The following is a 72,089-nucleotide window of genomic DNA, read 5'->3' as shown; positions in this document are numbered from 1 at the left end:
AGCCATTTGTTCTTTTTTTCAGAGTAGTGTACGAACCTGCTAGGGAAGAACTGGATTTTAAAAACGGAAGGTAAGAACCTACGTGTGGAGCATGTAAAATCCCTGCTCCTCTATCCGCTTTCCTACAAATTTGCTGTTGTTTTGTTTGAATAGAATTTAGTAGTTAATTTGAGTGCATGACTAAGCAGAAAAAACCAAAAAAAAATACCAAACCTCTACCCAAGCCAGAAAAAGCTAAGGGGTCTGTGACCCTTGGCCAACCGACCTTAATTGACGAAATATACAAGAAAGCAAAATCTCAGCCCTCAGTAGGACCCAAGAAAGTCATTTCTAAACAGCCTACTAGTTCCCTTCAGGCCACAGGATCACCATCTGTAGCCTTTGCTGAGGTGCATAGTCAAACTGAAGAGCAGGACTTTCAAGAAATTGAAAATTCTACTCCAGAACTATTGCAGGAAGGGAATTTCAGCAATCTTTGTGAAGGAGAAGGAGAGACAGGGGAAACTGAGGAACCAAGGTCTCCTATTGGAACAACTCAGCCATTAAACAACCCAGACAAGGGAAGTGCTGCAAAAATCATTGTTGAAGAAACTCAATCTCCTCAGACATCAGGCATTCTCATTATCCCAGATAGAGGAAGTGCTATTAAAACTATTCCTGTCAAAGCCATTCCCTCTCAACCTAGGAATATCCTCTTAGATATCTTAGAAGGTTATTGGCGTATATTCGACCCAATGGCTCAAAACCAGCCAAACACCCAAACCTCTACATTACAATACCCCATAGTGGATTCTGCAGCAAATGCGCCTATGAAAGCAATCCCTCTTCAACATATCCCCACATTCCACAGTCTTACATCAGAAGATCCGGATGCATTTTTATTTGAATTTGATGTGTTGTGCAGGGGATATGATTACACCACTAACCCCCAGAAACTGAAAATATTTCCCTCTACATTAAAAGGGGTTGCTTTAAGATGGTTTATGGGATTAGGTGGCGGGGTTATAAAGAACTGGGATCAAATGAAAGAATCTTTTCTAAAAAAATATCAGAATTATTGCAGGTCTAGAGAACTGAAGGAAGAAATATTCCAGATGACAGTTAGACCGAATGAAACATTAGAGGAGTATGTGGAACGTTTCCAGTATAATCTACAAAGATCTCCTTATGCATCACTACCTTTACCTGATAATGTGTTAAAAACAACATTAATAAGGGGCATGAAGGAACAATGGATTGAAACATTAAACATTATGGGAAAAGGGTATATTTATCAAGAAAATTTTGCTGACATTATTGATTTATGTATCAGGAGCGCGAGAGGCAGCACAACAGTAAAACCGGCATAACATGATCGGTTTGTAAGAGATAATAAAATTTCGACAGAAGGAGTAACACGTGTAGAAATTGGAAATTTATTGGAAAATTTTAAAACTGATATACTAGGGACACTGACTACACAACTTGATATTATGCAGGCCAAACAGGAGCAAATGGAGGCAGAACAGAATTTGGCGATCTACTGTCCCCGATGCAGGAAAAAGCATAGCCACAAGGAGTGTCCACTGGATACAGTCCAAACATGTGCCATCTGTACAAAAGATCACCTTACGGAGAGTTGTCCCTCACTTCCTGGATAGAAAGCGGTGTATAAGGAAGCGGAAGAAGAGCCAAAATCGGTGTATTTGCTCAACCAACGCCGTAAGTGGCAGCCGAGACAATCTGGTATGTTTCCAGACCCAACTTCTTCTTCTCAGCCTCCACAGTATAATGCTCAACAATATAATATGTGGCAAAGTCAATCCCAATCCCCGTTTCCAAACTGGTCATCACAATCATTTCCTTCTTCAAACTCGTGGCTGAATGAAGCAAGCCAATCTGGTTGGCCGAATCTTCCTTATACCCCACCATATTGGCAAAGTAACTCATATCCACCACAATGGACTCCCCCTACCTCGCAAAGTGTAGCCTGGCAGATAAACTAGCAGAGATTGATGCATCAGCCAGTAGGAACCATTCCGCTCCCTCAACCTACACTGCCAGCCTTACAACAAAATCCCCAGTCTAATCTGAGACCGCAACTCCCAGCCCAACCCAACCCCAATCCAAATAACAGACCGGTTCAATCTATCCAAATCATAGAAACACTTGAGATAGGAGCCGATCTGAGGGAGTGTAATGATCTTCAGTTAAGATCTGGGCGTATTATTGAAACCGAGGGAGATAAGATAGTTCAGATTCAAGATTAGTTACCCAGAGAACCTCTGTCACAACAAGAGGATGTGAATAAACAACAAACTCATAATCAAGCAACCACATCCTCTCCTCCATTCCCAGAATGATTAGTCATACCTCGACCTATACAATATCCTAATTTTGACATTCTGGGAGAATTACAAAATCTGTACATAAAAATTCCATTCCTCCAAGCCATTCAAGACATCTCCATATACGCAAAAACTATCAAAGAATTGTGTATAAAGAAACCAAGGAGGAATATAGTAAATAATCCAAGAGTCCAAGTAGTCGGCACTTTATCTGACTTGCTATCAGGGAAAGAAACACCCATTAAATATGAAGACCCAAGAAATCCAATTGTAACTGTCCAAATTTATGGTCAGACCTTGTCCAATGCCTTAGTTGATCTAGGAGCTACAATTAATATTTTAACAACCACTACTTGCCAAAAGCTAGGCATTACATCTATATAACCCACCTCTACCTTGCTAGAATTGGCTGACCGATCTGTGGTTAGGCCGGAGGGTACTCTACATGATGTCATGGTCTCTGTTGAATCCTGGGAATATCCAACCGATTTTTTGATAATAAATCCCAAAACCTGACTTGATGGACATCCATTGATTTTAGGTAGACCTTGGCTTGCCACTGCCGATGCTTATATTGGCTACCGGCAAGGAAATATGACCATAACCAAAGGAACAAATATCAAGAATTTAGTTCTATATCCTCCAGCACAGCCAAGCGTCACAATAATCAAAACTAATAAGCACCCTGTATCATACCTTACTGATAACATTAGATCTGCATTAACTATACAAGAGGCACTTGATTTCGAAGACCAAACAAAAGATGATGCCATTAATAATTTCATTAGTCAAACTGAATCCAGATCCTGCACACAGTGTCACATGATAGAAGCAGCATTTGATAATGAATTAGAAGAAGATCCTCTGAAAGATACACATGATCAAACAATACCTGCTACTTCTGTTGCAAATAGTAAAATTGTGGAAATTGAACCAGGAAAAGCCTTAAATATTAATGCCAACCTCACACCTGAACAAGAAATGAAGCTCATCCATTTGTTAAGGAAATACAAAGAAGCATTTGCATGGGACTACCCTGATATGAAAGGAATTGACCCCCAATTATGTACACACCACATTTATATAGAAAAGGATGTGAGACCGGTTCATCAACCTCAAAGGAGACTAAACCCTCATCTAAAATATGTGGTAAAAGTTGAACTTCAAAAACTTTTAGATGTCAATTTTATCTATCCTATCTCTGATAGTAAATGGGTCTCTCCGCTTGTGGTGGTACCAAAAAAGAATGGGAAATGGAGAATCTGTGTGGACTACAGGGAGCTAAATAAAGCAACACAAAAAGACCACTTCCCTCTCCCATTCATCGACCAGGTATTAGACACTTTAGAAGGAAAGAAATTCTTTCTTTTTTTCTTTTTTTTCTGGATGGCTTCAGTGGATACAATCAGATTCAGATTGCCCCTGAAGTCCAAGACAAAACTACTTTTACTTGTCCTTGGGGAACATTTGCCTACCGAGTTCTACCTTTTGGCTTATGCAATGCTCCTGCCACATTCCAAAGGGCTATCTTTAGCATCTTTGTAGATTTAATAAATGACGGACTTGAAGTATACACAGATGACTTTACACCATATGGAGATGATTTCGATACAGCATTGGATACCCTAGAAAAATTCCTACAACGCTGCATTGCTACTAGGCTTTGTTTAAGCCACGAAAAATGTTATATGATGATAACTGAAGGACTTATCCTAGGACACTATATTTCAGCAGCTAGCATTTAGGTAGACCCAGCCAAAATCTAAATACTTTTGCTTATTCCCACTCCTACCACTCAAACAGAGGTACGCAGTTTTCTTGGATTTTCTGGTTATTATAGGCGATTTATAGAACATTATTCGCACATTGTTGCACCTCTATATGCACTAACTGGTAATGTTGATTTTCTTTGGACATAAAAATGTGAACGTGCTTTCAAGGATCTGAAGAAGCTCGTATCCACAGCCCCAGTCTTTCGAGGACCAAATTGGTATTTGCCATTCCAAATATCATATGATGCCTCAGATACAGCCATTGGAACGGTCCTTGGGCAGGAAGAGAATAAAAAACCATATGCAATTTATTACATTAGCAAAAATTTATCCCCTGCTGAATTAAACTACACTGTTACTGAAAAAGAGTTTCTAGCTATAATACATGTTATCAATAAGTCTAGACATTACATTACTGGATATGTTGTTATCTTGTACACAGATCATTCTGCCATAAAATATTTAGCAAACAAGCCTATCACAAACGGCAGAATAACTAGATGGCTGATTTTATTGCAGGAATTTGATATTACAATCAAGGATCGACCGGGCAAAGAAAATCCTGTAGCCGATTTTCTCTCAAGAATGCCAAAGCCAATCGATGCAGCAGTAGTTGAAGACCAATTTCTGGACGAGCATCTGTTTGTTGTGGCTGTTCAAACACCCTGGTATGCTGATGTTTCCAATTACCTAGCAGTAGGTAAATTACCAAAGCATCTAACCCCTAATGAGCGGAAACAGATTGTTCAGCAGAGTGCTCAATTTTCGTGGATTGGGGGCTATTTGTTTCACACAGGGGCAGACATGCACATCAGGAGATGCGTTCGAGAAGATGAAATCTTTGACATTTTAAAATCCTGCCATGACGGACCATGTGGTGGACATTTTGCTGATCGCAGAACTGGACATAAAGTGCTGCAGACGGGGTATTATTGGCCCACAATTTTCAAAGACGCAAAGAAATTTGTCCAAGCCTGTGACAGTTGCCAGCGAGCAGGATGCCCTGGTCAGTCTGATGAGATGCCTCTGAAACCACAGCTAGTCATCGAACCATTCGAGCGATGGGCTCTTGATTTCGTTGGACCAATTAACCCATCATCAAACTAGAAAACATATATTTTTGTGGCAACAGAATATGTCACCAAGTGGGTTGAAGCAGAGGCATTGCCTAGAGCTACAGAGGACTCTATCATACAGTTCCTATTCCATCTATTTGTACGTTATGGCCTTCCAAGAGAAATAATTACGGACGGTGGACCACAGTTTGCTGGGAACAAAATAGCTGCAACACTCAACAACTATCATGTCCAGCATAAATTCACTACTCCATACCACCCACAGGCAAATGGACAGGTAGAAAGCAATAATAAAATAATAGAAGCAATCCTAACGAAAACCATTGTGTCACATAGACGTGATTAGGCTGCCAGACTACCTGAAGCACTGTGGGCTTACAGAACAACATGGAGAAGCACCACTGGTTACTCACCTTATCAATCAGCGTTTGGAAAACAACCCATTTTCCCAATAGAATTCAAAATCCAAACATTACGAACAACACAAGAAGTTGGCTTAGATCTAACCGAGGCACAGATTAATCGATTGCAGTAGATCAATGAGCTAGACGAAATTAGGTTCTCTGCACTTCAAAACACTGCCCTGATCCAACAGCAACGAGCTAAATGGTATGATGCTCTCATTATAAATAAAGTCTTCCACGAGGGAGATTGGGCTCTGTTGTACGACTCCAAGTTTTAGGACTTCCCCGGGAAACTCCAGACTCGTTGGTTGGGACCATACGAAATCCAGAAGGTACATGAAATTAGGACCAATGCATGAGGAACTCATTCGACAGAGATTAGAATACTTTCTTTCTATCAAAGACCTTGCCATTGATGCAGCTAAATTTCGGTATCAAATCTCTAATCCGAATATCCAGCTCAAGGAACCATTTAAGTATGAGAATTTTAAATTAGCTACCAACCGCTTGCACCTATATGGCCAAATCGTTTTGAGGGTAGGGCCATCCTGGTTAGGATATAGGTTCTGGAGTCCAATTATTTGGCACCCTGCACCTGGATACCAAGCCCTGTATGAGATGCCCGAGGGTCAGACAGGCCATTTCTTTGACTACCTAGTTACTCATCATGGCTATAGGCCTCCACATGAGATTCCATCTCCAGCCTATTCTCTCACTGCCTTGCATTTCAACTACAATGTTTTCATGAGGGCATGAAACAGGGTAAGAAGGGGGGTGTGTGGAGTACTAAAGAAGGTATGTTTTTGATGATTATTTCAGTATCTTTTCATTAGAACTTGCAACCATTTTGCATCATGAACTCGGAAAATGATAAGGAATTATAATAAAACATGTAAGATTAATATGCAAGACTAAAACGCTGACAATTGTCATTTCCTTATGCAGGGAGGAGTGAAAACGAGAAGTTGCCGTTCCAAAGGAAAGGACAAGGACGGGTTAACCGTTGTCCCTTTGACGGGAGACCGAATGCAAACAATGCAAAGCAAATCAAAGCGAATCAGCCTGGAAAAAGAGGTGGAGATATCAGCTCGGCGCAGGAGAGAAAAGAAATGACTGAGGACTAACGGTTCGGCAAATCCCTCAGGATCCTTGATCCTGAGGGATCGCTATTTTATCTATTTTTGCACTTAGACATCTCCGCCGTCACCCTTATAAAAGGGGCAGCACTGTTAGCTCGGGGAGATAGTTAGACACGGTTATGCTTTTATGTAATTTCTTTTAAGATCAAAACTTTGATCATCGAGTCTCGCTAAGAACTGGTTTATTGTAATTCTGCTTTATGCATTAATACAAACTTGGTTATTACTTCATCTCTGAGTCTGGATTAACTTCAAGCAGTGTACCCCTGGAGGCTAAGGGCCCGGCCCTGGAGGACACTTGCTCCTATGTTATTACGTTTGGTTCATGCGTGGTTTGCTTATCAACGTTATTTGGTAATCTGATGTGTTTTATAAGTTTGCATCACATGCTCTGTTATGTTTAATTCATTAAGGTTTCTACAGACAGCGTTATTGTATTGACTCTGCATCATATTATTGTTCTTTTAAGAGTTGATCTAATATTGCTAGTCTTGATAGAATACTGTTACTATTCCATTATAGAGCTTTTGTGCTGTGCACCTGTTCATTAACGTTACGGACTTCATCTTGGGAGTTATGTTCTTTACGATTGTTGGATTTATGAACAATGTTGTTCTATTTTGAAACGCGGTCGTATTCTTTCTAACTGAGATTGATACTTGGATCAGATTACTATTTAAGTGTGCTATGTGCGTATACGGTTTTCAAGCGTTGTTCCATAATTTATCAGTAATCAGTGTTGTTCCATTGGTGTGTGCTGTTCGGTTCGCCCTTAAGAGTGAAACATTGCCATTTGATTACGATTAATGCATTTGATCTGATAGATTAAGGTTGTTACTACTTGTGAGACTTAGTTGTTGTTCTATTTCTTAGCTGCGGTCCTATTTCAGAATTGTTGTTCCATTTCAGATTTGATGTTCCATTGTAGACTTGTTGTTCGATTTCTTAATTGTTGTTCCATTTCTTATCTTTCGTTCCATTTCCTGTCATTTGTTATTTTGGTGTGAAGAACGATCTAAGGCTGTAGTGAGCATTGACATTTACTGTCTGGCTCCCAGATCCACGATCTGTTCTCTGATTTCCTTTTCCATCAGTTTCCAAAGGGATGGGTCATTGCTACTGAACCCTTGACTGGTAAGTTGCTTAGTCTTTTGAATGTGTGATTTAATGTTTCGAAGAAGTTAAGCTGTAGAAAAGAATTTACTCTTGTATTTCTAAACACTGTACTACCAGCATTACTCTGGAAAATGATAGCCTCAGACTGAGACACTCTTTCAAACAAGAAAACGTTCCCGGATTGACATATTAATGTGAGGTAATTAGAGGTGAAAGAGACCCTTTTTATAGCTCTACAATGACTTCTACATGAATCTACGGATGTTAGAGGTAAGTTACGATGATGTTTCTTGCAAACATTATCCTTATACATTAAAAGGTAGAGAAGAAACATGTTACCATAGTTTACCTGTCAATTCAGTCCAAAGTTGGAGGGAGTTCAAGAAGTTATTTCTAGAGAAATTTGTTGATGAAAAAACTCCTGCCATGTTACTGAAAGAGCTCAGAAATAGTAAAATGGGGGAAAAGGAGAAAGTGAAATACTTTAATCAAAGATTCAATTGTATATTGAATAAGTTTCCCCTGGGCATGCAATCGCATGATTCAATTACTATCGATTATTATACAGCTTCCTTACTCGCTAACATTTCCCAATTCATCAAAAGGGTTATGAAGGGATAACTAGCATTAAAATTTGCAGAATTGATTGTTGTCAAGAAGGATTGTAGGCTATCAGAGTCATAGTAAAGATGATGAATCAAAGGACTCCAAATAAACTAGTAGTAAGTCTCAGCCTTCTTCTCGTAAGGCTAGGAAAAAGGAATCATTGGATATTGAAAGCTTGACCAGAATGGTGAAAATTCTTACCAATGAAATTTCAGAGCTAAAGAAGAGGTCAAGCAAGACTTCTACTAGCATAAAGCCTCCCAAGTCCTTCCCTTTTTCAAGGAATAATAATAATATCAACAATCATCCCACCAAGTCTTCCCAAATCTCGAATGTTGTGATGAATATATAAAGTATTAGCATGGATAATTATTGTTATTTCCACCAGGAATATCACTCATAAAAGGCATGCCCAAAATGGAACCACAAGTTGAACACTCTGGCTACACATATTGTGGATTCCTTACTAGCAGATGAGCAGGTGGAACAAACAGAAGAAAAAAATGAACCTGCAGCAACTGAATAAATCAAAGGTATGAGACATGCAATGAATGCATTTTGTTTTATTTATAATGCTTAAAAGAAGAATGTTGAAGGACCACCACAAAGTGAAGCCCCTCCTCCGAATAAAAATGGTCAGTATAGTTCGAGGAGTAAAGGGCCCATTTCTGATCAAGAGGTGACGAGACAGAAATTGAGGGATGAATTGTTAAGAACGATCTCACCACTGGTCAATCCTACTCAAAATATACAGAATTAGTCTGGAGATACAACCACTTCCAAGAACGCTTCCTCCAGCAATAGAAATAAGTCTACCACTCTAGAAGTTTCAATCAAAGCTACTCCTCCAAACACTTCAACATAGTCTGCTAAAGGTGAAACACTTGATTATAATATTATTAAAGATTTGAAGAGAGATCCCGCCAATATTTCCATCTATGATCTCACGAGGATTGCAGGTTAGTGTGAATTAATTGTCCAAACCTTTTCACAACCTTCTTCATGTGATAAAACTTCTTCTTCTCAAAAGATTTTTGGTAAGTCTTCTAGTGCCCTTGAATCTGTAGTGAATGTTGTAATGTTAGAAGCTAACACTCTCTACCCTCCATTTTTATTGACTTTTGAAATTTTTAATTATAATGTCCATAAATGTTTAGTCAATTTTGGTGCATTTGTAAATGTAATTTCATTATCTATTGCAAAGAAATTAAACGCTAAATGGGACAAAATTCATGCAAAAATTATCTAGCTGGATAGATCTCTTGTCCAAGCTATTGGTGAACTAAAAAATGTTCTTATTAGATTTTCCAAAGATAATTGATTTCATCAATGTATAAATATTGTAATTGTGGACATCCAAGAAGCCTATGGTGTACTCCTTAGCAGATATTGGTCGACCAAATTACAAGGGTATTTTGCAACAGACTGGTCACATTCATGGATTCCATATAAGGGAAAGAATAATCTTATTCGAGTGGAAAGTGAGCCATATTGAAACACATCATGACACCACTTGAGGGACACAATGAGATTATTTCTTTTTTTGAACTAATATTTGGGAATTGTTTCCTTTAAATTAGCCTTGGGTGTTACCAAGCATAGTCATCACCTGTTCCACCAAATACACAGCTGGAACTCCTTCCTTATTCTCTAGCTGGTGCAAATGAATCATGTAATATAGATGTATAGAATAATAGTAATAGTAGTATAGGAAGAAACTTATTAGCTCATAATATTTGGAATTTATATTTTGATGGTTGAAAGATGCATGACAACTCTGAAGTTGTTGTTTACTTACAGACCCATGCAACAAGAAGCATATCATTTCATGTCATCTAGAGTTCATTTGTATTAATAATATTGTTGAATATGAAGCACTCATACTCGGATTAAAGAAAGATATCAACCTGAAGGTATAGATTCTTAAGGTAATCGGTGACTCAAAGGTGGTCACTCGCCAGGTAGGAGATACTATACATTGTGTTTCACCGAATGTAAAAAAATGCCAGCAAGAGGTATGGCGTTTAATTAATCATTGCAAAGATTTCAATATTATTTTTGTTCCTAGAGTTAGAAATGTTGAAGCAAATGCATTAGCAGATGCAGCCACTAGGATGTCTCCAATGAAAAATGGTTTTTCTATTAAAACTGTATATAAACCATTTGTGCCTGACAACACCACTAATTTATGTGTTTTCAATGATGTCCAACATATACTGGACTTTATTTCTAATGCAGATGTATTCAAAGATGTTGCCATATATGAGGATGAGCATAATCAAGCTTTACAGGAGGCATCCAATGCAATGAAAGGAAACACTATGCCTAAGGGTGTGGTGTCCTTGGAGAAGTTATATGACCTGTAGAATTGATTTAGAGGAATAACCAACACAAAGGCTCTGAGCTTAAAGTTAACATATGAACAAGTCAATCTTGGGACTTAAGAATATGTGAAGTATATAAACCTCGATATATGTTGTTCTCCACATGAACGAAATGCATTTATCCATCTATTTAAGTAGCATCATGATGTATTTGCGTGGACATACGAAGATTTAAAGACATATGACACTTGTATTATCTAGCACACCATTCCTATCAAAGAAGGGGTAAATCCTTTCCAGCAGAAATTATGAAAAGTTCATCCAACATTGGAACCCCTTATCCAAAAGGAATTGAGAAAGTTTTTGGATGCTTGGATCATATTTAAACTTAGACATTCCACTTGGGTTTCCAACTTGGTCCCAGTTAGAAAGAAATCTGGTGAAATAAGGCTATGTGTTGGTTTATGAAATCTCAATTGTGCTTCTAATAAAGACACCCATTTCCATCCATGGAACAGATATTGCATACAATATTTCAGTTTGAGATGTTTTCGCTATTAGACGATTCCTTTAGTTATAACCAATTCCTAGTAGCAGAACTAGATAGATTGAAGACTACCTTCCGAATCAAATGGGAAGCATTCTGCTTCAAGAGGATGCCATTTAGGCTTATCAACATTAATGAAACTTTCCAAAGAATGATGTACATCACCTTTCGTGGCCTTATAGGTTAGAGATTCATTGTTTATTTGGATGATATTACCATGTTTTCCAAGAAAAGATCAGATCATGTATGTCATTTGAAACAAATATTTGAGCGGTGTCGAAAGTATGGGAATTATATTAATCCAAATAGAGTGTCTTTGGTGTGTATGAAGGGATCCTATTAGGGCACATAATTGCTAAGAGCAGAATTAAGATTGATCCCGAGAGGGTCAGATACATTACACAAATCTCGTTCCCAGTGAGTAAGAAGGCCATGCAGTCCTTCTTCGGGAAAATAATATCCTGAGAAAATTCATCTCTGATTATGCTCAGATAATCAAGCCCATATAGGAAATGATTAAGAAAGAAGCAATATATAAAATGGGATAAACAGGAAAAGGATGCTTTCACTCGAATCAAGCAAGCTTTTACCGATGCACCCACGTTATTTACTGTAGACTATGGCAAATATTTCTTGCTCTATATGTTTTATTCGATTCATCGATTGCAATCATGTTGAATCAGAAGGATATTGAAGGACATGAGTGACCTATCTCTTTTATGAGTGCTAGTCTACAAGGGCTAGAATTGAATTATGTTTCAATTGATAGACAAGCATATGTTGTATATAAGGAAGTTAAGTACTTTAGGCCCTATCTATTAAAATCGCACACAATCATATTTGTACCTCATCTTGCAGTCAGAACATTTTTCGTACAACAAGAGTTAGGTGAGAAGAGGGCTAACTAGATGACATTTCTATAAAAATATGATATAGAGTTCAAACCAGTTCATACCATAAAGGGTCATGGCCTATGTAAGCTAACAGCTGAAGCAAGAGATTCTCCCAAGCAAGATCTTTCAGGATGGGAGTAGGAGATAGAAATTTACAACATTGAACGTGTTCCTCAGTCCATGTCTATAGCGTTAAGGTATGCAGATTTACGAAAATTTATAGATCATGACACCTTTCCCATGCACTTATCTAATAAACAGAAGAGGACAATTTGTTTTAAAGCTTTATCTTATCAATTAGTGCACAGAGTGATTTTCTGGAAGCACCACAATAGTTTCCTACTAAGGTTCCTTGAGTCGTAGGATGTAGAGAAGGTCCTTAAATATTTACATGATGGACAGGAAGGTGGCCACTATGTGCGCGACACTACTGCACATAAATTTATGAGGGTTGGTTATTATTGGTCCACTCTATTTAAGGATTCCCACACTTATGTCTCCAAGTGCCAATATTTTCAAAGATGCAGAGGTTGTGATCATAGGTCAGTCGCCCCATTACTACCAGTAGCAGTCGAGGAACCATTCCAACAATGGGGCCTACATGTTATTGGAGAATTTTTCTCCATTCATAAAAGCAACACCGATATATTCTAGCGATGACATATTATTTTACTCGATGGTCAGAATCAGTTCCTCTCAAATAAGTAAATGACAAGGAAGTCGTCAACTTCTTGAAATGAAATATTATAACCAAATTTGGCATTCATATGTCACTTTTCTTTGAAAATGTGACTTACTTTTCATCATTAAAAATTTATGAATTCACATTAGAAAATGGGATTGTATTGAAACATGCATCTAATTACTATCTGTAGGGAAATAATTTGGCTGAATCAATAAATAAGAATCTTATAGACATAATCAATAAAACCATCTTCTTTGAGAAAAGGAACTAGCACAAGGATTTGACCAATGCACTTTGGGACAACCATGTAACTCTGAAGCCTTCCCTTAAAATCTCTCAATACTTTCTATTTTACAGTAAAGAAGTTATCTTCCCTTCGAACTTGTATCTTCCACCCTTGAAACTCTCTCAAGAGTCACAAGGTAGACTTTGCCTTCTGGTTCATAATAGGATAGACACTTTACTCAAAATCGAGGAAGAAAGGCTCAAAGATAAGGACATATTTATTGTGCATCAGAACCGTATAAATATTTAGTTTGATAAGAAGTATACAGGGGAAAAGAACTTTGATGTGGGTGACCTAGTACTGAAGTGGGATAAAGCCCATGAAGAAAAGGGAAAACACACAAAGTTCTAACCTTTGTGGATTGGACCATTCATTGTTAATGAAAAGCTTGGTCACAATACTTTCAAGCTCAAATCCTTAGATGGGAGGATTGACCCCATTTCTATAAATGGGCGAGATTTGAAACATTAATTCCAGTAGTAGTTACAAGTTGTGTTTCCTATATAGTTTGTTTTGTGGATTTTATTTTCTGTATGTTTCAATCATTAATGTGTTATGATTAGTCATGTCTTGTTGTGTCTTGTTTGTTGGTCATTATACATAAATAAGCCCCTTGTGTAAAATTGCATGGCTCAAAAAACTTTTGTAGTTTAACGAAAGAGAAGTGTACCATAATTCTTGGCTTTCTATTATTCTCATTCTTTGTTTGGGAAAATTCCATAGGTTGAGTTAAGTCCAGATGGAAAATATGATTTGTCCAATAGGAGAACTTTCAGGGAACCTATTATATCCACACATATGCTAGTATCTAAACTACTCAACTTGGTGTAAATACACTTGTGTGTTATAACTTGTCCAATCTAGTACAAAATGGATAAGGGGAAAATCTAAAGCAAGAAAACCAATATCAGAGGTCGTAAAATACTTCTCTGAAGGGGAAACCATCTTTTCTCTCAATAATTCAGGATCCCTCTTCCGCCTGTAGAAAATAATAAGTGTCGACGCATAGTTCTTTTAAAATAAATAACTAAATGGTGAAAGAAGGGAAAAGCTTCATACACAGGGAGGTGAAGCAAGTGACTTTTCTATGGTACTGTCTAGGCTCACTAGCAGCGAAGCAATGTTTTTGGTCCTGAAGTGACTCTGTTGGGGTACTATCCAAGCCTTCTAGCACTGGAGCAACACCAGAGATGAAAACTCATACTCTAAATATCATAAAATCACCACGCACATTACCCTTTCCTGGATTGAAACAATTGCGATATGGTGTATCTTTTGTGTGTTTACAACCAAGTAGAGGAAAATGAGATGCTACATATAAAACTAGGTCAAAAGGGGGAAATTGAGGAAATCAATACTTCCTGATGATCTGACCATTAACCTAAATCAATTCCCATACAGAGAAGTTGAAGTTTACCCAGTGTGTCGCCAAGTGTTTTCTCTGCTACAACACCCTCCAAAATGTCAATACATTCCAATTTTGGAGTCTACTATCATTGTCATATCTAGTGCCTCTTTGATCCTCAAGTGTCCTCAAATCGTCTCAAGGGTCGACACAATGATTAGAACATCTTTAGGTGCATTTCACGATCATAACATCTTTGTTGTTATAAAATGACACTTTTGGGTCGCAGTTGAACACACTACACTCATCATACTCGGGGAATGTGTACAAAGTGGAATTTTAAATTTAACTTATCATTTTTTAATCATGTCTAAGTTTTCTCGATGAGTTGGTATGTGTCACACATGGTTTTATGTATAAAACACATCTTTCTCACCCCTCACCCTATATCTCAGACTTAGACAAACATTTGGTTTCAAAGAAAACCCATTGATTCCAAGAGTGCATGAGCACACTCTGAAGCCTTCATCAAGAATCATTCACTGTTCAAAAGTGTGCCCTGAGCCCTCCAAGAGTGAAAAGTGCATTCCTTAAGCATCTTTCCCCTTCCTTGCTCAAAACTGCGTCCTTCAAGAGACTAAGTCTTCCTTGAGAGGACTCCTTTGACTCGAAGAAGTACACCCTCCTTGAGTGCATGAACACACTGCGAAGGCACAAAGACTCTCCCTTTAGCCTTACCTAATGCGAAATGTTTCCTCCAGACCCTTTGAGTGCATGAACACACTCCGAAGGCATGAAGCTTCTCCCCTCAGCTTTCAGACTTGTCTCATGTGCTCTCCTGGGCCACTTGAGCATAAGAGCGCACCCTGAAGGCCTAACGCCTTTATCCCTTAGCCTTCAGAAGTGTGCCCTGTGACCTCCATCTCTCTCTTGAGCACACAACACACTTGGGAAGGCTGAAGCCTTTCCCTTTGTCCTCCAAACTTGTTCCATGTGCCCTAACTTGACTATCTCCATCTCTTGAGAGCATGAATGAATGCCAAATCCCCAAAGTCTTTCCCCTTCATCCCTTCAACCTTTCAACGTGCACCCATGCACCCATAAATTCATTATGTCCCTCTTGAGCGCATTGAAGTGGCATGAAAAAAAATGCATAAAACATGGTAGAATAGGATATTTCCAAGCTTATGGTTTCTTTTCATGAGTGATTATAGATAAAGGTATTTCAGGAACAACATGGCAAGCACGCACAAGGAATATCTAGAAAATGGGAAAAACAAAGGAAGCATGGAAAGAACAAAAGAACACATTTGAATCTTAATTATCAATGAAACCTGAAGACTCCATTAGATCAAGACCCTCTAGAGGGTGAGCACATCAATTGTTGATGTCACATGAAAAATGTAGATACAAGTGGAAGACATGTCACCACTCGAGAAAGTCTATGTCATCAGTCACTATTAGTCCCAGTCATCAAAGTTAGTGACATGTCATGTGTTCATCATATGATGATGTGGAAGTTATGATGTAATATTGTAATCATTGTAAATACAAATAAATTGAAGTTCAAGAATCATGTATGGACAAAAGAGCCATGCAAGTACAAAAGACATGTAATACCAAAATTCATATGTAATTCCAAAGGTAATTTGTAAATCCAAAGGCTGTACAAGTCCACAGGTCATTGGATGTTAGAAAGTAAAGAGTCATGAGGATGTGAAAGGTCATGCCTCAAGTTATAAAAGGATCATCATTTCTCATGTAAAGGGATTTTAAGCTTGGCTTCTCCCACAAGGCATTAGAGAGACAGAGTTATTACTTTTGGGGAGAAAGTAGTGGCTCTAACATTACACTAATGGATCTACTAATTTCCATTGTATTTATGTATCTTGGAACTTTTTCTTAATATTGAATCCTTGTTAGGCCAACATAGTTTCACACATTGATTGTGAATGTTTCTAAGACTACTATTTGAATGTTTATGGTTCATGTTTGTTTTCACCTATACTGGAGTAATTGAACTATTTTAGTGACTTTGATTCTTAACTTATTTTAATTGTGATGTAATGTTTATAATGATCGTTGCATCTATGTGAACTATTTCTCTTGATGTCATACAATCCCTTCTCTTTCTCTGTGTGTATCTATTAGGGTAGTACTATTACTTCTCTCTTAGAGGCTCATTTTCTTTCCCTCCACAGTGAAAATTTTTTGATACATCTACAATAGGAAAGTCACAAAGCACACTCTCTTACTCATCCAAATGACCATACATGCTTCTCTCTCATGCTGACAACTAAATCCAAGTCATATCTTTAAGTAAACGATAACTGGGTCATATTTCGGATGGGACTCCTACACCAAATGGTGTGAGGTATGATTTGAAATTTATATCGATGAGATACCTTGTATGTTGGTAATATCCAACACCGTCAACACTTCCCATAATCATCTTCATCTTCTCCTCTTCCTCTGTGAGCTCCTGCTTCCAACTAGAACTACAAACAACTTTTATAGTAATAGGTCTCCTTGCTACACAAACCTGACCAATCTATCTCCTCTAAGCTTTGATTGTTGGCATTTCATGGCCCCCTCCTCTGCAACCTCTTTTGAGCACTCCTTTCTCTTTAGGTTTCTATTGTCACTCTTATTCCTTCATCATAGTTGCATTATATGTCAGAATTTCTTTGCCACAATTCTCATATCATTGCTACTACCAACTATTTCCTTGCTACTATTTACAAACAAATTTAAGAATATTCTCCCACTCTAATACCACTTGATGTAAGAAAGTTCACCTCTTCCTACAATTTCCATTTCCATACACCTATAATCTTAACTTAGTATATGACCAAGCTAAGTATGTAACATTACCCACATGTAAAACATACTCATAACCAAAGTTATATTCTTGATATCCAATGCTCATTTAATGCCATCCCTAAATACTTTTAAATAAGATAATATAACTTGCACCTCTCCAACAATTCAACAAATTACTTCACTTCAATGAGTTCATGCAAACTCAAAGCATTTAACATAACACAATATAATACGAGTCATACAGAGAGTCTTTAGCAAATATGTGTTTCCATTAACAAAGAAAAGTTGTACATGCATAACCTCACAATCATACATTTCTCTCTTGGCCTAATCTCACATTCATTTGGCCATTATTTTTCACCTTAGGCTTACAATTTTATAATAACATATACAAACAAAATAAATTTTCCTAGAGCCATAAATCAATCTGCAAACCACTCATGCTTCTCAAGGTAGACTCTCTTTTACCTTATTGCAAAATCTTGTCAATCCATCGTTTTTCTAAATCCTAAAAGCCCAAAAGTTTCTAAGGTTTCTAAACTTTTTCTTATCCTAACATGCTTTTTATCCTACAACCTCTCATGATTTATTTCCTAAACTTTTCATGCCTTAAAAGGCACATTTTCTTCTTAAAAATCTTACTTACTAGATATTATCTCTATCTATAGTTCTTCAAGAAATAAATAAATAAATAAAATAAAATTCCTTTTCCATGGTGAATCTCCAAAAATCTTGATGACTTCGAAGCTCCAATGTTCCTGCATCATAATAGAAAATTGATATGTGGCATTTAAAACACATTAATAATAATAAAAATATTAAATATGTGTTATAAATAAAATATTTCACTATGAAACATTAAATAATATTATAATATATTACTAAGCATAAGAACATTTTAATATGGACAATGTGATTCATAAATAAAATATTTTTGTCATATTAAATATGCATGTATTATAAAAAGAAACCAAAAAAAAATATTATGATTAAAATACTTCAAAACTTTTCATGTATTGACTATTTTACCCTTTGGTAATTTTCACTATATTTTTTAGTCATTTTTTTTTCTAAAATCTAGCACAGAATTATTGGAATTACAAATTTTAAGTTGTATAGTATAGAAATTTGAACTGCCCAAGTGGAATTTCAAGGTATTTTAGGAGTTTAAGCATTAAAAAATGCAATTTAACCAATGAAACATTACACATTAAATCCATATTAACCACGAATTTATCAAGCACCTAAAGCAATTAACTCTCTTTAGATGCCTTTCAAAGTTAGGTACCCTAAAAGTGATCTGCATATCAAGAGATTTGATCCCTCTCGACGCTTCTTGATGTGCAAACATTTTTCCAAGTTTTATAATCTAAAATTGGTTTACATATCAAGATATTTGATCCCTCTCAGAGCTTAGTAGATCTATGGTTAAGATAGATATATACTGGTAATTTTTTTGTTAGGTTTGTGCTTTAGAGTTTTTTTTTTCATTCAATGTAATAAAGTATATATGGGTGGATGAAAGTTAATTATGGTCTCTCATAACTTGTTAGCGGTAATGCAAACCTAGAAAAACAACAATACCTTAAGTGGAGGTAGTTATCCAATGAATTTAAATATGGTGTAAATAGATGGAATGTAGGAAAATGAGTTGGCTTTTTCACTATATAATTTTTATTTATAAAAATTGTGTCTAACTATGTGAATTTTGATTTTTCCTAACATTACTATGGTAGTTTTTAGCAAAATATATTGCATATGTTTCCATTAGTTCAACCTTTGCATATCTAAATAATGGAATCTTGCTATAAACATTTATGGACTTGTAGAGAAAATATTTTTTTTTGTACAAAGATTTTTTAAAATTTATAATCTTATATATTCTTTTTAAATTATGAAAGTCATTATATCCTTGAAAGTACAAGGCCTTCTATTAATGCAACCTAAAAGGGTTTTACCACTATCATACATTACTTGTTTTTAGATTGTAATTGTTAATGTACTCTATTGCATCATATAATTTTTTTCCAAATGGTTAAGGCACAAAACACTTATAGTGGAAATAGACAATAGACATATTTTAAATTTTTTATATATGTCAAGAGAAAAATGTATTAAAAGTTGTAGAAACTACTAGTTTTAAAATATATATATATATATATTTAGAATCTACACAGTCGACTCTATATGAGTATGTAGTTTCATGGACCATGGGTTTGTCTAGATTATAAAAAAATAATGTCAAAGATAGATATATATGTATTTTCTCAAAAAATGATGTTTCATGTATTTGCAACCCACACCACGAGGTTCATGATCTCGAACCTATATATGAAGCAACCAAGTCATCATGCATGTAGGATTTCCACCAAGAAAATTAAAATAAATAAATAAAAAAATAAAAAATAGAGTGTGTTTGTTACTAGAATATGTGCATTTTTAGTGCCAACAATGCACATGCATACCAACAACACTTGCACATTTCTATCACTAGGAGTGTGGACATGTTCCTGAAGCTAGTTAATTTAAGTCAAGGAAAATTCTTGATGTGGGTTTAGGAGGGGTAGAGAGGGTGAGATAGGAAGGGATAAATGGGCCAAGGGTGAGGGAGTGAGAGAGAGAGGAAGAGTTGGAAGGTAGGGAAGAATGAGTGGCTAGGAAATGGTTGAGATGAGTATGGGGGGTGGGGAGGGTCAGAGAAGGGGGAATAGAGGGTCAGAGAGAGAGAGGGGGGTGGGGAAGTATGAGTTAGTGAGTTAGGGCAGAGAGTTAACACGACTCAAATAGTTAGAGATATTAGGAAAGAGGGTGGGGAAGGGAGAGGAGAGGAGATATTTGTGGTTGACATGAGGAGGAAGAGAGAGAAAAAGTTAGAGGGGAATGTTGTGAATAAGTATGTGTGTGTGTGAGAGAGAGAGAGAGAGAGAGAGAGAGATAGAGAAAGGGAGGGAGAGAAAGAGAGAGAGATACTATGTGAGTGAGTGAGAGATGGGAGATATACACACACACACACACACACACACACACATATATATATATATTAGAGGGGAAAGATAGAGGAAGAGTGAGAGATAGAAAGATGATGTGAGGGGGAGGAAGAGGGAGGAGGGATTTAGAGAGAGAGAAATATATGGAGAGAGGGAACAGAAAGGTAGATAGAAACAAAGCTAGAGGAGAGGGAGTGGGGGGAAGAGAGAGGGATGGGGATACAAATAAGGATAAAGGAAGGAATATGGAGATATAGTTGGAAAGTAGAGAGAGAGAGAGGTGGGGGGATGTTATGAAACATATATTGAGAGAGGAAGGGATAGAGAAATAGAGAAAGGGGTAGGGAGGAGGGATGAAGAGAGGATGAAGAGTGGAGGAAGAGGGAGTGAGAGAGATAGATATATATGGGGGTGGAGAGAGATAGGGGGCAGGGATAGAAATAGAGATGGAGGGGGGGTGAGAGTAAGAGAGATGAAATTTGTGTGCGTGTGAGTATGAGAGAGAGAGAGAGAGAGAGAGAGAGAGAGAGATGAGGGAAAGATACAGAGAGAGTAAGGGAACTAGGGAGAGAGGAGAGGGAGAAGGAAAGAAAGAGAGAGGGAGAGAAGGAGAGAAAGAGAGAGGGAGAGAACGGTAGATGAGGGAGAAATGGGTAAAGAAAGATGTAGAAAGGGGGTGAGGGGGAAAATGGGGGTATATAGAGAGTCAGGGAGTGATAAAAAGGAGGGATAGAGGGACAAGTAGATATGGAGAGATAGAAAAATATATATGTGGAGAGAAAGAGAGAGAGAGAGAGACTTTGCGGTGGTGAGGCAAAGAGACAAATAAGAAGATATGGAGAGACAAAGATAAATCTCGAGGAAGAGGAGAGAGGGAGGAGGGGAGAGATAGAGAGGAAAAGGAGGATGGAGAGTGAGAGGAAGGGGGGGCAAGAGGGAGTGAGAGAGAGATAGATAGATATGGAGAGAGATAAAAATATAGAGTAAGGTGTGAGAGATAGAAAGAGAGAAGGGGGAGATAGAAACAAAGTTGGATGGAAAGGAATGATGGAGTGAGAGGTAGGGAGGGATACATAGAAAAGGATAAACGGAAGGACATAGAGATAGAGAAATAGGGTAGAGAGAGAGATGTTGGCCCAAAAGTCACACTAAGATGGGGGTGAATCGGTGTGAAGACAATTTTACAATATTAATTAATCATGCATTCATTTATTAGTGATCATAAACATAATCTCATAAATTATCACGGTGCATCATCACATAAGTAGCATAATCAGAAATAATAAGAAGACATCACAACACAAGGAGAGAATTTTTTAGGTGGAAACCCAAATGGGTGAAAACCACCAACTCTTCTTCTGCTCAAATTTGAATTTCATTTTACATCAATTATCAAGCCCTAACGTATAGGAGGAAACTACCCCCAAAATATGCAAGCTTCCACTTGTGGTAGGCTACAACCTGATTTAGGCACTGACCTCAAGAATGCAAGCAGTTGCTCATTGTAGGCTAAAACTGTATTAAGACTACAACCTCAAGGATGAGTAGGATCCAACCTACTCTAGGATCCAACTTGATTAAGGCTCCAACCTTAGCAATTAGTAGGCTACAACTTCAGCAATGAGTAGGCTCCAACTTTCTCTAAGTTCCAACTTGATTGAGGTTCCAACTTCAGTAATGAGTAGCCTCCAACCTGCTCTAGGCTCCAACCTCCTTCTTCAACTTCCTTGTGGACCTCTATTTCATCTCATTTTCAAATTGGATCCACGATCATTATATATCACTGAATCTACACACAAAGAAACTCTTGCAAACTACAATCACAACCTACACACTTGCAACTATCATAAACATTTTACCTATACATCTTAGTGTCACTATCTCTATCGTTGCATTAATCATTGTCTCTACCATACAACCCGCAACCACTACATTGCCATGCAACCTACAACCACTTACATACAACCTATACCAAAAATCTCATATCAATCATTCCTATAGCTCTTCACAGTGTTACCTATATTTTGATTCAACCGTAACTTCAATCTAGTCATTCAAACTCTTCCTCGAAACGTGTTTACACCATGTATTAAAAACACCTACAATATGATCATGAACCCTTCAAACATGCACAACAACTTTTGGTCATGAAATAAGAGTCATAACATCATCAAAATCCTCTAGTCGCATCCATCTATGATCGTTGATCTCCCAAATTCTTCCAAATTTAAATTTGGATCAATATAGACTCCAAAAACCCATAAAAACCATAATAAATTATATATAAAATTAAATGTTTGATATACCACCCCTTTTCGGGCACGTTATACAATTTCATATTTTTTGGTATTGACACTTATTTTAATTATTAAATAGATCGGTAAAATAAAAATAAATAAAATAAAATACAACCAAGCCTTTCAATTGACAAATTGAAGTTGTGACCTCGTATGATCACTACGCCACTTCTACCAACTCAGTTGTTTGGTGAAACTTGTTATAGTATTCAATTGAATTTAATATACCATGATTAATCTAACTTCAATATGATGAGGGGCGTATTTCGCTCTGTCTACATGTGATCCAAATAGATTAACTAATTGTAAGAGAAACCAATTGCAAGAATATTTATGTGTAGTCTATGTGTATAAGTAAATATTTATTATTGAATAGGAATTAAATTGGCGATTACCATCCTTCATGGTGGTTTTCCTATATAGACATTGATTGGCCATGAAGGTGAATGGTCATTGTTTGACCTTTGACCTTTCATAACTAATCATTAGAGAAATTTTGAGGTAAAAAATGGGTCTCAAAAAACAATGTACAAAAAAATATCAACTTTATAAGAACCAATAGGATCAATATGATGATGTCAACCATGGGGGGATGGTTCACCCTTTTTGGAGTAAAAAGCTAAAAAAAACTACTTTTTCAACTTGTATTTTCAACTTATCTCCCTATGATTTTACTCAAATTTCGAGCAAGAGCCCTCGTTGGATGCAAAATTTAATTTTTCATCCGAGTACCCATGTTGCATAATTTTGATGGACTTGAAAAATGTGGAATACATGAAAAATCGTGATCATCACATTTTTTCACATATTTCATGTATTTCACATTTTCCGGGTCCATCGAAAGTATTCAACATGGGTACTCCTTGAATGAAAAATTAAATTTCACTTCCAACGAGTGCTTCTACTTGAAATTTGAGTAAAATCATAAGGAGATAAGTTGAAAATACGAGTTGAAAAAGTGGTTTTTTATTTTTTCATCCAAAATATAATGAAATAATCTAATATTATTTTATTATTTCTATTATTAGTTTATAATATTCTTGAGGAGACCCATTTTAGACCTCAAAATTTCTTTAATGTGGGTTATTAATTAATTAATTTTATTATTATCATTTTTTAATATTTTTTATTTAATTAATATTTTTATGAATATTTTATTCATAACATTGCCACCCCCTTAGAGATTCTTTGTCCTCAAAGCATAACAAGCAGGGTTATCTTTAGTTGAGCACGTTGCTATGGAATGGCGTCTATTTACTTTGAATTTGTTTGTGCCTTGTGAGTTGGTGAAGTTCTCATATGTATTTGCACCTTCCTTGAAGCTGGGAGAATCAACACCATATAATTTATAGTGTTTTCCTTGCCAACTAAACTCCATGAATTGTGATTCAAGGATTGTAGTATAGCTTCCTAACTATATTAACCATTATGTGCCTAGCACTATATTCATTTCTTTGAGTGGCACAACAAATAATTATATATGTAGTTCTAGTTCTTGTATCTGTATTGAAGCCTTATGGCATTCTCCTATATCTTTGAACTTTTTCCCAGTAGTGGCAGTCATGGTGAGGTTCTTGTTTAGGCACATACTAAGATTAAGTTGTTTAAAAAGATCAATGTTCATAAAATTATGAGTACTACCAAAATATACAAGTATATTGACATTTCTACCTCTTATGATCCCTTTAAGCTTTAAGGTTTTAGGGCATAATATCCTCATCATGTTTGTTCGTGGTGTTGTAAGTTTATTATCCTTTCTTCTTGGAGACCGGGTTCTCTACTTTTGAAGGTGTGGTGGAATGTATTTTGCAACTGCTTTCTGTTTTTGATCTTTCAAAAAATTTGTTTCTTCATCCTAATTTTGTCGAACACTTGAGACTGCAGCTAATGATGCTTCTTGTGATGTTTCCTCAGGGTCTGAATCGGCACTGCACATTATATAGATTTCTTCATTAGGTTCTTGTACTTCAATTCTCCTTCCATCTACTATCTTATAGTAATGTAAGGAGATGTCTTCACATTTATGCCTTGGTGTCCAATTTTTTCCACACTTGTGAAAATTATTTTTCTTCTTTATCCTTTTCTTTGACTCGTTACTTGAAGTGTCTGACTCTGTCTCAACTGCATAGTATATAATTTCTTCTTGATGCCTTGCTCTCTTGACGTCCATTTTTCTCCACAATATCTACATTTGTTTGTCTCTTTTTTCCCTGATTCTTGTTTTTGGTTTTCACCTTCCTTGAATGATGGCATGTTGAACTTATGTTTTTGTACAATAAGCCTTTCCCCATGTCTATATTCTTCGATAATTTATGGTTTGTACAATTTCATTTCTACACGAATATAATCTTTAATTCCACATCTATACATTTTAAGTATTTTTTCATCAGTAAATCCTATTTGTCATGTATCTAATACTTCTCATTCATGGGTATATTCGTGTACATACCCCTTTTGCTTGAGGTTAACAATTTTTTTGTAAACATCATCTTCTTCTTTGTCACAGAATAATTTTAGCAATGCATCCACGAAATTCTTCCAATGAAAAGAATGGGCGTCACATTTCCCAAACCTCGCAAATGAATCAATCATATGATTTTGCTTCCAAATTTTTGGATGTCTTCATGATTTTTTCACGTTCACATAATGGTGGGTTTGATTCAAAAATGGTTTCCATTTTATTAACCCAAAAAATAGTGCCTCTATGGTCTTTACCATCGTACTTGGGTAGCTCCTTTTTAATCCGTTGATAGTCTTTTTCTAAAAATTTAGTGTAATATTGGCTACCTAAAAAGCATATCTCAGGCAGATCTGCAAGTTCATGCACATGTATGTTTTGTGGGCTGGATTCTCATATTTGAAATTTTTAAACTATTAGAATGTCCACTTTTTCCGTTAATTGATTAAGTTGTTTGCCATGGTCATCAAGTCTTTTGGTGGTTTCGTTGATTTTGAAGTCTTTCTACAATATTTTCTCCATCATTGACGTCAATTTCTTTTGTTCCTCCCTAAATTCCATTTTCGATTTTTCTATGTTACTGAGACTATATCGCATGTTATTGAGTTTATCCCTTTAGAAGTTAACATCATCTTGTAACTTCTCATTTCTCACCATTATATCCTTTTTCTTGGCGGAAACCACTTTCTCTTTTTCTTTATATATAGATATATTATTTTGTTTAAATGAAATTAATATTATTATATATTTATTTATTTAACTAACTATATAATTTCAAATATATAACTTTTGATATATATATTTTTAAATTATATATATGAGAATTTATAGTTAATTTAATTTTGATTAACATTACAACTTAGTAGGTAGGGAGATCATGGTCACAGGCATGACGGTAGAGGTTGGGGCGGTGGTGGATAGAAATGTGAGGGTTGGGAAAATAACAATAGGAATTAAAACAATAGACAAGGAATGGAATAGAGTGATGTGGAACATAGTGACCTTGGCAGAATCGATAGACAAGGTTGTCATGATAAATGACGTGAGGAAAATGCAACAACAGAATAGGGAAAAACATGGGAGGATAGCAGTGAAATAATTGGATGTGACGAGTAATTGGAGGATGATGATTTGGGACAGAGTGGATGTGGCGGGGTTCCAACTCTTAAGAAAATGATGGATCAACGAGTTTTACCACGACCAGCGTGATGGTTGAAAGGGAAAAATATGAAAATCAGTGAGGATGTGATTGTGAGGTGTGAAAAAAATTGACTAGGTTTTAAGTAGATGAATAATGAACAGGGTGTGATCATTCTGTGGTGAAACCAATGGGAATGGGGGTACAGGTAAAGTTCTATGGCAGAATTTTGTGATAGGGAATTCAGTGAAAACAATGAAGTTGAAAGGTGAACAACAACGAAAGGTGGAGGATGCAGAATGTGGCTTTGATACCACTGTAAGAGAGAAACTAGTTGCAAGAATATTTATGTGTAGTCTATGTGTATAAGTAAATATTTATTATTGAATAAGAACTGAATTGGTGATTACAAGACTTCATGGCAGTTTGCCTATATAGGCATTGACTAGCCATGAAGGTGCATGTCCACATTGTTTGACAGTTGACCTTTCATAACTAATGGTTTTACTAATTAATTAATTATTTATCTATTTATCAATTTTTATTGTTATCAATTTTTTAATATTGTTTATTTAATTAATATTTTTATGAATATTTTATTCATAACACTAGCCTTACGTGGATGCACATAAATCACACCAGGTGATCTCTCCAATGTTTAATATGTGTTTTAATTAGTCCTTATATTGTGTGGATCAACCACCACAATGAACCAGGCCATACTCCTCGCAACATTTTGGAACTCAACACCACTTCAAAACTACAAAATTTTGCTGATGATGCCTTCAAATTTTAGACATATTTGACTCAACTTCCACTTAATTTAATTAGTGTGTATAACCATCTACTAAACATCGTTGAATAAATATTGTAGGGTTTAGAATCCCACAAAGGTTACACACCATAAACTATTTATCAATGAGCTTCCACAATGAATTGATCCAAAACAAGTTAGTCACGTAATTATCGTATCAAACCACTTTGAAATCAGGCTTTGTTAGAATAAGATTATAGGTGAACCTTTGTTGCAATCAAAACCAAACTATTGTAGTTATGAACAAAAATATGACCATGGACCGGAACTAACTTGTCATTATCCACATCATTACCATTAGAATTGAACCATCATTATTCATTCAAAATCAAATTAAATTGTAGAGAAAATTGTTACAAATCTAACTACCACTGCATTTGTAAAAAAAAAAAAACATCTTCGTTTGTAAATCTCGCACACACACTTTAGCCCATGGTCATGTTTCTATATATAGATTTGCAGTGGTCCCATTGCTTGCAAGTTGATCATGTGACCGTAAATCTAAAGTCAACATGTCAATGTGACCATTTGAAGTCTCTAGAAAACAATAAGACCGATCCCATATGACCAGGATCCAAGGGTCATTGGGCATCCATATGTTGACACCATCAATGATGTCTCACTTGCCATGTGAGACACCCAGAGTCGGCCACATTTCATCCAAATTTTCCCCTATTGAACAACTAAAAATTCCATTTCTTCCTACCATGTGGCAGCCTTTGGTGGTGCCATGTTAGCATGTTGATGTGTCCTGCCATGTGTTCAATTGTTCCACGCCTCATTCATAAATAGGCCCACATCATTTCCTCATAATATTCTACCACATCCCATCATTTGATTTGTCCAATGGTATTGGTTAAACATTAAGCATCTTTACATTCATCTAGTCAATGATCTCTTTGGAGCACCTTTGATTATCCTAAAACTTGCATGCCATTTAACTATGTTAACAAGTTTTTAACTCCATGCAACTACGAACTTTAATCATTATGCTCAACTTTAGATCCCTTTAATTTCATTTTTTTGGATTGACCCTGTAATTTCTCCTTTCAATTTTTCCCCAACTAGTGACTGATTTTGAATTGGCCATAACTTCTCATCGGGGAGGATTTTGTCTAAGTAGAATATATTGTTTGAAATGTATCAATGAGAACTATGCAACCATGTTATTTGTAATATATTTTGAGCATCTTAACTTCACCAAAAACCCAAATAAATTTGTAACCACCCCTCCCACTTTCACCCACTTTTACAAGCTCTCGAGGGTAAACATGAGTTGAGTATCACTATGATATTACCCGACCTCCAAGTTCTAGTTATGGAAGTGGGGTTGACAAACTGACAACACACTGACATCCCTCAGGAAAAACATACAACTTAGGAGCTTGAAAACCACCCCGATTATTCAATCCCTGAGATGGAACTCTTTTTCACACATTTTACCCTCCAACCACACCCACAGGACTACATGCATGTGGTTGGGAGGCTATAAACACACTCAAAAGCTTTCTTTCATGCAATTATGACCCAATTTCCTTAGTTCAATGCATGAAATCGTGTGATGTATGCCAAATTTTCAGGAAAGCCTCCAAACCATTGACCAGAACTACCTGTAACTTTCCATAATCATATCAATCATGATAACGATGCTAAACAATCAAAACTTAAGAAATATATTGACCTAGACATGCCTAATGTAGGATAGGAGTTATGTCAAACATATGGTAAACATGAAAGCTACAGGTCATGAACACATATCTGATCATAAACTTATAAATTCCATCTTAGAATAACTAAGAAGGCTCTAATCCCTATCTAACTAGTTGCAACAACACTTATTAGCCCATGCATTCTAACACAGGGTAAACCCCACTATACCCACAGTATGCATATAAAATGCATAATATCATTTGTCCCAGGAATTTCATTGACCTCGCTGGTAAAACCTTCATAAGCTAAGGTTAAGGCCCCTTCATTTAAACCTCATGGGGAAACATTTCATTAGACTTTCTATAGTCTAACCCTTCATCTATCTTTCTATCGGGACTTTATAACTCAACCCTTCATCTAAACTTCAATCAATCCTTAAGCCCGCACATATATAACCAACCCCACTCTATAACTATGGTTATTCACGGACTTACCCATAAGCTTCCTATCAGCTCTTTATTTCTATTATAATGTTTACATAATAGAAATATTCCACAATCGCGTAAACCATACCTTTTCGCCTTTTCCTCGGTCTTCGCACATTACCCGATGCTTTCCTTTGTTGCAATCGCAACCTTTCAACTCAATGGAACATGCCTTCGAAATTCCTGACTTGTGATATGCGATCACAACTGGACTTCAAATAACTTAAAGCCGCGCCTATAATTTCCTCGGGTATGCCCTTTTCAATCTCTTTATTGTGATCTTTCTCCACCGCCAATCTTACCTTTAACCCAACGGTTGTACTTCTTCCCGATCAACAGACTTGCCCAATGCTTTATAACCGTTGATCAAGATCTGCTTGATTCGACGGTCCACAATGATATCAGGTGGACTACTTATGCGATGTTTAGCCACTTTACAGACCGGATGAGAATTATAAGTCCGCAACCTATAAAAGTTCGGGTCCACCCTTGCAGTCAACGTTCGATCTCCTCTTGGCCCGATATCCGTTGGATGATGAGGCTCTTAAATCTTACAATCTGCGGCCCTTCAACTAGCACACGGGTTATCAACCTCTCAACCCCCATAGTTGACTATGACGTATGTGTTGACTTCTACAATCGACAGTTGAGATCAATTGCAGGACTTCAACCACGATCAAGGGAATTTATCCTATTCTACTCCCGAAGCTCTTTACTTTGGTTTTACGTTGTTTCTTTAATATCTTTTGTGATTCTGGTTTTCTTTAGGGATCCGGTCCTTTGCTATTCTACCACAACTCACACCTTCACTTAACTCCACTTGCCTTTATACTCCTCCACCTTCACTGTAACGCTAAAGGCTTTCTTCTATACTGTCTATGTGTACAAGGCCATAACGCAAGTTCAAAGGCTTTCTTCTGTACTGTCTATGTGTACAAGACCGTAACGCAAATTCTATGGTTCTCTCCTCGAACCTCTTGCTGACTAACAATTCTCCCCAACACTTCTTTTGCTGGAATTGTTGTCTCTAAGACAACTCTACCCACAATCACAACTGTGGGGCTGCCTCAACAACTTCTACCCAACCGCAATTGGAAGTTGTTCTATTACTCTCCTTTGTAATTTGTCTCTGGTTCTACACCTGCAACATAAGTTACGCAGAATCACTCTAGCCACACACAGATTATAATTCAAGTACACATAGCACATTGTACAAACTCTGAATCGAGTTGTTTGTATTAATAAATGAGTTTACACAAGAGTCTCACTCTCTGGCCTGGTTTTCTGATCAGTGGCCTTTCTTCTCCTGCCCGTAGGCTTACAGTCTGACTCTTTGAATCACTAGCTACTCCTCTCCCTACTGACTAACTAACTTGCTCTCACCTTTTAGGCTTACCTTTATACAAAAAGGCTCTTTTGAACTAATTCTAGTTCAGATCCTTAATTTCTTGAACTAACTCTTGAAATTATTCTAAATCCACTTTTAACTCCTACTTATCCCTAAGAGTCCTCTCTAGTTCCTCAAATCATGATACCTATAAGAGTTACAATTGATTTCCAACTCTCTCATCATCATTAATCACTCATGTTCTCCTACACTTGAGACCATTTACAAATATCCTCACACTTATCTAATTAATTCCTACTTTAACCACTCAAAACGTTAGTAATTACATGCATAGGAATCCAACTTCCTTGAAAACACAAGACCCCCTTTGTCTACTAAAATACAATGATAGTTTCGAGTCAATGCTTCTGCATCACATTCATCAACCATTTAATAACTTATCAAATAACGAAAGAGATCCATAATTAGAGTACATCATATAACCAAAATATAAAATATGACAAACCATCCATAAAATTACCATAATAACCAGTACAAGTGCTCATATATCAAAATAGAAAAATATCTCATATTAACATATGCAACAGCCAACCAAGTCAGGGACTTCCATGTACCACCTGACCATAGATTGGGTTGAACCAAATCTCTCTTTTATCCAATCACCCCCACACAATATTCCAAGCCTGAATTTGGTATCATAAGGGTTAAACCAAAACAAAAGAAACCAGGGATTCCAGAGGCTAAACCACCTCAACCCTCAACCATAGTGATCCCACCTATATAGTCCAGAAATCACTAACATCAACCATATCAGTCTCTACCCAAGTGGAGGCTCAAGGAACTAGTAACTCAACCCACAGCTAATTCAGGGCTCCAAAAAATTTGTCCCAGCCCACAACTCCAGGGACTAGTAACTCAACTTATAAGGCTCCATAGAATTTGTCCCAACCTGCAGGCTCCAGGAACTAGTAACTCAACCCAAGATGTTTCAGGGCTCCAGAAAGTTTGTTCTTACAACAATAAATGTTGTGGATGTTAAGAAATCACATGAAGAGATATGAATGAAACCAATTAGAAATTAATGGGGCATTGCTGGCCCACAAATAAATATATTTTGTAATTAATTAAGAATCTTCTAGAATTATCTAGGAATAATAAGAATTTTCTAAAAATATCTATAACTTCTAGAAGCATCTTTCTAAAAACATCTTAGATTGACAACTAACACTCCGACTACCTTAGTTAACATGAGAGAGTATTTTTAACAATCCCCCTTAATCTTAACTGTTACATTCACCGGCACTGATAATTCTGTAGTGTTGCCTCTAAAACTCAAAAATAATACTTCTCAATGGTTTTGTGAAGATGTCTATTAGTTGATCTCTAGATCCACAAAATTAAAGAAATATATCACGTTCATGAATGAATTCATAACAAGTGTCGATGTGCTTTCATTTCCAATGAAACACATGGTTCTTGGACAATGCAATTGATGCACTCTTGTCACAAAAATAATAATTGATTATTTTTCAACATGTAGATCTCTCAAAAGTATTCTTAGCCATACTACAAGACGAGGTGCTATAGTAGCTGGTATATATTCTTCTTTTGTGAAAGATGTTGAGATAATTATTTATTTCTTACAAGCCCATGAGATAAGATTTATGCCTGAATGAAAATTATCTCCTCAAGTGCTTTTCCTATCATCAATACTACCAAAAAAGTCATGATCTGTGTATATTGTAAGTGTTTTGTCTTCAAAAATTGTGTACCAATCCATAATCAATTGTACCCACAATCTATCTCAAAATTCTTTATTCAATTTTCTAGTGAGATTCCTTGAGGGACTCCATAAATCTAGAAATTAAACTATCTAAATATATCACATTACATCTCCTTGTAGTAAGGTATATGATTCTTTTTACAACCCGGTTATATAATATTGAATTAACTATTCTTCCATCATCTGATTCCTGAATTTTGTTCCTATTGAAATAGGTGTCCTTGTCGCTTCAAATTTTTCCATCCTAAACCTCTTTAAGATATTTGTAGCATACTTTTGTTGACATATGGAAATCCCTTGAGAAAATTGATTGAATTCAATTCCGAGAAAGTACTTCAAGAAATGAAGGCCTATCATCACAAATTCTCCTTCCATAGAAGCTTTGAATTCATCTAACATAATATTTCATTTATATATCATGTCACCAACATAAATAAAAACTATAAGGATTTTACCATGATCTAAGTTGGTAGAGAATGTAGGTTCATTATTTCTCCCACTAAACCCATTATTGAGTAAATATGAGTCAGTCCAACTATACCAAGCTCTTGGATCTTGGTTCAATCCATGTAAGGATTTCTTCAACTTGTATAGTTTATACTCCTCTCCTTTTACTTCAAATCCTAGTAGTTGATCTACATATGCCTCCTCTTCTATTTTTCCATTCAAAAATCATAACTTCACATCCATCTGGTAAACTAGCCATTTTTTCTAGGCTAAAATGGCTAACCAACTCTAATAGTATCCAAAATTGCTACCGAAATAAAGGTTTCACCATAGTTAATACCTGGTTGCTGATTAAATCCAACAGAAACTAACCTTTCTTTATATTTCTCTACCTCGCTTTACTCATCTAGTTTTGTTTTGTATACCAACATGACCCTAATCTTGGTTTTATCTGTTGGGATATCAGCGAGACCCCATGGCTCATTCTTGTCATGATCTTCTTTCAATGCTTTTTCAAAATAATTAGGCCGATAGGATAATAAGCAAAAGTTAGCATATTAACCGATTCCATCACACAACTTATATATTTCCATTAATCTCCTTCTTCTATGATTTCTCAAGGATTCCTCTTACCCACTAATAGAAGAAAAGTATTCCTCTAATTTCTTACTAAATCTACTAACTCGCTACTGGAAGAAGGACTATCTTCTTGTATTTGCACCTATAAACTTGAAAACCTTGGTGGAGGGATTTGTTGTCTTGAACTTCCCACCTTATCATATTTTGGGAGTAATGGATTTCTACTATCCATTGCTTCATTCTATTGATCTCTCCAAGACTAGCTTCTAATAATTTTACATCTCTCCTCACCAAAAAATTCTTAGTCAATGGATTATATAGTTTGTATGCTTTGGATTGTTCACTATGTCCAATGAAAATACATTATTGGCTCTTCCTGTAAGTTTCCTCATTAGCTCTTCTACGACATGTGCATACACAATACAACTAAAATCTTGAAAATGAGAGACACTTGATTTTGTGCCACTAAATGCCTCTTGAAGAAATTTACCTTTCACCCTATTTTTTTGTAGATTTGTGTAATATATATATATATATATATATATATGTGTGTGTGTGTGTGTATGTGTATATATATATGTGTGTGTCCATGACCAAAAGCTTTTCCTCTTCCAAAACAAAGTAGGATAAGTATCATTGAAAAATCACATCTTTCCCATAGTATGTGACAGGTTAAATTGGGTGGAAATTTGGATTTTTTCACGCGTTTTATATGATGAAACTATAGACAGTAAGTTTTAAGAATTTCTATATACTTTATACTCGGAGGTTCGGACTTTGATTGAAAAAAAAAAACATTTCTATATACTTTATACTCGGAGGTTCGGACTTTGATTGAAAAAAAAAACATTTCTGTATACTTTATACTCGGAGGTTCGGACTTTGATTGAAAAAAAAAAACATCGAATAGGATGTAAATTGGACTTTTATTTTTTCTCGTACAAATAATTGGAATTCTCGGCACATTTTGGTCGGTCTTAAGTAATACCACGGTCGCGGAAACCTAGATACAGCGGTATTACAACTGTCAATAGACGGCGGTATTAAAATCAAATATTACGACTGTGTCAATAGAGAGCAGTATTAAAAATCTAATATCCCTATCCTAGAGATAGGGCGAGCATCCATTTCTTTTTATTTTTATTTGAAAATCATCATTGCTGAGATCATCAATATTCCAACCCGGAGTATGCAATCAACGCTAAAGAATGGAAATGAATGATGGATCATTCATCCATGCATGTATATAATATATACATAGACCCACCCTGCACCGGCTGGTCAATTAATTGATCCAAAAATTTACGAGTTGGAAAACTTCTCACAGCCACTTTTAACGCTAACGTGCGGCTATCTTTAAGAAATGCATCACAAGGTCCGGACACTGATAAATGCAACGTCACGCCGCTAAATAAAGTATTTAGTCCAGCCAAGCTTAACATTAAACTAAAATGTCTTTCGTTTACATTAACCCAAACAAATATTTTAATAAATCATACACTATAGATCATATAATATAAAATAATTTTATATGGGTGTATATTTTAACAACCGTTTAGTTTAATTATTGAATTTTGAAAAGTATGAATTAATGATTTTATTTAGTTTAATTATTGAATTTTGAAAAGTATGAATTAATGATTTTATTTGGATCATTGGGGATGATTGAGAGATGTAATCATAATAATAAGAAAAGTATAAGCTTTAATTTTAACTTTTTTGTGCAAAAGGTTGAATTTGTTTGTATTAATTTTTAGTTAATCATCTTTTTCATAATAATGGACAAATTATAAGCCATAGTTTTGAATTTTATGTGCAAAGGGTTGAGTTTGATTGTATTAGCCTTCAATTAATCATCCTTTTTAAGTTCTTTGTTTCATAACTAATATCTTTTTGTAGAAATCATTTTACAAAATCACAAAGTTTTCGAAGTAGAACAATCATAATGTAAGATCATGATGTTGTTAAATTGAAACATTTTCATACTTGTATTTAATATAGTAAAACCAAGTGTCTAACACAATCACAAAAATGTCTAATTTGGAACATCCAAATAACACTAATTTGTGCAATACTATTTGCACATTGATTCTTATTTTTAAATAATGCTAACATTTTTTTTATTGATTATCTCAAAAGGGACATGTGTAAACTCTCAACCGAGCACTAAAGAGATTACATATTTCTTATATTGGTTATAGAATGCTCTTTTCCACACAGTAATTTTTTATTATTTTTTAAATAGAAATTATATAACACTTTTAAATACCATTTGGTGAAGTATGAAGTAATATGGTGTTATTCATGGTTTTTGGAATAATAAGGTATTTGAATCTCATTTTATTGCACAATTTGAAATTACTACGAAATTGAAACCTCATTAAAATAATGACCTAATAACTTAATAGTTGCACTAGTAAAACTTTGAGTTTTTTCTAGTATATGCACAATGCACTTTCTCTAAATCATGATATTTAATTTAAATTGTACTATGTCTTGTGTATTGAGTTAATTGTAGAAAAACATTCTCTCCAAAATAAACTCATTTTTATCATTTTAAATATTTAAATTTCCCATAAACATTAGAAAAAATTAAACTATATTATTTAATTATATATATCATTTATATAATTTATATTATTAGAAAAAACACAAGTTAGGATAACTTAGATAGAAAAAAGCAAATTATATATATAATATTTTTTATTAAAATTAAATTAATTCTTTTCACGTAAAATTAGTTTAGTGTTTTATAACACTCATAATTCTAGTAGTGGTATATAAGATATTTTTGAATAGTTTGGTATTTATTAATGAATTAAGTTAATTACAAAAACTTATTGGAATAAATTAGTTGCGTTGTAATGTTTTCATAAATTAATTAATATAATTGGATAATGAAAAGTTATAACTTTGATAATGAAATTTTTTTATTTCAAAAATTTTGATATTAATGTTTTTTTACAATATCTCTTTTTTTTTTAATTTTAATAATCAAAATTTATAATTCTAGATAATTTTTTATCAAATTTATTTTAAAAAATATATAAAATAATAAAATTTATTTGTTACATAAGTAATATAATATATTTTAAAAGGAATTTTTTTAGGACATTTTTCTGATTAATTTTAACCAAAATTTGGTAGAGATTTTTATAAACTTGAGTTTAAGTTGTTTAATCTGTAGATTTAAAGCACCGCAGAGGTTGGCTTTTCAAATCTTAATCCATTTATGCATTAAAAATTACTTTTTAAAAAACAAAAAATCACATTCTTTTTTGAAATTGTTTGATCGGATTGGAGTGAAAAAATCTATTTTGTCTATAAGTCAGCAATTTTAAAATAATAACTTTGAAATTTCAATCTTATTTATTAAAAAATATTAATTAATTAAATAAAAATCTTATTAAAAGATCTAATTATTAAATACCAAAAATTATAATCCCAAAATAATATTTCCTAGATTTCAATTTAAATTATATAGTTAATAAATGAATAGTTTAAATTATCAAATCGTGAATCTACTTAATTTTGAAATTGAATATCCATAGATTATAATGGTGTTGTCTAGTGAGGTGGCAAATTTCCCTGGAGGTCAAAAAATAGCCCAAATCCGACCTTTTTTTTCTCAACAAATCTGACAGAAAGAGTGTTTGAACCTTGTTTTTTATGGTGGAAATGGATTCAACACAATAAAAAACATAAATCTTGAACACCGAGAGCCCGTAACTAGGATTTCCCGAAATTTCTTCCTAATTTGATCAAAAGTTTAAAAAAAAACTCCATTATTTTCCAAGCAAATTTGAAGCCTCATTAGACTATATGGATTACAATTTAATAACTTAAATATTAAATACCCAACACAACTATTTTAAAATTGCATAAAAGATGGGTAGAAACTTTCTTCAAATGTCCCACTCATGGAAATTAGTTTTAATTAAATAAATAAAATATTAAATATTTAACATGGCTCATTCCATAATCATGATAACTTTTGAATGATTTGAATTTAGTACTTATAAAATTTGTCTTAATTTTCAAATTTAATATTTATAAAAATATAAAGTTCTATAAATCGGCAATTTTAAAATAATAACTTTGAAATTTCAATCTTACTTATTAAAAATTAATAATTAACTAAATAAAAATCTTATTAAAATATTTAATAAATACCAAAAATTATAATCCCAAAACAATATTTCCTAGATTTCAATTTAAATTATATAGTTAATAAATGAATAGTTTAAATTATCAAATCCTAAATCTACTTAATTTCAAAATTGAATATCCATATATTATAATGGTGTTGTTTAGTGAAGTGGCAAATTTCCCTAGAGGTCAAAAAATAGCTCAAATCCCACTTTTTTTTTCTCAACAAAGATAGAAGGAGTGTTTGAACCTTGTTTTTTATGATGGAAATGGATTCAACACAATAAAAAACATTGTGGCACCCTAAGTCTTGAAACCCCACAACCCGTAACGAGGATTTCCCGAAATTTCTTCCGAATTTGATCAAAAATTTAAAAAAAAACTCCATTATTTTCCAAGCAAATTTGAAGCCTCATTAGACTATATAGATTACAATTTAATAACTTAAATATTAAATACCCAACACAACTATTTTAAAATTGCATAAAAGATAGATAGAAACTTATTTTCTTCAAATGTCCCTCTCATGGAAATTAATTTTAATTAAATAAATAAAATATTAAATATTTAACACGGCTCATTCCATAATCATGATAACTTTTGAATGATTTAAATTTCATACTTATAAAATTTGTCTTAATTTTCAATTTTAATATTTATAAAAAGATAAAATTCTCTCCTATTATATTAAAAATAACAAATAAAAGACATGATATCTAATTTTATATTAAAAAGACATTTTGAAAATCCTTAAAACACAGATTATGTGATATCAATAAAATAAAAGACATGATATCTAATTTTATATTAAAAAGGACATTTTGAAAAACCTTAAAACACAGATCATGTGATATCACACACGAAACCTGAGGATCCCTGGTACATTTAATTACAATTGATGCGACAAGTTCATAATGATTACAAAATAAGATTCCAGCTTTTTTGCATTAATCAAAACTTAAATAAACAAAATTAAATAATTAACAAAATATAATTAAATAATTAAAACAAAATATATTTTTATTGTCTAATGTAAGTTCAAAATTTTTGGTAAAAAATAAATTTATTAAGTGTTTCCCAATACTAAGTTAACTATATTTAAACTAAGAGTATCTACAATGTATCATTTATTCAAATGTGTCAGTTATGTTATATCTTTCAGGCTACATATAGTACCTTCAGCCTAATCTAAATATAGCAAATTAAAGTAAAATACTATGAAAATTTGACAAAATAAAAGTACCTAAAAACAAACAAACAAACGGCTTCATACTACAAACATAGTAAATATTAAATAAAGTAACATGAAATTGAACTATTTAATTGTCTCAGAAGCTTCTTGTCAAATTTGGAGAAATTATTTTCCCCCAATTTGTGTCATCCTAACTTATTTTATTTGTTGGTGTAAATATTCAATCATAAATAATAAATTCAGTGTGAATGTTCAATTATAACTAATAAAGTTAACCTTTTAATAATGCAATATAAAACTTAATACTACAAACATAGTAAATATTAAATAAAGTAACATGAAGTTGAACTATTTAATTGTCCTAGAAGCTTCTTCATTAATCTTATTATATTGAATATATTGTTTTTATTATCACATGGTGTACTTGTCAAATTTGGAGAAATTATTTTCCCCCAATTTGTGTCATCTCTAACTTATTTTATTTGTTGGTGTAAATATTCAATCATAAATAATAAAGTTGGTGTGAATGTTCAATTATAACTAGTAAAGTCATTTATAATTTTTAATTAAAACCACTTTTTGTATATATAAGTATAGTTGCATCCAAGATATATTTTTAAATGGTAGTTGTTTACTGAATGTGTTTGTATGTTAATGGATGGTTGAGATTTCTGTATCTTACGACAAAAATGGTGGGTTGATTATAAAATTGGTATATTCATGAGGCTTTTGACGATATCATGGTACCATGGCTGCAACTTTATGAATGTTATTTGTATTTTTTAATATTTTTATTGTCAAACAAAAATAACACATTAAGCTTTGAAATTTCTTCCTAATTTGATAAAAAAAAAAAAAAAACTCCATTATTTTCCAAGCAAATTTGAGCCTCATTAGACTACATGGATTACAATTTAATAACTTAAATATTAAATACCCAACACAACTATTTTAAAATCGCATAAAAAACAGGCAAAAACTTTCTTTAAATGTCCGGCTCATGGAAATTAGTTTTAATTAACTAAATAAAATATTAAATATTTAACACGACGATAATCATGGATAAATTTTGAATGATTTGAATTTCTTACTTATAAAATGTGTCTTAAATTTCAATTTTAATATTTATAAAAAAGATAAACTTCTCTCCTAATACATTAAAAATATGAGATAAAATACATTATATCTAATTTTATATTAAAATCTAGGTTTTGAAAAAGCTTAAAACACAAATCATATGATATCACACACACAATGGAAGATTCTATGTACAACTAATTACAATTGATGTGACAAGTTCATAATGTTAAAAGTGATAATAATTACAAATTAAAACTCAAACTCCTTTACATCAATCAAAACTTAAATAAATAAAATTTAAATTATTTTTATTCTCTAATATTCACTTTACATATTGTTTAAAAAAAATTAATCAACAATAAATTAATTCAAAATATAACAAACACGAAATAATAATGAAACATGCTATGTAAATAATGTAATTTTATTATTACATTGTCGTTTTACCAAAAAGCACATATCATCAAATTCCAAAAAATAAATTTCAAAAATCACACCATTAAATTGCATTTATATGATATATTTTATTTGCATTAATATACTTCTAATATTTATTTCGAAAATAAACTTAATTATAATCAACTTGTAAAGAATCGAAACGTGTATATTGATTGACACGTAATCCAAAAGCAATATTGTGTTTATGCGAAAATGATAATATGAGAGCATGATTTCAGTGCATGTTTCTTTAGGTCCGATAAACCAAAGTTTGGTCTCAGTGGATGTTGACCATCATCATCATCATTAATGTTATCACCCCAAGAAACTCTCCTAGGTTGTATCTCAGAGATACTCGGGAACATTACAAACTCAACAAAAGTTTGGAAATGGATGAATAGAAGAAATTATGCATATTCAAGCCAGATAACCACTTCTACTATGCTTAACCCCAGACATGGGTGAACACCCCCAAACTACAAGGCTTTAGACCACCAATTACTCACAGTTTGAGAATTAAATGAACATGGAAAATACTGACCACACCAGTAGATGCACAAGACCATGTGATAGCCGACTCCAACCAGTAAAAGAGGTCTGCAAATCTATTTCCTAATGCACAGAGAGGATGACAGCTCTCTGGCACTAAAATAACAGAAACCTGCATATACATTCAATGATACATACTAGATTCTAACACAGAGGTGGGATGACAACCCCTCTAATGCTAAATATCAATAGCACATGAAAAATGCATAACAGGCATAGCCTAGAACAAAATAGAAGTGGAAAGTGAGCAATTAATCAGAAAAAGAAGCTTGTATTAGCTAAAAATGAAGACCAGACACTGCAGGTATCACAGTAGTTACAGTCTCCAGAAGTTGAACCTTACATCAAAACTACAACCATCAACCTTCATTACATCTTGTTTTTCGGTATATATAGAGTTTCATTACAAAATGCTCTGCTATCCTATGCGTGGAGGGGTCATAATGGACCACTAACCACTTTAACTCTCTGATGGAGTGTCTGCTGTGATTTGTTGGCTTTAATGAACAAATTGACCTTTTCTGCTGTTCGGCGGTCCTTCTCTGAGTAGGTGGCGTGCTGACTAAAAGAAGCTCCATGACTGCTAAATGTGTTTATCTGCTCATGCTCTGTACTTTCCTTCCTTGGTCATGCTTTCTTTTAAAAGCGGTTGTTGAAGGTTAACTACGTAGGGTACAGGTAGGTGATCGCCTTCGTTCTTCTGCAGCAGAGAAAATTCGAAGGTGGTACAGACAGTATGGCGGAGGCGTGAATATGATGGGAACAATTATTGGCCGTCGGATCCAACAAATCAATGGTGGAGATCGAATCGGAGGGAGCTATCGGGAGGAAATGTGGATGGAGAAACATGGTCCGTCGGATCGCAGTCGAGCAGATCCGATGGCCATCGAGCGGCAGATATGTGCGAATGTTAATGAGCGGGGAACGTACGAGAGGGCGGTAAGCGGTATTCCCCGCACCGCTTACGGGGGATGGCGGAATTCGTACACAGGGGGAGCGATGCGAGTCAGCGAGTGACGCGTGTTAGATGTGACGGGGCTAAAACCGCTTTCCCCGAGTGTTAACATGCATGCAGCTTACGGGAGCGGGAGGGGCGATCACCGTTAGATCTCATGGTGGATGCGATCGATGGTGGGGAAATGAACAGGGTTTAACGCGCGGGAAAAGAGGGCTGTGGTGGCGGGAAAAAGTTGGTGAATGCGCGCAGTCACACAAAAATAGTTAAATGACAGTTTAAGCTCCGCTCTCGGGGTCAAGAGCCTTATATGGGTTTTAACGAGTGACCTGGGAAATGGAGGTGAAAGGGAGACAGATGAGGCAGAGGGGAAAGTTAAAGCGAGTTTTTAAAGGGTTTTGGAGAGAAACCAAGATACAGAGGGCTAAGAGAGTATGAGGAAGCGGAAGGAGAAGAAGGTAAATCACTGCTGCAAGCTCCCTTTCAGCATAATCGCACGGCTGAGCTAGTAATTTGGTTCTTCAAACGCACAAGTGCATAGCAAAGCTAACACTGGCTCCTTCTGGGGATGAGATCCTCCTTGTGAGGTCTCAAGAACCTGCAGACCATCGCCTTTCTGATGAAAACAAATTAGCCAAAATCCTTAGTGTTCCATTGAGCATGGAGTCTACTGATCCTACACTAAGACTGATAAAATCAAATATTTACAATTTTAAGGCCAAAAGACCTTAAACAACATAAATTTTCAAAAACCGCCCATTAACTGAGCCATCAAAAAATTTCCTCTCCTCCCATACTTTTCAGTATGAAGGTGTTGTTCCCTTGAATCTGCGAAATGATGAAAGGCCCTGTCCAGAAAGCATCAAACTTCTCATGGTTACCTTTCTTCTCTTTCAATGCATCCCACTTCAGAACCAAGTCTCCAACCTGAAAATTATCTACTTTTGTCCCTTTGTCAAAAGCCTCCTTGATCTTTTTCTGATGTGCTGCAGCCTTTTCAACTAGCTGTTCTCTAATCTGATGTACCTCTGCTAAATCAGTGATCCTCTTTGCCATGTCTCCTTCCTCATTTTGCTCTTCTTGAAGGAATTTTGCCACAAGGAGAGTTAGCTGAATTGGGAATACAGCTTCAGTACCATATACCAGCCTGAATGGAGAATTTCCTGTGTATTTCTTAATGGTTACTCTGTCAGCCCACAGTGCATATTTGAGCTTAGAATCCCAATTCTTTTTGTTGTCCTCCAACAACTTTTTTATTATCCTCACCAGGCTTTTGTTAGAGGATTCTGCTAGACCATTTCCTTGAGGATAATATGAGGTGGAATGAACCAGTTTAATACCCATTGAATCACACATGTCCACCAATTCTTTTGCCCTGAAGGCTGGTACATTGATGCCTTCTAAGATTCTTCAATTTGGAGGATACATGCTCCAAAATCAGTGTCCACAACATATATGGGATGATTAGTAGGATTCTTCTCATTACTAATGATGTATGCCATTTGTGCTTCTTTATACAGTCTCCTACTTTCTCCTCCAAAAACTGGGACAGTGGCATAAGATAGATCATTTTGTAATGTCCCACCTAGCCTCTTAATCCATACTCTGGACAGCAGCATGCCAAACTTAGGAGGAACATCTGCTACCACAATATCCATCATCATACTCTTCATGGGCAGTTGAGTTAGGGTAATGGCTAGGTCCTTGATTAATCCTAGGCATTTCACTTTCCTTGAATCAAAAGAGAATAAGTCGTGATATGGTCTAGTGATATCAAGGCCTAACTCTTCCATGACAGCTTTAGGCATTAGATTGTGGCTGGCCCCTGTGTCTAGCAGGTAATTGTGGAGGATTTTGTCATGAATGGTCAAGGAAACATAAAAAGATGGAGAATTATTATCAACAGGTTCAACCATAGGGCTAAGCACAACAGCAGGCTTATCATCTTGCAAATTGACAGAGTCAATGGAGGTTTGTGTGGTTTCCAGCTCAAGAGCTTCAAGGATAGGTTTTCTAAATACTTCACTCTTTACCAATTGTACCAAAGACACAAATGTTTTTAACTTCTGGACTTCTGACTCAAAGCTGAAAGAGGAAGGTAACCTATCAGAACCTCTTACCTCTTGAACTGGAGCTTTGAGGATGATTGGGTTAGCTGCTGGTCTTCTTTGTGTGCTACTCAATGACTCTATTTGGATAACAGCTCTTTGGGTGGGACTCTCCTTGTAATTATTTGCTTTTGACCTCAGATTGTATCATTGTTGATCACGAGTCTACAGAACAGCCTCTCCGTCCCATTCTTGAATTATTTGGTCTTGCAGCAAAGATTCTTCGTATGCAACTAATGTCAAAAAGGCAGCACTGCCTTTATCTTCCATGCAGTGAATTTCATCCTCATCTTCAAACTGTTCCTCCTCCATGACTACATTCTGAAAAGGAGCTTTAACTTTCTATTCTTCAATTGTTTCTTTACCCCTCTGAATGATTTGTAACTATTCATTTGCTCTTCTGAATGGATTTGGATTTCTTGGAGCAAATGTGTTCTGCTGCCTAGCCTTTCCTGAATTCTGCTCAACCTTGAACTTAGATATTTCAGCAGCCAATGACTCTATCATCTTAGTCATTTTGTCTAATTTGGGTTCTGAAGGTGAAGCAGAGGAAGTAGAATCCAACAGAGGGAGCTATCGGGAGGAAATGTGGATGGAGAAACGTGGGCCGTCGAATCGCGGTCGAGCAGATCCAACGGCCATCAGGCGGCAGAGATGTGCGAATGTTAATGAGTGGGGAATGTACTAGAGGGCGGTAAGCGGTATTCCCTGCACCGCTTACAAGGGAGGGTGGAATTCGTACACAAGGGGAGCGATGCGAGTCAACGAGTGACGCGTGTCAGATGTGATGGGGCCAAAACCGCTTTCCCCACGTGTTAACATGTGTGCAGCTTACGAGAGCAGGAGGCGCGATCACCATTAGATCTCATGGTGGATGCGATCGACGATGGGGAAATGGACATGGTTTAACATGCAGGAAAAAAGGGTTGTGGTGGCAGGAAAAGGTTGGTGAATGCGTGCAGTCACACAAAAATAGTTAAATGACAGTTTAAGCTCCGCTCTCGGGGTCAAGAGCCCTATATGGATTTTAACGAGTGACCTGGGAAATGGAGGTGAAAGGGAGACAGATGAGGGGGAGGGGAAAGTTAAAGCTAGTTTGTAAAGGGTTTTGGAGAAAAACCAAGATAGGGAGGGCTAAGAGAGTATGAGGAAGCGGAAGGAGAAGAAGGTAAATGACTGCTGCGAACTCCCTTTCAGCATAATCACACGGCTGAGCTAGTAATTTGATTCTTCAAACGCACAAATGCATAACAGAGCTAACAATTACTAAAACTAGTGTTTTCAAAAAACTTAAAACACGCATTATGTGATATCACACACCCAAACAAAATCCCACGTACAATTAAATAAGATTGATGTGATAAGTTCATAATTTAAAAGTGAAATAATTATTACAAAATAATGTTTTATTTGATTTAATGTTCACTTTACATATTATTTAAAATCAACGTATTTTTAAATACATTATACCCTAAAAAAAACATAGACTACAAATCATATAATATAAAATTATTTCACCTCATTTCTGCAGGCCTATATTTTAATAAATCATAAACCATAGATAGTATAATATAAAATTATCTCAACTCATTTCTGTGGGCGTATGTGCATTGATATAATAGGCCCGTATCTTAATAAATCACTCAAGTGTAAACTCAATATAACATTAATAATATAAAATCACTATACACAACTCATACCCACTTCTCTCAAGATTGATATTATAATGGTCACTATTAGAAGAGTCACGCACCTATCAGCCCCATATAACATTTATAATATAAAATTATCTTATACAACTCATACTTGCCCATCAACCGCAAATAATACTAATAATATAAAATTATATTGTACAACTTATACTCACTTTTCTCAGATTTCAAACGAGTGGACTATTCGTGTCTCGAGGGTGGAGTTGACCATGTGTATTAAATATCAGCTTAAAGTTTATTAAAGTTTATAAATTTTAGTATAATGATAAAAAAATTTAGTATAATGATAAACATATATTATTTTACATAACTTATTAATTTAATGAACCTTTATATTTAATAAGGAATAGGATATATTTTAAAGAACTAAATAGTGAGGGATCTAGCTTACCAATGGACCATTGAATGATTATTACACAAGTTCCTAGTGTAACTAAATTATAAAATAATAGTGATTTATTATCATTCCTTGTATCTAAATAGTATTGGAATAATATCGAATAGAGATTATTTATTATTTATTATGAGATATAACGAACATTATAATTAAAATAATAATATATTAATAACATAATGAACTTTAATATTTTTTGAAATAATTGAATACTGATTAGATAATGTTTATTAATAGATATTTGACCATTAGGTTTAAAGGATAAAATTAGCTATACTATTAGTAAAAAATCTTGGGCTTTATCAACCCTATAGGTAATAATATATTTACCTAAGGGCTTATTTACCTTTAATTTTCCTATTAAAAAGTATTGAAACATTATTTTAAATTATGATGTACCAACAATATTAGTTATGCTAGTGGACTTTACCTAATATATCTTAATTCTAGGAATAATGATGTTTGAAATTATAAATTATTAAGATTTTTTAATAAACATATATTATTTTTATTTTAATGAACCTTTATATTTAATAAGAAATATTTTAAAGAATTAAATTATAAAATAATAATGATTTATTAATTTAAATAATATTAAATATAGATTATTTATTATATGTTATGAGATATAATGACCATTATAATTTAAATAATAATATTTGGATTCCCTTAAGATTTGAGATATTAATATATCTAATTAAGCTATTTATAAAAATATTAATTATCGAATTTTGTGGTTGACCAGGATCATTGGGTCAAAATTTAGCCGTTAGCATTATAGCTGTTGGAGTCTCTGCACACTCTATTTAATCAAGCATAATCCAGATTGGTGCTTCAACTTGTCCTGACGATGAACCACACTGGTTGGTTCGAAACACGTCGACAAAAGATTGGTTATGTGATTTTGCCGAAGATATCTAAACAAAGTTTATATTCCTAGAGTTTAAAATTATTTTTTCAGGTTTAAAATTATTTTTTTAGGTTTATAATTGAAATTTTTTGGGTTTAAAATCATTCTTATAATATTAATCTTTTGGATTTATAAATTTCTTAGATTTAGAGTATTAACCTCTTAGATTTATAATATTAATCATAAAATTTATAATATTAATCTTAAGGTTTATATTCTTAGGATTTAATATTAATCATAAGATCTAATGTTATTTCCTTGGATGTTTAATATTAATCTAATGGGTTTATTAATATCTTGGATTTATAATATTGACACTAGGGTTTCTAATATTAATCATAGGGTTTATATTCCAAGAGTTTAATATTAAGCCTATGGTTTATAATATTAATCTTAGGGCTTAATATTAATCCCTTTAGTTAATAATCCCTTGAGTTTATAATATTAATCCTTTTGATTTATTAATCTCAATGTTTATGTTCCTAGGATCTAATATTAAACCTAATGTTTACTGTTATGTCAACCATGGTCCAACATTGCATTGTGTCAAAGATTGTCAATGTTAAAACCATCCATGGTCAACCATGGTCCAACATCACATTGTGACAATGATTCTTTCAATATGAAAATCAATCATGGTCAACTATGGTGCAACATTGCATTATGAGAAATATTGTCTCAATCTGAAAATTAATCATGGTCAACCATGTTTGTTTTAGGGTTTATAATATTTACCTTAAGGTTTATATACCTTGAGTTTACTATATTAATCCTTTGGGTTTTTCGGTTTTTAGTATTAATATCTTGTTTTTATTATTGCCTTGGGTTTATTATATCAATCCCTTGGGTTTACTAATCTAAGGGTTCATATTCTTATGGTATAATATTATAATAGGGTTTATATATTAATCATAAAGTTTAATATAATTCCTTTGGGTTTATAATCCATTGTGTTTATAATATAAATTAGTTTGGTTTATAATATTGATTATAGGGTTTAATATTAAGTCTAGGATTTACAATATTAATCTCTTGGGTATCTTAGTTTTAGGGTTTAATATTCATCCTAGGGTTTAATATTATTCCCTTGGGTTTAAAATTATCCCCGTCGATTTATAATTTTAATCCTTTGGGTTTAAAATTATTCCTTAGGTTTATAATATTAATCCCTTGGGTTTAAAATCACTCCCCTTGGCTTATAATCCATTTTGTTTATAATATTAATCCCTTAGGTTTATAAAGTACTTGGATTTATAGTATTAATCTCTTGGGCTTATAATATTAATCCTAAGGTTTATAATATTAATCTTAGGGTTTATATTCCTAAGGTTTAATATTAATCATATATTCTAATGTTATTCTCTTGGGTTTATAATCCCTTGGGTTTTTAATATCAATCCAATGGGTTTATTAATATTTTAGGTTTATAATGTTGATCTTAGGGTTTCTAATATTAGTCATGGGGTTTATATTCTAAGGGTTTAATATTAAGCCCGTGGTATATAATATTAATCTTAGAGTTTAAGATTAATCCATTTAGTTTATAATCCCTTGGGTTTGTAATATTAATCCCTTCGGTTTATTAATCCTATTGTTTATGTTCCTAAGATTTAATATAAAACCTAAGGTTTAATATTATTCAAATGTAGTCCAACATCACATTTTGAGAAAGATTGTAAGTATTAAAACCAACCATAGTCAACCATGGTCCAACATCACATTTGACAATGATTCTTTCAATATGAAAATCAATCATGGTCAACCATGGTGCAATATTTCATTACGACAAATATTGTCTCTATATGAAAATCAATCATGGTCAAGCATGTTTGTTTTATGGTTTATAATATTTACATTAAGATTTATATACAGTGGGTTTATAATATTATTGTTTTATGGTTTATAATATTTACCTTACGGTTTATATACAGTTGGTTTACAATATTAATCCTTTGGGTTTTTTATTTTTAGTATTAATCCCTTGTTTTTGTTAGTTCCTTGAGTTTATAAAATCAATCCCTTTGGTTTATTAATATAAGGGATCATATTCTTATGGTATAATATCATGATAGAGTTTATATATTAATCCTAAGTTTTAATATAAATCCCTTGGGTTTATAATATTAATCATAGGGTTTAATATTAAGCCTAGGGTTTACAATATTAATCAGTTGGGCATATTAGTTTTAGGGTTTATATATCTAGGGTTTAATATTCATCCTAAGGTTTAATATTAATCCCTTGGGTTTATAATATTAATCCCTTGGGTTATAAAATTATTCCCTTAGATTTATAATATTAATCCCTTTATAAATTCCTTATATTTATAGTATTAATCTCTTCAGTTTATAATAGTATTCCTAAGATTTATAAGATTAATGCTAAGCTCTAATGTTATTCCCTTGGGTTTATAATATTAATAATTAGTTGGGGTTATTAATCCTTTGGGTCTATAATGTTAATCCCTTCGGTTTATTAATCGCTTGTGTTAATAATCCCAATGTTTATAATACTAATCCTTGGGTTTATTAATCCCTTAGGATTTTAATATTAGTCCATTGGGTTTTTAATATGTTTAGTTTTTAATATGAATAATCCCTTGGATTTATTAATCTCCTTGGGTTTATAATACTGATCTTGGGTCTAACACTAGGTTTACAATCTTGGATTTATTTCCTCTCGAATTTATAATATTAATCCTTTGAGTTTATAATATTGGGGTTTTTAATATTCGATTTATAATATGGCATTTAGTGTAAGTGTTTGAAATGTTGGATTTTATAATTTTAGGGTTCATAATATTAATATGAATATTAATCCCTTAGGTTTATTAATCTATTGGGTTTACTAATCCTAAAGGTTTATAATATTTATCCCTTGGGTTTATAATATTAACCCCTTGGGTCTATTATTCCCAAGGGTTTATAATATTAATCCCTTGGGTTTATTTTTATTAATCTTAAGGTTTAATATTCTCTTAAGGCTTATAATAGTAAGGTTTATATATTAATCTATTGGATTCCAAATATTAATCTCTTAGGTTTAGAATAGTACGGTTTATAATATTAATTTTAGGGATTTTAATTTCTTGGATTTATAATATTAATGCTAGGGTTTATTATCATTTTATGTTTACAATACAAATCTTAGGGTTTAATAGTGTTCCCTTGGGTTTATAATATTAATCCCTTGAGTTTATAATATTATTGGACACTTCGGTTTATTGATCTCTATTAATATAATTAATATAATTAATATACTATATTATTTATATATAATAGTGAGAAATAAATAAATATTATTAGTAATAATCGTATACTATTATTATATTAGGTTAATTTTGTTATTTATATATATATAGATTATTAATTATATAGTTAATAATAAGCTCAAATACTCATATTCTAATAGTCTCACTAACATTATATATCTAATAATTATTAATGTGATTGATAAATATCTATTTGTATATATGATTGTATATGTAATTCATATATATTTAGATCAACCACATTAACTATAGTTTTGCTACTACAAAATTATCTTATACCACTTATGCTCACTTTCTTCAAATTTTATTCGTCCCTCCAAAAGCGGAGTTGACCATGTGTATTAAGATATGCGTGAAAGTTGATTAATATAATAAATTTGAGTATAATGACAAATCTCTTAAAAAGAGGGTGGAATTTTAATTGAAGTTTATTAAAGATTTTGATGTGACACACTTTTTTACACATGGTTATCATGGCATAGTCACACAGTACACACTTGTGGATTGTATGATTCGGGTTCTGAATCAACTATTTAATCAAAAAGTTATGAATCAATTTTTATAATCAATAAAATAATTATTTTATAAAAAAAATATTAAAATTTAATGATTACACACATTTATTTTATTTATTAAAAACAAAGAATTGTTATAATCTTAGAAGAGTAGAATATATACATATCTGCAAACTTTAACAATCTCCTCCATAGAAAAGAAAAGTCTGCTGCTCCAATATACTTGAACATAGTATTCACAGAATCAACTTTATCTCATAAATAGAAAATAAGAGTCTAATACTCCAATATAGTTGACCGTACTAGCATTACCATAATCAAGCAAAGAGTCAATAAATAATGATATCCTATAAATTCACGGATTACCGCTGTCAATACTGGCGGTATTGACTTGCTGCGTTCAAAACTAAGAATAAGTATACGCCATCGAATACAGGGGTGGTCTTGCACCGGGTCGCCGTTCCTGTTCTTGCAGGAACGCTTTCAGTGCAAAAATCTTGTTCGAGGTTGTTTTTTTCTAAGTTTTTGGTATTTGTTCAGCAGAGAAAATCTAACTAACACACATTCAAAGGAGGACTAGAATCGTATGAAAAATTGAAAAGCAATTATATCAGCATGCACTGAAAAATTAGGTTATGGCTGTGTGATTTCGTTTGTGCACAAAGCTGAGTGAAGTTGGCATATATATCTTAAAAATAAAAATAAAATATTTTTTAATTAAAAAATATATTTAAAAAATGAAAATAATAAATATATTTTATTATTTTAATTAAAGAAATTATAAACTATCAATAATATTATTTTCATTATTATCATAAAAGATATTATAAAATTTCAATAATATCAATTTTATTGTGTTAAAAATAATGAACATTTGATGAGAAGGAGGAATTTGGAGGAACGATGGAGGTCTTGAAGCACGATAGTGATGGAGAGTATGGGTGATAGAACGTGGAGCCAGATTGCTGCAGCAGATGGCAGGCACCGGATTGACCACGTAGGATGGTCTTAGGGCTGCGATCTTCTCTCCTTTATCGTGGTTTCTTCTGGCCTGCTGCGGTTTTACCACGGTTTACTGCGTAGGGTTTACCTCCGTCGCGACCCTCCGTTTAGGGCTATCTCCCCTGTTTTCACCTTTCTCTGTTGGTTACAGGCAGCTGGCGATAACACTCCTCGACAACCATGGACCTTGATTTGGCAGATTACTCGGAGGATCCCCTGCCAAAAGGCTCTGTCTGGACTACCCCACAAATTTCTGTGAGGGCTAACCGCATTCCATTCAGCTGCGAGTTGAATGCGACAATTGCCGACTTGCCTCCCATCTCAGGGCTGTTTGGTCGTTCGGTCATCCTACTAGACGTTCCCCCTACTTGGCCATCCCTCTCCTCCCCGCCGGTCTCCCCGTCCTTGTTAGGGTTCGCATCGGGCTGCCTTAACCCTAACCCCCCGGAGTCATGGGCTAACCCTCACTACACCCCCCTCACAGGTGGTCCTTCCTCTGTTCTGCTCACGTCAACCCCATCGCCTCAGGCTCCACCGTATCAGTTTCACGGTTCCGTCCCTCTCCCTGATAACCCCATCTTCCCCCCGAATCCCTCTGACGCCCCTTTATCGCCCCCCGGCCCTGAGGAGAACACAAATCCTGAAATTAATTCGGACGCAAGGGCGCCACCATCTGAGGAGGTGAGACCTCGGAAGAAGGTGAAGTGTTTTAGGTCGAAGACCGACGATGCCATCCTTCGATTGGAGGAAGACATTCAGTTGGCTGAATCCATGGACATAGCGGATCAGGTTTTAGTTGGAAGGATTCGAGGCAGGAATTACTCAGCTGAAAGACTAAAAGTGTGGGTATCTGAGGTTTGGGGCCATCGACTCGCTGATCTCCCCACTGTACAGACATTCGTGCAGGGATGGTTCACGCGGCCGGATCATACTAACTGGGTGCTTTCCTCCTATTGGCACTTCGACAATGCCCCAGTTCACCTGAAGAGATGGTTGCCGCTCTTTGATCCAGAATCGGAACAGCTCAGGATAGGACCTATCTGGGTCAGGCTACCAGGGCTTCCCCCACATTTTTGGTCGGAAGAAATATTCAAGAGAATTGGGAACTCGCTCGGCTCGTACATGGGTTCGGATAAGTCCTACCTTGTCACGGGGAAGATGTCCTATGCTCGAATCCTGGTGCACATGGATACTCGTGGGGGCCTACAAGTGTATATCACTATTCAATGGAGGAATTTTACCATGAAGCAAACACTGGACTACAAGGGCGTGCCCTACAGATGCCAACACTGCCATAAGGTCGGCCATGTTTATAGAGACTACCCCCTCAACCCTAACAGGGGACAGAGACAGAGGGAACATGAGCAGCATTACCAGGCACCCCCGGAGTCTACCCCGGAAGAGCAGCCAATGGAGGAATAGCTGATACATGATGCGGCCGAGAGAATTGATGCTGCAGAACCTAGTCCTAGCAAGAAGCGGGGGAAAACTCCACCCAAGCCACCCTCTCCGCCGTTGACGAGAGCTCGGGCGGCTTCAGGGGAGGCTTTCACCGCGGGTACGGCTCCCTCTATCTCTCACTCTATTAACTCTGCTTCTGATGTTTTTATGTCTATTGCATTGCATACACATGGTTCTCCTCCCCCGGTGCTTGATCTGGTTCACCCCCCTCCCCCTTCTGTGTCTACTGCTCCCCTCCCTCTCCCCCCATTACATCCCCTCCCTAATCTACACTACCCCATGGCAGTTCCCCCCTCCGTGGGCTCTCCTCCCCTGCCCACCCTCCCGGGGTCCCTTCCCCTCTCCCCTCTGTTGCACTCCCCCTGTAAGGACCACCGCTACCCGACGCGCTCCAAATTCCGCTCACTCGGCAAGGACACGGTTGGCTTCGGGTCTATCTCTTTTCCTTATCTCCCTAAGCTCCCCCGTGGGTGGTCCTCCCACCTTTCCAAGGCTAGGCACAGGGAGGGAGCAGAGATCGTTTCTAGCAGACAATCACAATTACCCTGGGGTCTTAGAGATGAAGGCGCCCCATCCCCTCTCCCTCCATGAAGATCCTGTCATTCAACTGCAAAGGGCTGGCTAGCCCTAGGAAAAAACTAGCCATGAGACATTTGATATATTCGGAACCTGTTGACATCATCTTTTTACAAGAAATTCTTGGACCTAACAGCTCCATCTCACCCCTCCTAGAATCATGGCTCCCCTGTTGGACTTTTTACTCTCTAGACGCGATAGGTTGCTCAAGGGGTGTATCTGTATGCTTCTGTAATTGCTCCATAAAGCTGCTTAATGTCTTGGGGGGGTGGAATTTCTGGGTATTGACATCTACTCGTCGGCCCTGGAAACCTGTTTAAGGCTTATTAACATCTATGGGCCCTGCCAGGACCGGGAGGTCTACTGGAGAAATCTGCTCTCCTCCACTACCTTCCAAGGAGACCATACCATTCTTGGAGGTGATCTAAATTTCTCGATGGGATATGCAGAGTCCTGGGGACCAAATGCTCAGATGGATCCTCTGTCAGCATTCTTTGAAGATTTATTGGACTCCCATAATCTTGTAGACATCGCCACTGCTAAGATCTAGCCAACTTGGAGGAACAATAGAACTAGAGTGGCCAGTCTGGCCAGGCGTTTGGATCACTTCCTTCTCAGAGAAGCCTTAGTCAATCGAGGCTATCAGGTTAGGTAGTGGATAGGCTCGGGAGGAGTCTCTAACCATAGGCCAATCTATTTGGAGCTAACAGTTGCCCATAACAAGCCAAAAGATCCCTTTAAATTCAATTCAACATGGTTAAAGGATGCAAGCTACATGAAAGCAGTCAGTGATTATTGGAAGGCCCACCCAATGGGCTTTGAAGGTCTCATTGCAGAAGGATTTGCCCGTAATATGTGTGCTTTGAAGGAGATCTCTAAAGAATGGGCAAGGAGGAAAAAGGAACAGGACGAGCAACTACTCAAATCAGCAGAAGAAGAAATTGCTAAAATGGAGGAGGATTCGGAGGGGATTCTTACCTCACAAGAATAGAAGGATAAGCTGGCTGCTCTACTCCACAAAAGGGCACAAATTTTGAAAGAAAGAGAAGAGTGTTGGAGACTCTGCAGTCGAGCTATTTGGCTCAAAGAGGGAGACGACAACACTAAGTTTTTTCACAAACACGCAAACGGGAGAAAGGCAATTAACACTATCTGGGAGCTCAAGAAGGAGGATGGCACTACAGTTAACACCTTCTGAGGACTTGCATCTTTAGCTACCGCACACTTCAAAAAAATATACAAGGAGCCCCCTCATGCCACACTGGCGGAGATCTTGCGCATTGCACAGACTTTTCCCAGATTTGTGGACGAGGAAGCGAAGCTGGATCTGACAAAGGAAGTGAGCCTGGGAGAACTGGAAGCAATCCTCAAATGGTTGAAAAAAGATAAGAGCCCTGGACCGGACGGTTGGACCGTCGAGTTTTACACTACTTTCTTCGACATTCTGGGCACTGACCTTCTGAAATTGGTTGAAGAATGCAGACAGAGAGGTGAATGTGGGAAAGTTTCATCTCTACTTTTATTGCCCTCATTCCTAAAGCTGATAAGCCCACTTCATTTGACGACTTTTGCCCTATCTCCCTATGTAACTGCATCTACAAGATCATTGCTAAAATCATTTCAAATCGCCTCAAGCCTATTCTCTCAGCCCACATCTCCTCGGAGTAGTTTGCCTTCCTCCAGAACCAACAAATACATGAAGTTGTTGGCACTGCACAGGAACTCCTCCATTCTGTACAGACCAGGAAGCTAAAAGGCATGATCCTGAAGATTGACCTTTACAAAGCTTTTGATAGGGTCAACTGGCTTTACCTCTGTATGCTGCTGACCCACTTGGGTTTCCCCTATTCCTTCATCAAATGGATCTTCTGTTGTATATCGAATGTATCCTTTAGTGTGCTGATAAATGGCTCCACCTCCCCTTTTTTCCATGCGGAAAGAGGACTGAGGCAAGGATGCCCTCTTTCACCTCTACTCTTTCTGCTCATCATGGAAGGCCTCAGCCGAATCATTGGAGAAGAATGCAGACTGGGGCGTATAAGGGGTATCAAAATCACAGATGATTGTACCCTCTCCCACTTGTTTTTTGTAGATGATGTATTGATCCTCCTAAATGGGGGCATTGGGGACACAACTGCTTTTCACCGAGCCCTTGGTATCTTCCTCAAAGCCACTGGCATGGTTATAAATGAGGCGAAATCCACTATAACTGCCACTGGCTGCTCCCATCATGAGGTACAGTTTGCTCTCAGAAGATTTTCCTTTGCTGTAGTCCAACTAGAAGAAGGACTCAGATACCTGGGATATAGGCTCAAACCCATTGGATATAAGATAGCAGACTGGACATGGCTAATATCGAAGGTGGAGAAGAGGCTCAATATCTGGTACCATAAATATCTCTCCAGGGCAGGGCGGCTGGTACTCATCAAGGCAGTCTTAGAAGCCACCCCTGTTTATTGGATGACTCTAGCATGGATTCCTAGAGGCATTCTATCGTGCCTACAAAAACTTTGTTGTAGGTTCTTGTGGAAAGGGAACCAACCGGGGAGAATATATGCATGGAAGAGTTGGGATTCTTTAGCCTTACCAAAGCGCTGGGGTGGATGGGGCATCAATAGGCTGGACACCTTCTCACAAGCATTGGTTGCCAAGTTAGGGTGGCAATTGCTAAACAACAATAGCCTTTGGACGAAGGTAGCGGTATCCAAATATATCCAACTAGCGAGTGTGCTCGACTAGATCAGACAAGACATCAGGTAGAATAACATATCTATTATTTGGAAGGCTGTCAGCAACACGAAGGAGCTCATTTGTAGTGGACTGACATGGAGAATTAGATCTGGGTCTAAGATTCAGATAGGTACCGACCCCTGGGTGGGCTACGAAAACACTCACACTCTCTCGGTTGGCTTGCGAGGACACCTATAGGCCATTGGCATAATGCATATTAATCAGATTGTAGATGAGGCACACTCCTCCATCTTACAACAAGCATGGAAATCTGCTAATGAGCTGAATATTCCTGGACGCTGGCAACAGGAATGGAACAACTACACAAATGCACTGATGGAGGCCCACATCAGAATTACTGACGGTGAGGATGAGCTAATTTGGGCGCATGCTAAACATGGAACATACTCCCCCAAGGTAGGCTATCAAGTACTGATGGAAAGACACAAGCCACTGGATCTGACTCAGTGGTGGAAACATCTATGGAAGTTGAAGGTGTTAGAGTCGGTCTGGTCAGTCCTCCGTCAGAGATCAAAACTCTTTATGCATTTCATTTTTAGGTGTCCCGCTCCATTCACTCAGCTGCATTCCGCTAGGGGCATGCCATGATCTGACGAAGAAGGTCATGCTAGTCATTTCCCCTCATGTTTGGCCCCTGCTGGCTTAGGTCTTTTGTCAATGATCACCAAAGTCCATGACAGTCAAGGTCTGGTCCTTTAATGGACAAAGGTCATTTTCAGTCATTAGGTCTAGGGATTAAATCAATTTGGTCTTTAAATATGTCCAGTAAAGCCATGCAGGCCAGAGTGATGCCCTTGCAAAGTAATGATTCACAGAGTTTCATCGTCATATTGATAAACTTCGACTGTTCTTCAAAACTCTGTTTTGAAGAAAAGTCAAACAGTGTTATTGGTGACAAAATTTTCAAAAAGGTCTTCAGTTGATTTCTTCAAGTGCAGTCATGGTTTCTGTGGCCAAATGTCCTATCAAGCAATCCCTGCAAAGAGTGCTGAAAATTTCATCACTTGAGCCAAAATTCAGAGGAAAAGTGAAAATCAGGGTTGTTTTAAAGTCAGTGAAAAAGTGTCAAACATAAACATTAGAAAATGGGTTTTTTGAAAAAGAAAACATGTAACCCATCACTTCCAAATCTTTATATACAAACTCCCACCTAAATCCAAGTCATTGTGCAATCAAAGGCAGAAGGAAAGCATTGAAAAGTCGTGGGTGTGCAAGCGCGTAATTTGGAGCAGTTTGGAGGAAGTTTCAGGGGCGTGGCGCACACAGGCAGGGGTGCGGCGCACACAAAGCCCGCCCGCAGTGCAAATTCTTAACTGGCGCGACACACTGGGTTTTGCGCGCGGTGCACAGAGACAAAGCGCCCAAAATTTGCCAAACTCCCTCAAATTTTTTTGTGAAGCACATAAATTGCAAGGTAGGCTCCATAAACTCACTTGTGCATCAAATTTGATAAAGATATGGTGGTTTATTTCCTGTGATTAAATGCAAAAAAATTCATAAAGTTAACCACAAGAAGACACCAAAAAACCATTTTGCTAGGGTTGTGCCATTGTGTTGTTGCCGCCAAGGTTTTATTTTCCCTACCTTACCCCTGTTCCTTATTCCCCTATGCCATTTTTCCTAATATCACTACCATAACACTACCAAACTAATATTCCCTTTCCCTTCCTCCTATTTCTCAATTAAAACCCCAAACCCTAACCTGTCAAAATACCCAAAACCCCTACATATCCCTAAACAAAATTCTCCCTATGACCCCTATTCCCAGTACATTACTCCCCTCCTAATACTCCCTTTGTTTCAATGTTCCCCTTGGTGGCAGATATCACAAACAACACCCAACTTCACCATCATCAAAGGGGTAGCCTAAATACAGTTTATAAACAGTAGTCATGGCATCTGAGGGTTCATCAGAGTATGAGGTGGAAACTCACAGTGATACAGCTTCAGGAGAACAGGCCCCCAGGAGACATCACAGGAGTGGAAAACATGTTAGGGATGAGCCAAACACCCTCACTGAATTGCAGGCATGCCCTCTTGCTATGTCATGTTTCCAGCACCTAGCATGTTTTGAATTTTGTCAAAGGGTGGCAAATGTTAGAGTTCATCATGAGTTGGCTCGTCTGTTTGTGCTTCACCTACATGGAGGTCAGTCTATCTTAGCCGGGGTCACCTTCACATTGACACCTGAAACTATCTCAGTGGCAACAGGCATACCAAATTTTGGAGAACAGTGGCATAAGAAAAAGAAGGTCGATAGGCATCATTATGAGCCTTACATTAAGGCCATTTGTTTGAGGCATCTCACAAGAGTCTTCCCATTCAGATTTTTGAAAGATGAGTATGCTCCGCTCATGAAATTGATCATGAAGTACTTCAGTTGTGAGGGGAGGTTTTCTCGCCTATATGCCTATCACATCAGGTTGCTCATGCACTTTACCAGGGTGCGGATGATGAACCTCCCATTTTTCATTTGTGGGAACATAGAGAGGATGAAAAATTTCATGCAGCATAAGACCCCTCAGCAGCAGCTCAATAGTGTTTATCACTTTGCTCTTATCTGGATTTTGGTGGATCATCAGTTGGGATTGTAGGGCATTTCTTGGGAGGACTTCATCTCCCGTGACTTCTTCAGCGCTCCACAGGTAGTATCAGAGGTAGAGCATGAGATAGGTGGTCCTTCACATCAGTATGAGCGCCATGAGACTGCTACTATGCCAGTATTCATCACCTATCAGAGAGGCAGTAGACATTTATTTGCAGCGGCAAAGCGAGTGTTATCTCCACCCGGGGTGGAAGGGGCCTCATTTCCGACATCAACATCACAGGAGTAGGGCAGAGGTAAGGAGCCAGTGCAGGAGGAAGGGCCATTAGGTGGACGAGAGACCGAATTCATTCTCCTCCATGATGATGAGACAGATATAGAACCACCAAATTCGTTCTCCTCCATGATGATGAGACAGATACAATACCAACAAATGCAGAGCTTAGAGAGATCATCCAGGAGCAGAAATCAGATATTGAGGCCTTATCCCTTGACTTGGAGAGGGCCAAGTAGAACATGAAGTACCTGGAGCAGAGAAACAAACAGCTAGAGGATCAGCAGGCGATTATGGAGCTACAAAACATTCGTGAGCATCGCCAAGCTGCACAAAGGAGAAGAGTTGAGCTCACATCATTGGAGCAAGAGATCAATGAGGACCAGGAGGCCCATCTCGAGAGAGTTAACATGCACTTGGAGAGGCTGCTGGACAAGGCCGATAAGGACCTTGCCTTACTGAGACACATGGCTTTCCGTTACAGAGTACGAAACATGAGTGCAAAGGCCCGGATAAGGAGCTTGAAGGCAAAATTGAGCAAAGCAACAAAAAGGGCAAAAGAGGAAAAAGAGAAAGATCGGCTTCGAATCTTGGCTGAAGCTTCCTTGGCACAGCATAGCACCCCATAGAGAACCTCCAACCCAAATTTCAAGAAATTTGGGGAAATTTTGTTCACATGACAAATTTTTGGGCAAAACACAGGTTTTTTCTGCTAAAAATTCGGAGCTCCAAATGAAGAATGGTTTGCATTTTTGGATTCAACATGGAAAATCACAACTACTGGTGCTTGGAAAAGAAATTTGGGCAAGATCTGAGTCTCCAGGAGGTCAAAAACACCCAAAAATGGCCTCTCTGCCCCTTTTTTGACACACAGGAAGCAATCTTGGGAGAATGAAGATTTGGAGGGGCAAATGAGCACCAAATTTAGAAATTCCAGTTGGGTTAGAAAGTAGACAGGATAGGATTTCCAACAAGCACACTTGGGCACATTTTGGACACCTGCAAGTGCCTCAAATCAGGCTCCAAAGTAGCGCGGTGCACAAAGAAAATGGCGTGGCGCACACAGGAAAAATTGCCAAATTTGCTTCCGTTTCGCAAAATTTCGATTCGCGACTTCTCCAAGTGGGCCCGCTCATCTACATTTCAGTTTTTTGGCACCTAAGGCGGCATTTAAAGTATTTTCTCTCCAGATTGGCTTCTATCCAAGTGGCGAAAGAAGGCAAACGGTCACCCAAGCCATTTGTCATGTTTGTAACGCTGCACCTGTAGCTGATGGTTGGCTCTTCATCTCCATTTTGTAATGATTCGAGTAACTCCCCAACCCTTGGGCATTCTATCTCTTCATGGCACATTCTATATATTGTATGCAAACCATTTGCAAAGGGTTGGTTGGCTTGTAACTTCTAGGAGACTGTGGGAAAGAAACTCTGCTTCTTCACTGTATATTTTTGACAGAGAATTAATGAAAGGCAGCGGCTCTGTTTCATGAGATTCATGTGGTTGTGAGTGTAGAAAATGTGTCTCTTATGTTTTCATATGTATTTCGTTATGTTTCATAATTCAATTCATGTTCATTTCCAGTGAAATTTTCTGAGTTAGATAAGGTAGAATTCAATTTTATTGCTCTGCCTGTGGGAAAATTTCATGTTCAGTGTTCTTCTTCTGTTGAAAAGGATTCATGTTCCTATGCCCTTTTCACTCTCCTAAACAATCTCTCCATTCCGCGTTATTTCAAACTAAATTGCTACACTTTCCGCCTGCCTTGCCTCACGAAGTAATCTGTGCCTTTGTATTAAATTCTCTGTTCTTTGCTGACCGTTGGTCCCCCCAGAAGCTTGGTCATTCATAAAAATTGTTTCTTGTATCCATATTCACTTACTAGCCTAAGATAAATATTTCATTGTAAGTCATCTCAGACCATTTCGATTATCCATTCACTGAGCGTGACTCGGAGAGAGCCCTCTCCTGTTCTGGTAGGGCTAGCTACTAGACTGAGTGTGGTTTGTGGTTACCCTGATTTTTCCTTCCTTCAGCCTAGGGCAGATTTAGGTGCTAACAGAAGGCGCCCCCTCGATCAAAATTTCTCATGTGGTCAATTCTTCACAACAAAGTCCCAACTGGGGCAAACTTGATGAGAAGATTCTTTGCAGGGACGTTCTAGTGCCATCTCTGTAAAAGTGACAATGAGGATATTAAACACCACTTCCTACATTGCCCGCTCACTCAAGAACTTTGGAATGGCTTCCTGAGTTCGATCTCTTCTGTGATGAAATGGCAGGGTCCTAATCTCTCGGATGCTTGGAACTCGTGGTGCACATGCAACTGAGCCAAACTTAAAAACATTTCGCTTCTTATTAGCTGGGCCATTTGGATCACTAGAAATCAAGCCATATTTCTACAAAGACCTTCCCACTGGCCTTCCATTACTTCAAGGCTTCTAGCTGATTATAGTTCCATCCCTAATGAGGAAGACCACCCAAATCAAAGGATTATTATCCCTGAAATCATTGACCAATCCCACCCTTGGGATTTTTTTAACGGTTCAGCACAGGGGATGGGCTGTGGGGGCGGGGCTATACTTCACCTATCTGCTTCCCATGTATACAAAATACAAATGGGCCTAGGAAGGGGAACAAACAACTTTGTTGAACTCATTTCGACAAAAAACATCATTCTTTTTGCATTATCCAAAAACTGTCATAAATTACAGTTATTTGGAGACTCTCAAATTATTTGTAACTGGTTGAATAAAATAGCACGCTGCAATACATACACATTACAACACATATTGGATGAAGCACACAGACTCATATCACAATTTGATGTCTTCTCTTGCCGTCACATTTACAGGGAACGTAACTCAGCCGCTGACAGCTTATCCAAGGAGGCGGCGCTCAGGGACGACACTAACTAGTTGATCATGGAGGAAAGAGACGGCAGCAGCTATTAGTATTACCATAGGCCATTCATAGAGCTTGGATTATGAAAAATCAACAGAGATTGTAATTTTTGTATTTTTGTTTTTTGGGATCAATAGTCGATAGCCATATGTAATTATCCACTGCTTCTATTTTCATTAGTACAGACAATTAAAAAGCTCTCTGCGAAGAGCATCACTTTATATTTATAGACCCTCTATGTTTTTCTAAAAGCCTTAAATGTCGAACACAATTTTTGAATGGGCAAATGAAGGACAAGCTATGCCTAAAATATTGTATATGCAACGCTTCTGCAAAATGCAGTTTCTTTATTAATAAAGGAAGTGCGACTTTTTCCACGGGAAAAAAAAAATAAAGAACATTTGGTGGGAATCATAAATAAAATATTCCTATATTTATTTAAGTCATGTAATTTTTTATTAATTTAGAGAGATAAAGTAATTAAAAAATTCTTATATTTTCTTTATAAATATTTGTTTATCATAATAAAATATTTTAATTTCCAAAATAAAGAGGTAATTAAAAGTAAAATAATTGAGTTATGTGTAATTCATTCATTATAATATAATGCTAGAAAATTCATCTTTTTCTACAATGTCCACTTCCACACATATATAATCTTAATTTAATATATAACCAAGCTAAGTATGTAACATTGCCCATATGTAAAATATGCTCATAACCAAAGTTATATTCTTAATAGCCAACACTCATTTAATGACATCCCCAAATATTTTTAAATAAGATAATATACCTAACCTTTCCAATACACAAATTATTCACTTCGATGAGTTCATGCAAACTCAAAGCATTTAACATCACACAATATAATACAGGGACTCATTCCCAAAGTCTTTGGCAAATCTAAGTTTCCATTAACAAACAAAAGTTGTATATGGATAACCTCACAATCATACATTTCTCTCTTGGCCCGATCTCACATTCATTTGGCCATTAGTTTTCCCCTTAGGCTTACAATATTTATAATAACATATACAAACAAAATAATTTTTCCTAATTTTTCCTATTCCACTAGGTCTTCGATAAATGATAATCAGGTGCTCTGTTAAGGCACTCCATGATGTGAAGTTAGGTTCAATTCCCCGCCGGATCGGGGTGATATATTGGACATGATGAAGATGTAGTCCTACCAAGCTTATATATATATATATATATATATATATATATATATATATCCTAGATCCACAAATCACTTATGATTTTTAACGTAGGCTCACTTTTGCCTTCAAAATCTTGTCAATCCATAGCTTTTCTAAATCCTAAAAGCACCCCATTAATTTCTAATATTTCTAAACTTTTTATTATCCTAACAACTTGCTAATTGCTACCAAGATTTTTTTCTCCTACAACCTCTCATGATTTATTTCCTAATTTTTTCATGCCTTAAAAGGTGGATTTTCTTCTTAAAAATATTATCTACTAGATCTTATCTCTATCTATAGTTCTTTAAGAAATTAAGAAATTAAGATTTTTTACAGTAAGGAAATAAAATTCATTTTCCGTGTTGAATCTCTAAAAAGCTTGATGACTTGGAAACTCTAATGCTCTTGCATTAAACTCCCAAGGTAGAAAAAATGTTCATGGTCTTCTAACCATGAGTTGTTGTTGCCGATGTCCTCCTAGATCCCATACATATTTTTGATGTTGATCATTGACTTTGTCATTTTGTTTTACTTCTGCACATGGTTCTCAAATTCCACCATTATTCCACTCATGCTTTTTTAGATTGCAAGACAATTGTCTTCACCATGCTTCTACTCACCATTCCATGTGAAAATTTTCTAGCCAAGAAAGTGATCAAAACAAAAGTATACAACCAAACAAATATATTGTCAACCTCATCCCGTTCTTGTAGATTTACTCCCTAAATTATTTTCCCTACTTCAATTTGCTCACGGAACTAGGTCTCCATGTTGCCAAGAAACTCTTCCTCCTTTGACTTTGTTGCATCCTCGTTCACAACAACTTTTGCAAGTTGTTCACCCTCGGTTTCTATTCAACTTGCATCAGTTTGAAAACTCATAATCACCTTTGTCACACATGCATGCACACAATCAGTGTGAAGACAAAAAGTTGTCTTTTCCTTTGGCATTTGAAAAATGTAGCAAGAAATTCTCAATTTGATTTTGCCTTGATTAAATTGAGAAAAAATTAAATTTCCACATCAGCAAAAAACTTGGATACAGTTAACTTGTGTCACCTAGTTTACTTAGTAAATTTGAGTTGGAGGAGTTAGAGTTCAGTTAAGCGTGTTTGATTACTAATTTGTAGAAATAAAAGTCAGTTATCTTAATTTGTTTTCGGTTAAATTAGTTCCAATGGTTGGAGGAACTAGTGGAAGGTCAATTGCGCTGTGGGACTTTAATCAAGCTAAGTGATCATCTAGTTAACTGATCAATCAACCCAAAATAGCTAGTGCATGCAGAGAATTCGAGTTACCCAGTTGAGGTGGAGATTCCAAGGCAGTGTAACATCAGTTGTAGACTATTCTGGAGTATATAGGTGTTGCATGCAACCTGATGATCAACCTGAGGATTTGTGCAATCCATTTTGGAGAAATTCCTAAATAATAGAGGCCCAATTTCTCAAGGAATTGCGCAAGGAAATAGGGGCTCAAGCAAAAGCATAAATTGACTATGTTTGGGGTAGAGCTTCTCAGTGAGCGAAGAGATAGGTTATTCACTTGCTCAGTTGAGAAAAGAAAATTTAATTCATCTTTATTCATCATATTAATGCAAGCAAGCATTTGGGTTTTCAGTAGTTCATTTTTCCCAGGAAAATACTATTTGCATGCGTGTGATTTCTTATTGCATGTATGAGATTTTTGTTCTAAATTGTGAATTAACGTTGACAAAGAACTAGAGTAGGTTTGTGTCCTTTGATTTTGATTAAAACTTCACAACCAATGGAAAATATACATCATAATTTCTACACTCATCATTCCTTATGAGCATCCCATCCAAGTATTGCTCCTCCTCTCCGTTGAGATTTTTTTTTCAACTTTGTTCTCCTCTATATTCCTCTTTGTTCGTGACATTTTAAAAGGGATGTTCATCATCAGTAACAATACATGCAACCATAAACAAACCATCAGTAAAAACATAAGCCTTTTCAACCTTATTAGACGTATCAATTAACATCAAATATCCACCAACATTGTTATCTTTTCCATGGATTTATCCTTGCTTAGGTTCGCCCCAATGAACGACCTCCTCACGCAATAGATTTGATTTCTTCCTTCAACTTGTGTCTCAGCTTCTATCTCTTCTTCTTGGGCCATAATATTTCAATAGGCCATTTAACCCTTTTCCTCAGGTTCCAACCACACCTGTAGTTCTTCTCATTCTACTATAACAACTTTGTAAGCACATTCAACTGTGCTTTTATCTCAACTAATTCCCTCTTATATTCTTCATCACTCATTAGTATGCCAACTTCTTTGGCATCTTTATGGCTTCCCTTTGAATTCTTCAAATAACTTCCTATTATTTCTACTACAACACCCTCCAAAATTTCAGTAAATTCGAATTTTGGATCCTATTAACATTTTTGTATCTCGTATAACTTTGATCATCAAATGTCGTCTCATGTTATCCTATGTGTTTCAAGTATCCTTGAATCTTCTCAAGTGTTGTCGCATTGACTATAACATCTTTAGGTGCATTTCATTATCATAACATCTTTGTTGTTGTAAAATGACACTTGTGGGTCGCATTCGCACACACTACACTCGTCGTACTTGGGGAATGTGTACAAAGTGGTTTTTTGATGTAGATTTTCAAGATCTTCTAAGTTTTCTCAATAAGTTGGTATGTTTTGTACATGGTTTTATGTCTAAAACTCATCATGTTCGCCCCTTGCCCTATATCTCAGACATAGACAAATATTTGGTTTCAAAGCAAACCCATTGAGGCCAAGAGTGCATGAATGCACTCTTAAGCCTTCATCGGGAATCCTTCATTGTTCGAAAGTGCGCCATGCACCTCCAAGAGCACAAAGTTCATTCCTTAAGCCTATTTCCCCTTATTTTCTTCAAACTATGCCCTTCAAGAGACTAAGTCTTCCTTGAGCACACTCCTTTGACTCGAAGGAGTGCACCCTCCTTGAGCACATAGGTGAACTCCAAAGGAATGAAGCTTCTCCCTTCATCCTTCCCTAATGCACCATGCACCCTTCAAACCCTTTGAGCGTATGAGCACACTCCGAAGGCACGAAGCTTCTCCCTTCAACCTTCAAACTTGTGCCATGTGCCCTCGTGGGCCTCTTTAGCGCATGAGCGCACCGTGAAGGCCTAAAGCCTTTATCCCTTAACCTTCAGGAGTGCGCCCTATGCCCTTCATCTATCTCTTGAGTATACAACAAACTTGGGAAGACCAAAGACTTTCCCTTTTTCCTTCGAACTTAGGCCATGTTCCTTGCCTTAACTATCTCCCTCTCTTGAGCGCATGAGCATATGCCAAATCCCCGAAGCATTTCCTCTTCAACCCTTCAACCTTTCAAAGTGCTCCCATGTGCCTAGAAGCTCCTTTTATCCCTCTTGAGCACACTAAAGAGGAACGAACATAAAATATGGATAAAACATGGTAGAATAGGATATTTTCAAGCTAATGGTTTCTTGTCATGAGTGATCATTATAGATACAGGTATTTCAGGAACAACATGCCAAGCATGCATGAGGAAGATCGTGCAAAGGGAAAAAACAAAGGAAGCATGGAAAAAACAAAAGAACACACTTGAATCTTGATGATCAAAGTACCTAAAATACTCCATTAGATCAAAGACCCTCTAGAGGGTGAGGACGTTGATGATTAAAGCCGCATGAAGAACATAGATACAAGTGGAAGCCATGTCACCACTGAATAAATTCCATGTCATCAGTCACTATTAGTCCTAGTCAAGAAAGATAGTGACATGTCATGTCTTCATCATATGATGATGTGGAAGTTATGATGTAATATTGTAATCATTACAAAGACAAATAAGTGGAAGTCCAAGAGTCATGTATGCACAAAAGAGCCATGGAAGTACAAAACACATGTAATACAAAAAGTATTATATAATTCCAATGGCCATTTGGAAATCCAAAGGTGATTAGAAGTTACAAATTCAAGAGTCATGAGGATGAAAAAGGTCATGCCTCAAGTTATAAAAGGATCCTCGTTTCTCATGTAAAGGAATTTTAACCTTGCCTTCTCCCACAAGGCATTAGAGAGATAGAGTTAGTACTTTTGGGTAGCACGTAGTGCCTCTAACACTCCACTATTGGAGCTAGCGATGTCCATTATATTTATGTATCTTGGAACTTTTGCTTAATATTGAAGCCTTTTTAGATCAGCACAATTTCACACATGGATTGTGAATGTTTCTAATACTATTCTTTTGAATTTTTATGATTCATGTTTTCTTTCACCTGTACTGAAGTAATTGAACTACTTCAGTGACTTCAGTGCTTAACTTATTGGAATTTTGTTAGTAATGTTTGTAATGATCGTTGCATCTATGTGAACTATTTCACTTGATTTCATATAGGCCTTTCTCTTTCTGTATGTGTCTCCATTAGGGTAGTACTATTACTTCTCTCTTAGAGGCTCACTTTCTTTCCCCTTTGCAATGAAAGAACCTTGATATATCTGCAATTAGATAGTCATAAGGCATATTGGCTTGCTCATTCAAAGGCATATATGTGCTTCTCTCTCGTGCTGACACCTAAAGCAAAGGCATATCTTTAAGTAAACGATAGTCAAGATGTATTCCAGGTAGGACTCCTACACCAAATGGTGTGAGGTATAATTGGAACCTTATATCAAGAAGATCACATGAATGTTAGCAATGTCCATCATCATCAACATTCTAGTGCTAGAAGGAGGGATGCTAATTTTTATGGTTGATAACAACACACACCCTGATCATTCGAGAACCACTTCAACCCTTATTCTTGAAGCATGGGGGTCTTCTTAGCCTAGCTCGGAGTTGATATACGAAGTTATGAACAAATTCAGGCACTTTGGCCTATAACTCATCAGTTTGTAAAGGCCATTGGATTAATTCCTGGAGCGCAGAATCTCCCACATTTTTTGAAGAAGAAAGAAACAAATCATACTGGTATATTAGTTTCTATAGTGGAAGATTTGGTTTTTTCCACTCTTGAAGAGTTAGAAAAATCCGCCGAAAATACAGTGCATCAAGATCAAATTCCACCCATTAACAAAGGGTACGAGGATGACTTTGTTCTTTTTAATGACATTTTTATGATTTAGACAGTGAAGGAGAAGACCCCTCATATTCTGAAAAGGAAGAGGGCACAAGGACAAAGACATGGCCAACGAGGACTTGGATTGGATGGCTCAAGGGCCTCTTTCTCTTTCGAAAATTCTCCATAAGATGTCTAGACATCTAGAAAAGTTGATATCAAAGTTCGATCTAGACAAGAAGACAAAGACAGAAGACCACATTGATGACTTCTACATGCATCTACGTATGTTAAAGGTAAGTTACGATGATGTTTCTTGCAAACTTTTTCCTTATACATTAAAAAGTAGAGAAGCAACATGGTACCATAGTTTCCCTGTCAATTGAATCCAAAGATGGAGGGAGTTTAAGAAGTTATTTCTAGAGAAATTTGTTGATGAGAAAACTCCTGCCATGTGACTGAAAGAGTTCAAAAATAGTAAAATGGGGGAAACGGAGAAATTGAAATACTTTAATTAGAGATTCAACCGTATATTGAATAAGTTTCCCCTGGGCATGCAACTGCATGATTCAATTACTATAGATTATTATACAGCTTCCTTGCCCACTAACATTTCCCAATTCAATAAAAGGGTTGCAAAGGGAGAACTCGCATTAAACTTTGTAGAATTGATTGTTGTCAAGAAGGACTTGCATGCTATCAAAGTCATTACTGAAGATGAAGAATAAATGGCTCCAAAGAAACTAGTAGGAAGTCTCAACCTTCTTCTAGTAAGGCTAAAAAAAAAGGAATCAACGGACATTGAAATCTTGACTTGGATGGTGAAAATTCTTACCAACAATATTTCAGAGCTAAAGAAGAGGTCAAGCGAGACTTCTACTAGTATAAAGCCTCCCAAGTCCTTCCATTTTTGAAGGAGTAATAATAACATCAATAATCATCCCGCCAAGTCTTCCCAAAACTCGAACGTTGTGATGAATATAGAAAGTATTAGCATGGATAATTATTGTTATTTCCACCAGGAATATCACTCAGAAAAGGCATGCCCACAGTGGAACCACAACATGAGTGCTCTGGCTACACAAATTATGGATTCCTTACTAGCAGATGAGTAGGTGGAACAAACAGAAGAAACAAATGAACCTGCAGCAACTGAAGAAATCAAAGGTATTGGACATGCAATGGATGCATTTGGTTGTATTTATAATGCTAACAAGAAGAATGTTGAAGAACCACCACAAAGTGAAGCCCCTCCTCCGAAGAAAAATGGTCGATATAGTTTGAGGAGTAAAGGGCCCATTTCTGATCAGGAGGTGACGAGACAAAAATTGAGGGAAAATTGTTAAGAAGGATCTCACCACTAGTCAATCCTACTCAAAATATACAGAATTAGTCTGGAGATACAACCACTTCCAAGAACTCTTCCTCCAGCAATAAAAGTAAGTCTACCACTCTAGAAGTTTCAAACAAAGCTACTCCTCAAGACACGTCAACATAGTCTACTAAAGGTGAAACAATTGATTATAATATTATTAAAGATTTGAAGAGAGAGCCCACAAATATTTCCATATATGATCTCACAAGGATCACAAGCCAACATGAATTAATTGTCCAAACCTTTTCACAACCTTCGTCATGTGATAAAGATTCTTCTTCTCAAAAGGTTTCTGGTAAGTCTTCTGGTGCCCTTGAATCTGTAGTGAATGTTGCAACATTAGAAGCTAACATTCTCTACCCTCCATTTTATTTGAATTCTAAAATTTTTAATTATAATGTCCATAACTGTTTAGTCAATTCAGGTGCATATGTAAATGCAATTTCATTATCTATTGCAAAAAATATAAATGGGAAATGGGAAAAAATTCATGCACAATCTAGTTGGACATATCTCTTGTCCAAGCTATTGGTGAACTCAAAAATGTTCTTATTATATTTTCAAAAGATAATCGATTTCATCAATGTATAAATATTGTAATTGTGGACTTCCAAGAATACTATGGTGTACTCCTTAGTAGATATTGGTCGACCAAATTACAAGGGTATTTTCAAACAGACTAGTCACATTCATGGATTCCATGTAAGGGTAGGAATAACCTGATTCGAGTGGAAAGTGATCCATATTGAAACACATCGTGACATCACTTGAGGAGCACAATGAGACTGTTTATTTTTTTGAACTAATATTTGGAAATTGTTTCCTTGAAACTAACCTTGGGTGTTATCAGGCATAGTCATCACCTGTTCCACCAGATACATAGCTGGAACTCCTTCCTTGTTCTCCAGATGGTTTAATTTTGACAATTGTAATTTAATTTTTTGCTGAGGTTTAATTTTTGACAATTTTAATTTGATTTTTGCACTGGATTAATACTAGTATAGATCCATCTTAAATAAGGAGCTAATATGAGTCCAGAGAGATCTAACATAAGCAGAGAGGGATCCAATTTCTTCAAGTGTAACTTTTTTTTATGAGTCAACATTATTTAAATATTTTGTATAGTTATTTATTTTTATTTAATTTTTTTATTTTTTAAATTTTTTATTTGGGCAGACATGAATTTGAAGGGACAAAGTTACACATTATACTGGGTTGTAAAATAAGCCTCATATCACATTGGGTTGTAAAATAAACCTCTCGATCCAATAACCCGCAAAAACCTGATTGAAAGTACTCTACTTCTATTTGATAAAAAATTGAACGACTGCCAAAAAAATTTATTTTTATTTAGTTTTTTTATTTTTTTAATTTTTTATTTGGGCAGACATGAATTTGAAGGAACAAAGTTACACATTATACTGGGTTGTAAAATAAACCTCATATCACATTGGGTTGTAAAATAAACCTCTCGATCCAATAACCCACAAAAAGCTGATTGAAAATCCTCTACTTCTATTTGATAAAAAATTGAACGACTGCCCCAAAAAAAAATAACTGCTTCTACTCCATAGGAGATCGAACAACTACATAAAATTTCAATCGAACGACTACAGATAAGCATTTTTCCACTCGATAGGGGATCGAACAACTGTAGAAAATGTCCCTGCTGCAGGTTCAGGGAAGACATTAAACTACCTAAAATGATGCAGGTTCAGAGAAGACATTAAACTACCTAAAATCATATTAACGTAGAAATTGAAGTTTTAAAATGCCTATGTTTTAATCTGACTATTGCAATGCAGAGCAACCATATTCTGGTTGGTTGTTTGTGGAACTACACAATTCAAGCTACAACGTGCAATGGCCATGGCTTAAAGCATGCCGGCCAACTGGCCGAGGATGGCTCGCCCACTAGTCAAGATCACTAAGCAATTCATTACTTCATGTTAAAAATAGAGACTTATAAGGATTATGGCTACATGTTAAAGCAGCAGTCCATGTGGCCAATGATGGTCCGCCATAGTCAATTCACTGGGAAATTCAGACTTAAAATAAATATATATAATATATCCAATTTTAAAAATAAAATCTAGCTTCCAACGCTGATACAAATCCAAATGTGTAACCTTCTTGCGATCACTTTGTTGTTAAGTTGTTATCTATTTGACGATGCCATCAACGGGGTGCTCTGGAAGTTAGTGATTCTAAACTAAAAAGTATACTTTGTACAGTAAGAAGTAAAAGAATTACCTGAGCCTGACCTTTTAGCATCTTACCATCTTAAGCCCAAAATTCTCTCTAGGGAAGACTAGGTTGTTGCGACTGAAGAAGGAACCATCTCCCTTCTTCA

This window comes from Pinus tabuliformis, chromosome 9 (assembly GCF_031772625.1).
Source record: "Pinus tabuliformis cultivar Carrire ecotype Pingquan chromosome 9, CPIR1, whole genome shotgun sequence".
NCBI lineage: Eukaryota > Viridiplantae > Streptophyta > Pinopsida > Pinales > Pinaceae > Pinus > Pinus tabuliformis.
The sequence above is the reverse complement of the archived record's forward strand: the minus strand, read 5'-3'. Positions refer to the sequence as shown.